General features: G+C 38.9%; 1 protein-coding gene across 1 annotated transcript; it reads right to left on the minus strand.

Annotated features, from left to right (window-relative positions):
* Positions 1-18,001: 18,001 nt before the first annotated feature.
* On the minus strand, positions 18,002-57,524 carry LOC113091518 (NACHT, LRR and PYD domains-containing protein 3-like). The gene is made up of 10 exons (XM_026257093.1): positions 57,439-57,524; positions 49,925-50,206; positions 49,733-49,774; positions 38,315-40,115; positions 38,033-38,206; positions 29,397-29,570; positions 29,108-29,281; positions 27,503-27,676; positions 26,026-26,072; positions 18,002-20,949 (listed from the first exon to the last, which is right to left on the minus strand). Exons 2-10 carry the CDS (start codon positions 50,184-50,186, stop codon positions 20,423-20,425), a joined length of 3,375 nt encoding a protein of 1,124 aa, XP_026112878.1. The 5' UTR covers positions 50,187-50,206; positions 57,439-57,524; the 3' UTR covers positions 18,002-20,422.
* Between the last annotated feature and the right edge of the window lie 3,424 nt (positions 57,525-60,948).

The raw sequence follows: 60,948 nt of genomic DNA on the forward strand, positions 1-60,948 counted from the left end.
GAGCATTAAACGAAACCGGAACGTTAAAATGACCTCGTCCTGTGAGCAGCGAACACAGACAACCAAGTGTAGATACGTATGGATGTTTATTAAACTAAACTACAGGGGAACATGGAACATCTGACTAAACACAAACATACATTAAACATAGATACCAAGGCAAGGAATGCATGGATAGAGAGAGAGAGAGAGAGAGAGAGAGAGAGGGTGGAGAGTCATGGCAGTATTTACTCACAAACCAAATCCCAACCTGTTGAGAACCATCAAAGAATCTCATTACCTTAATTAAGAGGGGTCAAAGCCTAGAAGCACATTTTAATAGTTAACAAGAGGATACTTGCATTGGTTCTGTTAGTGTCTGGTCTATAAAAGTGTCCCGGTGCATGTATATTGCATAGATTATTGTTGAATACTGTTAAGAGTGAAACCGTCGTCATTTCATTCATGGGTTGACTGTTTCGAAGTGAATCAACAAAGTTGCTGAAAACTGCCAGAAGATCGGACTCCCACCCCACACATCCCCCACCCCGCGAGGTGTCCAAGGTGATGGGTGTCTCCAGGGAACTGCAAGTTAAGAGAATCTTACTTTTTGGGTATGAGAGATGTTTTATCTGGTTTCCTGGTAACACCCCTTTTGGTTGGATTGACCAGTAACAAGGCATACAATTTCAGCGGGAAAGTGTTTATTTGTCTGAAGGACACCTGATTTGCATATTTTATGAATGGCTTGATGAACTGGTTATCTGGTAACCCAAACTATTGTAAAAATAGTATGATGCATTTTAGGATGACATAGTGTACATAATTGTTTGAGGAATAAAAAGCAGATTATTTTGATACCAAGGATAAAACACGTGGAAGATCTTAAAGGTGCTGTAGGGAACTTTTGTAAAAAAAAAAATATTTTTTACATATTTGTTAAACCTGTCATTATGTCCTGACAGTAGAATATGAGACAGATAATCTGTGAAAAAAATCAAGCTCCTCTGGCTCCTCCCAGTGGTCCTATTGCCATTTGCAGAAAGTCATCCGCTCCCGGTAAAAAATAACCAATCAGAGCTGCGGTCCATAACTTTGTTTGTGTTCAAAATGTAGAAAAATGTATATAATAAGCGAGTACACCATGAATCCATTTTCCAAACCGTGTTTTTGACTTGTCCTGAATCACTAGGGTGCAGCTATAATAAGTGTTTATATTAGGACTATTTTAGATTGCTTCGGGCTAAGATGTTCTTCCGCAAGATGCAAGCAGTTCTGTTTATTAACCGCTAGAGAGTCAAAAGTTACCTACCGCAGCTTTAATGCTTAACTTTATTTGTTTTATGTGCAGGATGTGCAGGAGAAAGATTCATCACAAAGTCTCATCATCAGTAAGAAAAGGTTCACTTTTCTGCCAAAGTAGAGTACAACTTGTGAAATGGTTGGAATTTATTTACCGGTGAGTGATTATACAAAAGATAAAGGCTTATTTATATCTGAAAAATGCTTTACAATGATTTACTACAATAATGTTTGTGTAGCCTGTGGAGTAGACAGAGCCAGTACTAGATATGTGCTCATTGTCCACAGATTTGCACAAGGTCTCCAACTCAGGCAAATTGACCTGTTAGAGGATCAGATAGCCAGAAGTTCAAGAACTCTGTTGTGAATGACAAATGCACTTAGGAAGGTGAGGTACTTCTTCATAATGACTACAAAAACAATGCAAATAAACATTGCATGCCATTCATTAATATTTCTATTATGTTATTTAGATATGCATAGATGCAATACAGAGACTGAGAAGAAGAACCGGTCTTACAGTTGGTGGAAACTCAAGACGCAAGTTTGTTTCTATTGATGAGTTAAAGTTTGCACACAAAAGGAAGGTAAACGGGCCATGAACAAATTTAAAAGAAAAAAAAGAAGAAAGTTTTAATCAAAATTTAATTTAAATATCCATATACAAAATTACTATCCTTTTACCATATTCAAGTAAGCCATTTAGACTCTTTTGGACAAGAGTGGCATTCATCAATGTGTCCAGACATAAAGTCAATGCTTGCATATACTGTATAGTCTGCACTGTAATGTTTTCCCTGCTTTCAGTTCTGTTTAGTCTAGCAGGTTTCTTGTAGTAAATTGAGGGTTTTTCATCAGCTGCTCTGATAAAACATCTTATTCCTATTGAAGAAATTTCACAAGAGCTGTTTTGTCTTGGCCATATTTCCGCACTATAAGGCGCACTGGATTATAAGGCACACCTTCAATGAATTACCTATTTTAGAACTGTTTTCATATATAGGGCGCACCGGATTATAGGGCGCATAGGATAGAAGATACTGCATTGAGTGAGTGTGTGTGTGTGTTTGTGTGTGTGTGAGTGTGTACATACATTACCTGTCAAAAGTTTGGAAACAATGTAAATCTTAACTTATCACTTTATAACAGTGAACACAACCTTGCTGAATAAAATTGTTAATTTATTTTAAAAAAGGAGAAATAAACTTACGGACCCCAATGTTTTTTAAGTTTATGCATTTAGCAGTCTCTTTTATCCAAAGGATTCATATATATATATATATATATATATATATATATATATATATATATATACAAACACAGGGTGAAATAAAAGTGCAGGATTTAAAGATCAGTCTATTATTTACAAAATGAAATATTTGGTGACATTTTGGGTATCTCCAATGTACCTAAAGTTTGATTATTTTCTTCTAGTATAACCGTGGTCGTTTCCGAACTACATGGAAAAGAAACAACTGGGTTTTTGGAATACTGGAAATGAAGGGACATACACGTTTGCCCATTTTGAAGATTGTCAAAAACCGCTCAAGACAAACTCTACTACCCATTATCAGAAGGCACGTGAGAAGAGGATCCACCATTTTCAGTGACTGTTGGAGAGCATATGTTCAGGCTCTTCCTAGACACGGGTACAGGCATTTTACGGTCAACCATTCAAAAAATTTTGTTGATCCAGTCACTGGTTGCCCTACGCAGCACATTGAGTGTGCATGGCAAAGCATCAAGTCACAGGTTAACAAGCACAGAGGCAACAAAAGCACTCCACTCTAGAAAGAGCATTTAAAATGTATTCAGTGGTATCACTGGTTAGGCAAACGTAACATACAAGGAGTAATTGCTCAACTCTTTCATGACATAAGAAAATATTTCAAAATCCATTAATCTGTAGCCATGCAGAACATATCAATTTATAAATATTATTTCTCTTAAGTTCACGTAGAACAAGAATAAAAATGTTTTAGTTGTTCTAATATCAAATAGGGTAATTATGTGTAGATCCAGATTGCTTGATTTATCCAGATTTATTTTAAGCGGTCAGTTTTTGTGTATTTTCAGTGTAACTACACATTAGTTCCCGGGTACCAACGCAGGTTCCACACTTTATTTTAAGTGGTCAGTTTTTGTGTATTTTCAGTGTAACTACACATTAGTTCCCGGGTACCAACGCAGGTTCCACACTTTATTTTAAGTGGTCAGTTTTTGTGTATTTTCAGTGTAAGTACACATTAGTTCCCGGGTACCAGCGTAGGTTCCACACTTTATTTTAAGCGGTCTGATTTTGTCTATTTTCAGTGTAACTACACATTAGTTCCCGGGTACCAACGCAGGTTCCACACTTTATTTTAAGTGGTCAGTTTTTGTGTATTTTCAGTGTAAGTACACATTAGTTCCCGGGTACCAGCGTAGGTTCCACACTTTATTTTAAGCGGTCTGATTTTGTCTATTTTCAGTGTAACTACACATTAGTTCCCGGGTACCAATGCAGGTTCCACACTTTATTTTAAGCGGTCTGATTTTGTCTATTTTCAGTGTAACTACACATTAGTTCCCGGGTACCAGCGTAGGTTCCACACTTTATTTTAAGCGGTCTGATTTTGTCTATTTTCAGTGTAACTACACATTAGTTCCTGGGTACCAGCGTAGGTTCCACACTTTATTTTGTGGTCAGTTTTTGTGTATTTTCAGTGTAAGTACACATTAGTTCCCAGGTACCAGCGTAGGTTCCACACTTTATTTTAAGTGGTCAGTTTTTGTGTATTTTCAGTGTAAGTACACATTTGCTGCCGGGTACCAAACGCAGGTTCCACACTTTATTTTAAGCGGTCACATTTTGTGTATTTTCAGTGTAATTACACATTAGTTACCGGGTACCAATGCAGTCACATTTTGTGTATTTTCAGTGTAATTACACATTAGTTACCGGGTACCAATGCAGTGTAGCAACGTGGCTCGACTAGTAGTGACTACGCCACCCCAATTTACTGGGGAAATAATCTAATAAACGGGACACAAATCCGTTTGCTCAGGAGAGGCAGGAGACGTGAGTTTATTTACACAAGCAATTTTTATTAAAGAAAACAATTAAATAACTCACAATAAATTCTCAATCCGTAAACAAAAAGACAAACAAACAAGAAAACAAAAAGTAAATCACTGCAGGGGCTGAGGCACCTGACAAGCAGGCTAGCTATAGCTGAAACACAGAAATCATACGATGGGTCCGATGGGTCCGTTAGTGAGTCAATAAACAGCTGGGAATCCGACGCGGCTATTAGAAGATGCCACACCGGTGGAAGCCCCGAAGGCACGCCACACTAAAACGTATTACAGATCATTCAAACAACCAAACTTCCCGAAAAGTTACGACGGTACCACATTAAAACTTACCACAATGTGAATGTTACCGCAAAAACGCGCACGGCCTCAATGGCCGAATGTCACACTAAACAAATACAAATAAAGAAACAATGTAACACCACTTAATACTAAAATCAAAACAACCAGCTGCACAGCTGCCACAGATACGTCCACGGTCTCTTGGAATGAAAACAAGGGGGCGGGTTTTCGACAATGGCGCATCCCAGGAGGCATGAACACAGAGTCTATATACGCTAAGGGCGGTACCCCATTGGCCAAATACATAATGAGGATGACGAGGCAACGAATCACTCAAATCACCACAGCAGGTTCCACACTTTATTTTAAGCGGTCAGTTTTTGTGTATTTTCAGTGTAACTACACATTAGTTCCTGGGTACCAGCGTAGGTTCCACACTTTATTTTGTGGTCAGTTTTTGTGTATTTTTAGTGTAAGTACACATTAGTTCCCAGGTACCAGCGTAGGTTCCACACTTTATTTTAAGTGGTCAGTTTTTGTGTATTTTCAGTGTAAGTACACATTTGCTGCCGGGTACCAAACGCAGGTTCCACACTTTATTTTAAGCGGTCACATTTTGTGTATTTTCAGTGTAATTACACATTAGTTACCGGGTACCAATGCAGTCACATTTTGTGTATTTTCAGTGTAATTACACATTAGTTACCGGGTACCAATGCAGTGTAGCAAAACGTGGCTCGACTAGTAGTGACTACGCCACCCCAATTTACTGGGGAAATAATCTAATAAACGGGACACAAATCCGTTTGCTCAGGGGAGGCAGGAGACGTGAGTTTATTTACACAAGCAATTTTTATTAAAGAAAACAATTATATAACTCACAATAAATTCTCAATCCGTAAACAAAAAGACAAACAAACAAGAAAACAAAAAGTAAATCACTGCAGGGGCTGAGGCACCTGACAAGCAGGCTAGCTATAGCTGAAACACAGAAATCATACGATGGGTCCGATGGGTCCGATGGGTCCGTTAGTGAGTCAATAAACAGCTGGGAATCCGACACGGCTATTAGAAGATGCCACACCGGTGGAAGCCCCGAAGGCACGCCACACTAAAACGTATTACAGATCATTCAAACAACCAAACTTCCCGAAAAGTTACGACGGTACCACATTAAAACTTACCACAATGTGAATGTTACCGCAAAAACGCGCACGGCCTCAATGGCCGAATGTCACACTAAACAAATACAAATAAAGAAACAATGTAACACCACTTAATACTAAAATCAAAACAACCAGCTGCACAGCTGCCACAGATACGTCCACGGTCTCTTGGAATGAAAACAAGGGGGCGGGTTTTCGACAATGGCGCATCCCAGGAGGCATGAACACAGAGTCTATATACGCTAAGGGCGGTACCCCATTGGCCAAATACATAATGAGGATGACGAGGCAACGAATCACTCAAATCACCACAGCAGGTTCCACACTTTATTTTAAGCGGTCAGTTTTTGTGTATTTTCAGTGTAACTACACATTAGTTCCTGGGTACCAGCGTAGGTTCCACACTTTATTTTGTGGTCAGTTTTTGTGTATTTTTAGTGTAAGTACACATTAGTTCCTGGGTACCAGCGTAGGTTCCACACTTTATTTTAAGTGGTCAGTTTTTGTGTATTTTCAGTGTAAGTACACATTTGCTGCCGGGTACCAAACGCAGGTTCCACACTTTATTTTAAGCGGTCACATTTTGTGTATTTTCAGTGTAATTACACATTAGTTACCGGGTACCAATGCAGTCACATTTTGTGTATTTTCAGTGTAATTACACATTAGTTACCGGGTACCAATGCAGTGTAGCAAAACGTGGCTCGACTAGTAGTGACTACGCCACCCCAATTTACTGGGGAAATAATCTAATAAACGGGACACAAATCCGTTTGCTCAGGAGAGGCAGGAGACGTGAGTTTATTTACACAAGCAATTTTTATTAAAGAAAACAATTATATAACTCACAATAAATTCTCAATCCGTAAACAAAAAGACAAACAAACAAGAAAACAAAAAGTAAATCACTGCAGGGGCTGAGGCACCTGACAAGCAGGCTAGCTATAGCTGAAACACAGAAATCATACGATGGGTCCGATGGGTCCGTTAGTGAGTCAATAAACAGCTGGGAATCCGACGCGGCTATTAGAAGATGCCACACCGGTGGAAGCCCCGAAGGCACGCCACACTAAAACGTATTACAGATCATTCAAACAACCAAACTTCCCGAAAAGTTACGACGGTACCACATTAAAACTTACCACAATGTGAATGTTACCGCAAAAACGCGCACGGCCTCAATGGCCGAATGTCACACTAAACAAATACAAATAAAGAAACAATGTAACACCACTTAATACTAAAATCAAAACAACCAGCTGCACAGCTGCCACAGATACGTCCACGGTCTCTTGGAATGAAAACAAGGGGGCGGGTTTTCGACAATGGCGCATCCCAGGAGGCATGAACACAGAGTCTATATACGCTAAGGGCGGTACCCCATTGGCCAAATACATAATGAGGATGACGAGGCAACGAATCACTCACATCACCACAGCAGGTTCCACACTTTATTTTAAGCGGTCAGTTTTTGTGTATTTTCAGTGTAACTACACATTAGCTCCCGGGTACCAGCGTAGGTTCCACACTTTATTTTAAGTGGTCAGTTTTTGTGTATTTTTAGTGTAAGTACACATTAGTTCCCGGGTACCAAACGCAGGTTCCACACTTTATTTTAAGCGGTCAGTTTTTGTGTATTTTCAGTGTAACTACACATTAGTTCCCGGGTACCAGCGTAGGTTCCACACTTTATTTTAAGTGGTCAGTTTTTGTGTATTTTCAGTGTAAGTACACATTAGTTCCCGGGTACCAAACGCAGGTTCCACACTTTATTTTAAGCGGTCAGTTTTTGTGTATTTTCAGTGTAACTACACATTAGTTCCCGGGTACCAGCGTAGGTTCCACACTTTATTTTAAGTGGTCAGTTTTTGTGTATTTTCAGTGTAACTACACATTAGTTCCCGGGTACCAGCGTAGGTTCCACACTTTATTTTAAGTGGTCAGTTTTTGTGTATTTTCAGTGTAAGTACACATTAGTTCCCGGGTACCAGCGTAGGTTCCACACTTTATTTTAAGTGGTCAGTTTTTGTGTATTTTTAGTGTAAGTACACATTAGTTCCCAGGTACCAAACGCAGGTTCCACACTTTATTTTAAGCGGTCAGTTTTTGTGTATTTTCAGTGTAACTACACATTAGTTCCCGTGTACAAACGCAGGTTTCGGACCCTTTCTGGTAACACTTTACAATAAGTTTTCATTCCTTAACAGTATTCCACAGCATTTATTAAGGTTAGTTAATGTTAATCTCAGCATTTATTAATACATTTTTAAGATCAAATGTTGCATCTGACAACCTTGGTTAATGTTCTGTGAATTGACATGAAAGAGAACAATTTAACTAACATCTACTAAGATTAATACATGCTGTAAAAAACAGGGGTGTAACGGTATGTCTATTTGTACTGAATGGGTCATGGGCAAATTCCAAATGGAAGTGATCATTCCTATGCCCTATTCCCTTGGAAGGACGGAGCCTTTGAAGTTGGGACTTTAGAGTGAGCAGGGCAAGTGCGTGCTATTATGAAGCCTTTACACATTGCACTTGGCAAACACCTTGACTGTTAAATGGTTTGAATAAGTATCCACACACAAGTTGGCATGAACTATAATGCTTTATATGTGTAAAAACACCGCCCCCCCCCAAAAAAAAAATTAACAGAAACTGTAGCGTAGTTACAATTGTAGTTACAATATGCAATTATGGTGTGTCCTTATAAAAGTGTACTTACAAATGTAACTACACTACAGTAACTACAAATAAATCAAGCAGGTACTTAAAATGTAAGTACGTTAAATACAGGTAAGTACATCATAAGTACATTGTATCAAATGCTTAATTTGATGTAAGTACATAGTTGTTAAGGTCACTTAATATAAAGTGGGACCGGCCTGTGGACCAACTTGAACTTAAAAGGCTGTAGAGCCGGATACCACCGAGTGATCTGCGCGTGGTCCGAACAGAGGGTGAACTCCCGTCCCAGGAGATAGTAGCGGAGGGTGAGGATGGCCCACCTGATAGCCCGGCACTCTTTTTCAATGGTGCTGTACTTAGTCTATCTCTTAGAGAGCTTACGACTAATGTACACCACCGGCCGTTCCTCTCCCTCCATCTCCTGAGACCGGACTGCACCCAGCCCCCTGTCCGACACGTCTGTCTGCAACAGAAAAGGGAGAGAAAAATTAGGAGCGTGTAACAACGGCCCGCCACATAGGGCAGCCTTCACTTGGGTAAAGGCCTGCTGACATGGCTCCGTCCACTGGACTGTATCAGGCGCCTCCTTTTTAGTAAGATCAGTCAAGGGGCTGGTGAGGTCCGAATAATTAGGCACACTCCCTCACCTGCTCGATGGCACCCGTGTAAATGGGTTCAAAGGTTGAAAGGAAGAGGACGAGGGGTCGGCTTTACTGCTGACGACTTTTAATAAGAATATATAAAACAAAAACGGTGCCTCTCACACCATAAACAGAAAGCTCAGTCCGGTTCTCAGTTCTGTGGTTCACGCTCGTCAGCAGCGGGTCTCTCTCATTCTACTCCTGTTTCTCCTGGCGTTAAATACTCTCTCCACGCCAATTACTGAAACAAGAGACAGGTGTTGATTATTTCCGTTCAGCCCGCTCACTCACTGTTCGTCTCCCAATTCTCTCTCCGGCTGCAGACTTCGCTAAACCACGCCTCCGCATCCACAGCGGGCATTTGCTGACAAAATGTCCGGCCCTCCCACAGTAGAAGCATAAGTCCCTGGTGAGTCTCTCTTGTTTTTGCTGAGGAGTGAGATGGAGTCACTGGTCATTTCTCCCACTCTCCAAGAGGTGCGAGCAGTCGATCGTTGGCAACGAAGGTGGCTTTCCACATGGAGGGCCAAGTCGAGAAGATCATCACAGGTGTGCGGAAGCTCATGGGTTGTGATCCTGTCTTGGATCTCCTCATCCAGTCCAGCATGGAATACAGCTCTACAAAACCCTCATTCCAGTCAAAGGTCGCTGCTAAAGTCTTGAACTTATAGCGAACTCAGTCACTGAACGAAGAAGAGCCAAGCTTGGGTTGAGCAGGAGAAGGTTAACGCTGCCTGGAAGCAGAAGGGAGAGGAAAAAAGAAAAACTAAAAGATGAAAGCAAAACTTTCAAGGTCTCTGCTCAGCCAAAAAACATAAAAGAAGATGTGGTCAGAGCTCAGCTTGCACAGAGCACAATAAGATGAACTGACACAAGACAGCACACACAAGGAAACTAAATAGGGAAGGAGTAATTAACATAATGCAGAGCAGGTGATGTTGTGGGCCAAAAATAAGATAATAAATGGAGCAAGAGGGTGGAAAAGGACACCACAATGACACAGAAGGACATGATAAGTGTAAACACAACACACAACCAAAATAAGGGAAGAACAGACAGATCAGCCCAGGTCGTGACATAGTAGTATTACAATTTAAATACTGACTTTTTATTTTACAGCAGTTGTACCATTTTTAATGCTTTTATAATCATTTAAATCGGGTCGGCAAACTTTTCGGCATGACGTGCCATTTTTAATTTTCCTGGTTAACCCTCTGAGGTCTAAGGGTATTTTTGGGGCCTGGAGAAGTTTTGTCATGCCCTGATATTTGTCCCTTTGTTCAGTTGCTCATAAACATCTAAATCTAATCAGCACAAACAGGGTACATGATTGTGTTTTTAAGAAAAAATTTTTAATGTGTGGTGAAAAACTAAAAATGTTAAATCACTTGAATAAGGCCATAAAACACATAGAGAACATTGGTTCCCGGGACTTTTGAGAACTGGAGCTTGTAGCCTAGAATTTTTCTTTCTAAATGATGTGAAAATCATCTTGTTTACTCATTCAAAGAAAACAATATATTGATTTAAACTTTCTAAGACACCTTTTTTTTTGTAAAAGTCATATGCGAGTAGGCGTCATTGGGATTTACACCTGAGAAGACAATGGCCCGCATAATGAGCTGCATAATGACTGAGAGGGAAGAGTTATAAGTAAGAATCTAAGGACAAAGTAAATGTATATAATTTTTATGTTTGTAATTTATTTAGAATATACTTATTTATCCCACAACATGATTTAATATTCACTTGCGAGTGCAGTTAAACAGTAAGAAGCGAGAAACAGAGAAGCACCTGTATGTGCAGCGGTCGCACACGCATCCGTAGGCTAGCGCAAATTCATCTTTAATTCTCACACTTTAGTATTTATAGATCCTAACAGGCTGTGTGATTATGAGAAATGAATATTATTATCAATAATATTCTACAAATTAGAAAATAGTTGACTTCAGTAATCCAAATGAACTGAAAATAAAAAGGGAGTCTTTATTACAGTTTTTTACAAGCACTTTGTTACTATTTTCAGAACCTTGATGTCATTTTTCACAACTCTAGACACAAAACTCACAACCAATGATCAAAATGCACAGTTTTCAAAACTCTAACCCTTTTCTCAATTGCTTGGATATAATATACATAAAACTTAGATCATTTGTTCATTCAACAGAAATCACCTGTTCAATATGACTCAACTTAACATCAAGTGCTACTATTTCAAAAGGCAATTCACACATAACATTTCAAATGAGTGTCTATTCATTTCCTTACAATGATCTAACTATCAATTGATACAACTGCTCAAAATGATAAGTAGCTGTTGCATTACTCTTAATGCATAGTTGTATGGAATGTTTACTGTAAATCATGAACCAATCAGACTACAATATCAATGGATGTAGCCTAATATTTGATCATAATGCTTCATCAGACACTGTGTCTATGGCCCCAAATACTGTACCACCTTTTCAGACTATTTACAGTATTGACAGAACTGCACTGTGTAGATACAGGCCCTTGTAATTACTTGTCCAATTCTGCCAACTCGTTACTGATGATTGAGTGCACATTGTGGAATGACCCAGATAGCAAACTGACTCCGCAACGGATCCGCCCCAGAGGTATCACAAGCTCCAGAACGGATCCGCAAAACGGGTCCGGAACGGAGTCTACTTGCACAGCGCTGCGGATCCGGAACAGATAAGGATTGTGGATTCAGATCAGATCCGGGGCAGTTCATCCGCCGCGGATCTGATCAGGAGCCGTTTATGAAGCACCTGATCCGCCGCGGATCCGATATGGACCCGCTTATTAAGTGGGTCATTTGGTCTGGATACCTTTCAGATCACTCTCGAACTAGTATTCTGGCCACAACTCGCTACACAGAAATATTTAAAATCTAAATGGACCAACATCAGATAGACTGGATTGCTCTATAAAAGCTTTAATATTTTATGTCTCCCTTTATTAATAAAACATGAAATCATTCAGAACTTTAGCCAGTTACAATAAAACTATAAAAATAGTCTGTAAATGTATTTACAATCTGTAATTACTTTTATTATTTTTAGTTTAATTATTTATGTACATTAATAAGTATTGAATAGAATTATTACAGAAAATGAAATGCAAGCATAAATTGTACCTTTTTTTATTTAATGAAAAATAAGACTTTACAACATTAAGAAGAGTAAATATTTGAGCAACATTTTTTGTTAACAGTTGTACTGCTTATTTTCTTTATTTTTTTTAGAAACTGGATTTCATTTAATTTTCTTTTAATAGAAAAATAAAAACTAGTTGATTCTTTGAATAAAAACAAAAACAATTAAAAAACATTTATCTAAAATAGTAACCTTGTACCTTTATTTTATTGTAACTGTTCAAAACACTGAAGGTAACAATGAAGCTCTGAAGAACTCTACTGCTGGGTGCTCGTAGTGGGACGTTCCTTGAGCTTCCCCTATCAGCTGCCAGGCTGAACCACCGTATTGTGTGTCTTCATCAGTGGCGGCACGTGATACATGGCTCTTTCTCACAGCACCTGTAATACACAAGCAGATTTTCATTACAAAAAAAAATCATTCACATTGAAGCTACCAGGTTTTTTTTTTGGTTTTTTTTAAAGGATACACATAACCACTGCCTTTAAAACAAAAGTGTACAACCTGACATTTATTAGGTACAATATGTAACTTTTGGCGCTCTAGCATAGGGCTGTGCAGATAAACAATATTATATTGAATTGCGATAAAATATGTTGATAATGATGAGAAGCCCTAGGCATTTTTACTCGATATGGATTAATATAAGAGCCAATATCATACAGCAAAAATATGCGACAACAGCCAATCAGCATGCAGCTTTAAATGTTCACGTTGTAGGGGAATTTACAGTTAAAACCCAAGGACCAGATATTTGGCAATGAATACCAGGAGTCAGAGATGAGTTCAATTAATAATAATAATTTTACTTGAAGAAAATAGTTAGCAATTTCATCAGCAGAAGTCAGCTTCAATACTCTCGACGGAGTTCGTAGGCCGCCCCCCATACAACTCAAAATCAACCACAGTTATACCCTGACAGAGGATACTAATTGCGGCAATACATAAGTCAACAAAATTCTGAATGGTTCCAAAACCTAGATAAACTCTCCAAAGACTTATATCTGATACGCTGGACACTGGCAGTTGATCGTTTGTCCTGGGACTGTCGGAGCTTCTCCCTGTACAGACAGATACTAACACACATACACAGAGAACTTATCTAAAATTCAAGGCTTTCTAGCACTGGCAAGTGTCTAATCATTACGGTTGGATACACACACATAATATGTGGACATTAATATGTGGACAAAAGGAAAAGAAATACAGCACACATAAGGTTACACAATTCACTCTTGCTATAACTTGATTAATAGTCAAACAAGAAATCATGTAATAATATAATTAATATCAGTATGAAGGATATGGCAACTCGGCATATACTCCTTCAACGTCAAAAAACAAAGTCAAATCCAAAAGCTTCCTAAGTCGATGAATCAGTATATCATGTAAATGAATGTGGCTGACTCCCTGATCAGTGCCCTGACTACTGAAATAGTGAGCTGATTGAGACGCAACCATAGACTTTACTTGGGTGGGTCGCCCAGGTATATTTGGATACACATTTATGCTTTTATTACTTTTATCCTCTCAGACTTTTGTATCCGGCCAAGATAATGAAACCATCTGCATTGATTAACTAGTGGAAAATCTCCCCTCGCCCTACGTGTTTCGTACCTGCTCGTTATGTGTGCGTCAGAACTGTTTGCTCCCGCTGACATTCCCACATTTACTTACACAGGAGGAACTTCTTGGACTCCATCTGGCTGAATGCTTTTTTCCCCATTCACACCCTTCTCCCAACGTCATCCTGGAACATGCGGGAAAGGATGTTCCACTTCCACGTGACACGTTTTGTGTCATGGCCCCCAACAGTCGCAAGGGAAGAAATCTAAAATGTAACAAAAATCCTGTCAATTTCTTATATATTAAAAGGTTAGTTCACCCCAAAATTAAAATTCTGTCATTAATTACTCACCCTCATGTTGTTCTACACATGTAAGGGCTTCATTCATCTTCGGAACACAAATTAAGATATTCTGATTAAATCCGATGCATGAAAGTGAAACCAACAAAGTAGGTTGTAAACCTAAAAAGTAGGTTTTTAAACAAAAACATCTCTGAAAATTCTTTGTATACTATGTACACTCCATCACTGCTTTCCACAGTGTTATATATAATGCAAATCTCATTTCCAATAACAAACACAACCTAAGAAACAGCCTAAACTTTTAACCTTGTATGAATCTTTTGAAATCAAATGGCACGTGTATTACATGTTAAAAGTTGTAGTGTGGACCATTATAAGTAGGGCTGGACAATTATGACCTAAAATCAAAACCTCAATTAATTAAACATTTTACCTCAATTATTGAGCATGAGCACCGAGCTCGATATAATACACATCGGATCATATAATCGTTTGAATGTCTAAACTGGCAAACCATAGGCTAATACACATAAACCATAAAACACATACAACTGACAGAGTTTAGTGAAGACGCAAGGCTCACTGCTCGTGTGCCGTCTCTGTGTTTTACATCAATTGCGTCGGTTAGAGGTTCTGAATTTCGGGTTTCAAGTACTTTGATTAATCGTCCAGCCCTAATTATCAGTATTTGACAAAATAGCTGGCTAAAGAAGTTTAAAACAGTTTTTAATCTTACTTTACTCAGATGTTCGTTTAAGATGAAATCGAAAGATGCAATACTCCAAAAACACACTGGTGGCACTTGAATGAGCTGTAAGCTGCAACAGAACACAAACACAAACAGTAACTTATTAATTATTAATTAATATGGTAAGAAATAATGGTATGAATCTTTTGAAATGGCACATTTATTACACGTTAAAAGCTGTAGTTGAGGACCATTATCAGTATTTGACAAAATCAAGTTTAAAACAGTTTTTAATCTTACTTTCCTCAAATGAAAGATGAAATAGAAAGAAGAAATACTCCAAAAACACACTGGTGGCACTTGAATGAGTTGTAAGCTGCAACAGAACACACACACACACACACACACACACACACTTACTCATTTTTACACACATGGTAACTTATTAATTATGAATTAATATGATATGAAATAAAGATCTGAAACAACATTACATGAAGTGGAGAATAGTCATATCATATGTAAACAAAAAAATAGACTAAAACAACTAACGTTAGAAGTTCAGTGAAAAAAACAGATAACTTTAGGCCTAACTTTAGCTTGCCTGCTATTTTACTTGAAAGGAGTGAAAATGTGCGTTTAGGTCACACTGGACTGAAACCTTATTTAAAAAGCTTATTAAATCGCCCCCTCCCAAAAAGATTAAGAAATTATGTCCAAATAGCATTTTACTCAAAAGGTTATTTGCCAAATTACTTTTTAATCAAATCTGAGTTAGCGCTAATGACTCTGAAGAGCTAACTTGGCCACAGTCATTTTTTAAAATTACAAACATTAAAAAAAATCAATTAACGGTAAAGTTACTGGATACAACTGTTCAAATAAAGTATATTTTAACTATTCTTACCGTGTTCAGTCTTCACCGACCTGTCGGCTCCAGCTTTTCCACGGTGAGGAGAAGGATTCAGTCAGTGACAACGATAACTGAAAAAGGCGCGTCCGGTTAGTGAATCTGACCAGTGTCTGTGACGAGTCCGCAAACTGACAGTGTGCTGAGCGGAGGCGGGGCATATTCTGTGCGCGTTGTCGAATTGAATCCGAGCGTAGATCAGACCAGGCGACTTGAAAGCGGATTCGCCCCGGAGTCTGTTGCTATCTGGGGAGTATATAGTGAAGGGTTGATTGGGATACAATTGCAAGAGCATAGTGATACGTAACATGGAGCCAGCAGGTGATCCAGGTCACAATGGAGGTCAAGCAGTAGTGGGAGGAAATCTTTTTCAGTACTGTCTTTTCTCTTCTATTTCATAGCTAATTATTTTTCCTTTGATTCAAATAAACCTATGGTGTGATTGTTCTGTAGTGTTTTGCATCAATATATTACAACCTTTGTTCAATGATTCCACTGTGTCTGTAGTATTCTCTCTACTACTGCAGTTATTTTACAGAGATGTATTTACTGTACATGTACAGTAGGTGGCCAGCCTTTCTGGCGCTTACCGCCACGCATACCGCCGCGGCAGAGCCTATAGCCTATTTTTTTCCTCTCTCAAACTTAAAAAAAAAAAATAAAATGCAGCAAACGAAAATAGGTGATTGATCCGTTAAAATGAAACCTATACACGACTCATAAATTTATTTTTCCTCTGACAAACTTTCTTTTTTAGCGTGTTTAAAAAATAAAAAATAAAGAAAACATTCAGCAAATGAAAATAGGCGATGAATCCGTTAAAATGTGTTACTCTTGGTTAACAGTACTAATTATAATTATTTTACTTCAGAACAGAGCCTGGGACTAATCTAGGTTATCCATGTTTTTTTGTTTGTTTGTTTTTTCATTGCATATGAAAACGACTTTGTTCATTACATTCACTTCACATGATCTGGCGCAGATCAGCTTCCCGCAAAGCTCAGCTGTGGACGATTTAAAAATGTTTGATATAAAGCAGTGGTTCTCAACCTGCGGCCCGTCAAGAATTCTAATGCGGTCTGCACAACATGCTGAAAAAAAAAAGAAAAAAAATTGTAAAATTGTATTGTTTACATCAATTTAAAAAAGAATATGCAACTAATGAAATATAAGCTATATCCTAATGTTTTTACGTGATTTTTTTTCTTCTTCATATATTATTTTCAGACATGAGCACTGGCATAAGCATTTAACGAACACATACAAGCGCGCACTTTGGCAGAATTCAATTCAAATAGTCATCAACAGCCATTAGGTAAATTGCCTGTAAGGTAAAATTGCGCATCAGAATGGACACATTTGTTTTTTAAGGGAGAAAAAAAAGAAATTCAAAAAATGCCAGCGAATGAACATGTACAAACTGTCAATAGTCGCAGTATCAGTATGGAGAAGTGCTGGATTTTCGTATTTTATTTTATTTATTTATTTATTTATTTTTACCCTGCAACTCACTTGAAGAAGTTCAGATAAATGGATTTATACATATTATTAAATTCAAAAGTGCTTTTCCATATTTGGGTCAAAATAGGCTACATTTGTGAACGCACATTTTCTGAAATGTTGCGCGTCAGGTCATGCAAGCCTGCATCTTAAACCCTCTGTCAAACTTTCTGCGTCCGCGAGTCCGCTATATCCGCTAGGTATGCGTGATTGGAGAGTGTGAGCAGAGGCTCTAGCAGACGACCGCGCTGGACAGGTGCGCGTGGTCAGTTGGCTTCAAAAGCAAAATTGCACATGTGCAGACAGGCAGAGTGAAGAAGCTCATTGCTACTCGAACCTGTGCAATCCGTCAATAAAAGAATATAAAGACAGTCAGATGTGCAATAATTCTGGGCAATTAGAGCTGGCCATCAGCCTGCACAAGTATAAATTGAAGAAGTCTGCATCCTTGCTGGCCATGTCTGCGTCTGGATTGCTCATGCGGAAAGTATAACAGGCGTTACAATCGCAACTTCTTTGTGCTACTCCTTTCAAACTGAATCTCACAAAATTGGTCAGCTCCCGACAGCATCAGGTGTTTTATTTATGGGGAGTAGAATTGTTTATTTCAATGAATGTAATAAATTATATATCATAATAGTTAGGCTATAATATTATAAATCAGGTTGGTTTGTATTGCTGACGTAATATGTAAATTATATGCGTAGACTTGCACTTATAAAAAAATGGCTGTTTTTATTGTCAATTCAAGAAAGATTATACATATTCTATCACATTTTTACATATTTAGATAAATAAAAACCAGTAAATTTAAAATAAGTAAATAAAATCACAGCTTTAAAGAGACCCCATAATAATTTAAAACAGCTTTTCTGTAGTAACAATATATTTTATTGAATGCAATGATTAATGTTTTATTCTACATCAGAAACTCTCCTGAAGTCTTTTGAGGAATTATATTCATGATACAAGCATCAATTCAATTCTGATCTCAAGTTCATTTCTCATTGTGTATTATTTAGGCACAAAAACAATAGAGAAAAATAAATTACATGTACTTTTCACAAACATGACTCGTAAAGAACTTTTAAATTGAAAGGAAATGTTGATAGTAATAGAAATGAATGATGTTAACACTACAATAAAAACACAAATGTAGATACACAGAAACACTCTCTTATAAATACACACACATACTGATCTCACTAGCTGCGTTTACATGGACACTACTAATCCGATCGTAATAGGACTAGAAGCACAATCAGAATAAAAAGAGTCACATGTAAACACGTCAATCGGATTGAATTGGCCAGATCCGACTAAAATTTTGATCGGATTGTAAGGATTTTGTAATCTGAGCAAGAGGAAACGCTTGATCGGATTATTGGAAAGTACTGGGCATGCGCAGTGACGTAGACATAGCGTAATGACGTATGACGCACAGAACAAGCTATTCTTCCTGGTGACTAAAGTGTCATAAATAAGTGTCCTGTCATTATAAATCTCCCCTTTCACTCAGCGTATGTGAAGTGGAACAGGACCACGTTCCACCAGTCCTTGTTTAAAACTCTCATCAATAGACAACTAGTTTTGGGTGCGGGAAGGGACACTTTTTAACCTTTTTTTTTTTTAAGTAACGTTAAGTAGCACAACAGTTCATGTGCTGGTCATTGCCTAATTAGGATCCGAAGTAGATAAATATGACGTGTGCTTTTTAAAACAGAATGCGACAGCAGCGGGAAACTCTGAATATTCACGCAGTGTGTGCATGTCAAAAGAGTAAATCCGATCAGAAGCTTGTGACAGTAAACGCACACATCAACCCGATCACTATATTCAGCATTCATGTAAACACTTCGTTTTGATTAGTCAATCAGAATGAATTCAATCCGATAGAAGCAAAAAGTGTCCATGTAAACGCACCTACTGTCTATACTGTATGAGGATTTTAAGCACATTTATTCTGACTGTTATTTCAGTGACAGAAGTTCAGCTGCAGTATTATGAGGTTCCATTTGTGCCAAAATTATGTTGACATGTTGTCTGTCTATGCTATGTGTCGTCTCAATTTACTCCTGTCATCTGTCCTTGCCGTTTGACTGTGTCGTCTTGCGTGTCAATGCTGCTTGCGTCATGACTATGCATTGTTTCCCTCTGTCATTACTATGTGTCGTCTTCCATGTCGTTGCTACGCGTCGTTTCCCTCTGTCATTACTATGAGTACGGTGTACATTTTAGGACATCCTCGGACGGTAATTTTACTACTTTTACTACTAGCTTGCTGGTTGCAATATGGCTAACTAACTTTTTAAACATGCATACATGACTCTCGAAATGCATGTTGTCGTCCCTGAATAACTTAATAAGTGTAACATTTGAAAAAAACTGTTAAAATATAATGTATCAGACACTGCTTACCTCCTTTTGTCATCAATAAACCATTATACACCACTTCCTCTGAACAGCTTATGTGTGACGTCACATGGGGCGGGGCAACGCGATACTCCACCTGAGTTAATTTCGTCTGATGCCTAATTCTATGAGACCTGACACCTGACGTCGTTTTTTCCTGAGACCTGAAGCTTTTCAGTCCGAGGCGCGATGCCGTTTTGTTCTATGACTGAAGCCTTTCAGTCTGAGGCATGACGCCTTTTCATTTGGACTGAGGTCTGAGGATGTCCTAAAATGTACACCGTACACATAGTAATGACCGAGGGAAACGACACATAGCATAGACATGGAAGACGACACATAGTAACGACAGAGGGAAACGACGCATAGTCATGACACAAGCAGCATTGACACGCAAGACGACACAGTCAAAAGACAAGGACAGAAGACAGGAGTAAGTTGAGACGACACATAGCATAGACAGACAACATGGCGACATAATTTTTGGCACAAATGGAACCTCATACAGTATTACATTTACAATTATTCATTTAGCTGACGCTTTTATCCAAAGAGACTTACAATTGCTATATATGTCAGAAGTTGCACACCTCTGGAGCAACTAGGGGTTAAGTGTCTTGCTCAAGGACACACTGGTGTCTCACAGTGGATTCGAACCCGGGTCTCTTACACCAAAGGTGGTGTGTCTTATCCACTGTGCCAACACCTCCCCTATTATTATTAGTCGTCAGTCTCATCTGATTCATTAACACAGTTTCACTGATGATCCACAATAATGAACATCAAAACCAGGATAGAGCGGCTGAGTGAATGTGGTCTGGACTGTGTGGATGAGGTTCAATGTGTCAGAGACGCTGTAGAAGGAAAGAGTTCCTGCACCGTGATCCACATACACACCTATTCTACTGATGATGGAGTTCACAGGGAGAACAGTATGTTTGTTATTGTGTCTAAATGAGAAACTGTCAGGAGAGCAGAACAAACTCCAGGACTTATCATTAAATCCAAACACACACTCCTCACCCCGTCCCTTCCTGTTGATGCTCTTATATGACACTGATATAAACACACCATAATCTCCACTCCACTCAATCTCCCAGTAACAGCGTCCACACACACTCTCTCTACACAACACCTGACACACATCACCAAATCTGTCTGGATGATCAGGATACGACTGAGACTCATCCACACCTGTCACCTTTCTGTTCTCCTCAGACAGAATGAGATGAGTGTTTGCTGTGTTTGGATCCAGTGTGAGAAAACATGCATCTGAACACAAGAAAAGAGACATAACAATTAATGTGTGTGTGTGTGTGTGAGAGAGAGAGAGAGAGACTTTAAAAAACATTTTAATACCAAAAAAAATTAGTTTTGCCAAAGCAGAATGTACAGGTAATTAAGCATCACATTTCATCATATTATCAACAAAAAGTTTGGTCTACTGTCTCTGGAAAAATCAACAGTGATTGATCAGCATTTGTTTATGTATTGTATACATTATAACTAGGCGAAGCAAAATTAGCTTTTTGTAAGACCGGTTGTCCATCAGATGCATGTCAAAGTTGAGTTTGTTACTATAGCAACTGTAGATCAAACAATCATGGTAAAAAAAAAAAAAACTTTCTGTGGCGAGTGGAGCGGGGCCGAGAGGCGTGGGAACGAGGAGTGAGGCCAGGTGTAGTGATTGAAGATGAGCTGCACATGCGCCCCACCGCCGATATCGAGTCCCACGTAGGAGATGGAAGGATATAAGACTAGAGCGACGACCGTGAAGGACGAGAGAGGACCAGGCCTGGGACATTATTTTATGTTTGCTTTTTATTTTGCGCTGTTTTGTATTTATTTTTGAATTATTAAAATGTTTTGATTGAGCCGGTTCCCGCCTCCTTCTTCCCGATGAGTATGGAGATCGTATCGTTACAGTGGTGCCGAAGCCCGGGAGAAGGAGGGACGCGCCGCTGAAGATCCCTCGCCACTGTGGTGAATCCGCGGTGCCCTCGAGCTGGCGAGGTATGTGCCGCCATGGACGCTCGAGGCGGTGGGCTGGAGCGAGTGGCCGGGGATGGGCGAGCTCGCTGCCGGCCGCCCACGATATGGAGGGGCGGCTGCCGTCCGTGAGGGAGCGGAGGAGTCGGCGCCGTTCGCCAGGGGGCCGGAGCCTGCAGCCTCCGCGATGGAATCCAGAGGGGCAGGGAACGGGGGACTCCTGCCGCTGCCCAAAACCGGAGGAGCCGTCGCCGTCCATCGGGTGGCGGATGAGTGTCACGCCGTCCGTCGAGGGCCGTCCAGTGCCACCACCAGGCACCGCGGAGGAGATCACCCAGCTGGTGGAGGGCCGAGCAGCAGTGCGCCTGGGAACCGGAATTTTGCTTTTTTTTTTTTCTCTCTCCCCTCTCTCGTCTCTGTCGCTCCTCCTTCCATCTCCTTTTCTCTCGCCTCGTCTGTCCTACCCCCAGGTTCCCATAGGTCCCCGTGAGCGCAGAGTAGAGCGCAGTCCGGCCTGCGAGGGGCGATGGGGGTATGTGGCGAGTGGGGCGGGGCCGAGAGGCGTGGGAACGAGGAGTGAGGCCAGGTGTAGTGATTGAAGATGAGCTGCACCTGCGCCCCACCGCCGATATCGAGTCCCACGTAGGAGATGGAAGGATATAAGACTGGAGCGACGACCGTGAAGGACGAGAGAGGACCAGGTCTGGGACATTATTTTATGTTTGCTTTTTATTTTGAGCACACCAGTCATCCGTGAGGGGCTGGTGTGCTGTTTTGTGTTTATTTTTGAATTATTCAAATGTTTTGATTGTGCGCCGGTTCCCGCCTCCTTCTTCCCGATGAGTATGGAGATAGTATCGTTACACTTTCATTATGTCGTGATGACGAGAAAACAACTCTGTTATGTCGGAATAACAAGATAATTAAGTCATTATAACGAGAAAACAAGAAGGAAAAAAATTATAATGCATGGCCGCTTAAAACTTCCATACAAACACATTGATTTACAATCCATTTTTATTTTAAAGTTTCAAGGTTATTAACCAATTTGTAGTATGTGTATTCGATTTTATTAAACCCCTGAGGACTGAATTAACTTCACAAGACTCATTACCGGACAATATTTATTTACGTGACAACCAAATGGACACTTTAACTTGCCCAAATAAAAAGTTGAATAATACATAAGACTCCTTTTTACTTTTTTATATTCAGACACATATTTAAAACATAGGTGAGAAAGCTTCTCTCAGGTTCTGACACCACCCATCTATTGTTTGAAACAGTTGTAATCTAGCAAAATTTTTAAATAGATGAAAAAGTTTCTTGTATATCACAGAAAGAGCATCCATCCCTCACCTGAGGATCAAGACGTGCTCTTATTATACCATGCACTAATCTCCACTGAAGAGGTTTGTACAAGGTCCTCTAGCTGCCCTTCGGGGAAGCATCTAATCCAAATACCTCTTGCCATTCAGACTCCCTTACATTTGTAAGATCATGAAGATGCAGTAACTTGACACACAATGTATACAGTGATTTTTTTTTTTTCCTGTATTGCTGAAGACTCCCAACTGAGGTGTCTTAAGATAATAGTCCACCTATCAGCTGATAGCCATACACATTTAGGTATCAAATGTCCCTCTTCCAAGCATTCTGCTCGCCAATGTCCAGTCTCTGGTGAATAAGATGGACCATCTTAGGGCCAGGATAAGTTTCCAACGGGACATTAGGGACTTTAACATCCTTTGTTTGTCTGAAACATGGCTCACGACCTTGGTCCCATACACTGTTGTAATGTCGTCTGAAACGTCTCTGTTGTACGGATAAATAGAACAAACAAGGACGGTAAATCCAAAGGTTGAGGAGTATGTTTCATGATTAATAAGAAAAAGTGTGACCCCAGGAATATCTCCACTCCGCCATGCTCCTGCTTGCCTAATTTGAAATATTTATCCATTATTTTCCACCTATCTTATCTGCCCCAGGAGTTTTCATCGATCATCATTACTTCTGTTACATCCCACCACAAGCAGACACCGGCTTGGCTTTGTCTAAGCTTCATGATGTGCTCAGCGGCAACATCAACAAACATCCTGATGCTGCTTTTATCATCGCTGGGAACTTTAACAAAGCCAACCTCAGGCAGGTTATGCTGAACTTTTATCAACATGTTTCCTATCCAACCATAGGACTGAATTCACTGGTTCATTGCTACACTCAATTTAAGAATGCCTAAAAAGCTTGCTCACTACCAGCTTTTGGCAAATTGGATAATGCCGCCATTTTCCTCAAACCGGAATATAAACAAAGGCTCATTCAACAACCCCCGGTGCAGAGGGTGGTGTCGCGCTGGTCAGCCACTATGAAGCCATGCTACAGGCGGCTCTTGATGATGTAGACTGGGACATGTTTTGGGCAAGTTCATCTGACATCAGTGATTTCACAGATGTAGCATTAAGCTTTGTAAACACGCTAGATGAGCAAGCAACTGAAACAGTAATTATAAGGACCTTCTCTCATCATCCCTGTGCTTAAGAACAATAAACCCTCTTGTCATCTAGTTGCTCTCACATCCATAGTCATGAGCGTCTTTGAGAGACTGGTTAAAAACTACATTTGCTCTTTTATCCCGGATACTTTGGACCTTCTTCAGTTTTCTTATCGCCCCCAAAAGATCTACTGATGATCCCATCTCTCACATCCTGCAATCTTCTTTCATGCACATTGACAGCAATAAAGGGAACTATGTAAGGCTGCAAATCAACTATAGCTCAGCTTTCAATAATATAGTCCCCATAAAGCTAGTTTCTTAACTCATAGACCTTCCTGAATTCTTCACTCTGCAACTGGATTCAAAACTTCCTCACAGGCAGACCTCAAGTTGTGAAAGTGGGCCAATTCACCTCTAACTCCATCCCCCTGAATGTAGGAGCCCCACATGGCTGTGTCTTGAGTCCCCTGCTCTACTCTCTCTACATGCATGACTGTGTGTCTTCCCACAGCTCCACATCTATTATCAAATTTACTGATGATATCGTCGTTCTGGGCATCATTCACAACAATGAGACTGCATACTTGGATGAGGTAGAGAAACTAAAATCATGTTGCTCACTTTGAATATGAGCAAAACTATAAAAAGCTGATTGTTAACTTCAGGAAGAGACAGCAGCAGCCCTATACTCCTCTTATGATCAGCAAGTCCCTGTGGAGAGGGTGAGCAGCTTCAAGTACCTTGGTATAAACATCTCCGAGGACCTGACTTGGACTACCCAGATTCAAACACAGGTTAATATAGCCAGGAAAAGACTGTACCATCTGCGACAGCTGAAGAAATTCAGTTTCTCAGCAGCAATCCTGAAAACCTTCTATTTAGGGTCCATAGAAAGTGTATTGACTCAGTGTGGTATGGGAACAGCTCCAGTCAAGACTGCAAAGCCCTGCAAAGAGTGGTGCGCTTAGCTGAGCACATCTCAGGGTCTGCTCTCCCCTCTCTGCAGGACATCTACTTCAAACGCTGCAAAAGCAGAGCTGTTAAAGTCATCAAGGACTCCATCCACCCCAGTGCTTGCAGCTGACTGTGTGGCCATCACAGTGCTGGATTGCTGCTCCTCTGATTGTTCTGTGCATTTATATCTACAGGTCAATATTTGACTAGATGTGGTACTGAAGCTTAACAGAAGGGGAGCTTGTGTTTGTTTCTTTTGTTGTAGTTTCTTTTTGATTTGTCACTTGGTTTATGAATTTGTATGCACTGATTTGCTGTGGGGCTTGTCCCTTCTGTTAAAGTAGACTTTATTACGGTCTCTTTCTAACTGTGTGTATTTAATTGGTAAACTGTGTACGAGTCCATTCTTTTGGAATGTTTTAGGATTAATGACTTCTTTTTAAAATGTTTTATGCCAATATTTGGCATGATATTTCAAAATGTCTCACATTCAGCATTTGATATGTTATCTATATTCTGTTGTGAATAAAATCTAAATTCATGAGATTGTAAATTATTTCATTCCTTTTTCACTCACAATTTGTACAGTGACCCAATTTTTGTGGAATCGGGTTTGTATTCAGAGTAGATTATATTGTCTTTTTACAAACTGCTTTAAAAAATGTGTTGAAGTCAGTTTACTACTTTTTAAAAACTTTACAAAAATTATAAAATAGGTTCAATCCCCACAATGACTATAAACTGGTGGTGTGTTTGGCGGACCCCAGAAATACCTGAAATGATCCACAAGTAACCACTGTGTCAGGTTTATAACTTTTGTAGTGATATATTTTTAATCTGAAGTGAATCAAACAGACTTTTTAGGTTTTTTTAGAGAGAGAGAGAGCGAGAGAGAGAGTGTTTAGACATACATTTCTGTAGTCCTGTTGTAATCCTGGATTCTCCTCCATGATCCACACTAGAAAACACACAGAGCCACATTCAGTCAGTGAACAAATGGCTGTTGCTATGCAGTTACTATAAAATGTACTCAGGGTGGTTGCTAGGGAGTTGCTACGTTATAGACAAGGTATGTGATTAAGTTGCTTTGCAATTGATAACATATTCAGGGTGGTTTCTAGGGTGTTGTTATACAGTTGCTAAGGTACTCAACTTGGTTGCTAGGGCTGTGCAGTTTCTAGAGTATATGGGATGGTTGCTAGTAGGGCTGTGTATCATCAGTAAAGTCACAATATGATACGTATCCTGATAAGGGACTGCACTAAATTTCACCTCAGGAGAATTCAGTAAAACATCTGTTTATTGAACACTGCCTACTGTAAGTGTATCAGAAATGGTGCAGGTTTCATGTTAACATTGCACTCTTAACTCTTAACTCTTAAATTAAGTTGTACGTTTGAAGGAGTATTTTTGTTCCCAAAATACTCCTTCCAGTTTGTCACAAGTTTCGGAAAGTTTTTTTAGAGTATGGCTCTGTGTGACGTTAGATGGAGTGGAATTTCCTTATATGGGTCCTAGGGCACGTCTGCCGGAAGAGCGCGGGCTCCCGTATAGCGAGGCTGAGCACAGACATTTCACTGATCAGAGCGATTCACTGATCAGAGCGAGAGCATCGCTAAAAGTCACAAAAGAAGTGTGTTTTTGGTTGCCAGGGCAAGACAACCCTGCACAGATTACCAAAGAAAACAGCATTAAGGGACCAGTGGATGGGGTTTATTTTTACAGAGCATCAACGGAGTTGTACAAGTGTTTTTGTTTGTTCCCTGCATTTCGAAGATGCTTGTTTTACAAACAAGGCCCAGTTTGACGACGGATTTGCGTATCGTTTATTTCTTAAGGATGATGCAATCCCAACGAAAAAGGGTCACGATCGTGTGTTGGAACCGCAGGCGGTGAGTAAAACTGCTTAAAATATCTCTGACTCCTTGTTAGTGCGTCCGCCTCCCATGCCGGAGACCCAGGTTCGAGCCCCGCTCGGAGCGAGTCGTTGCTGCTGCTGCTCTCATTCAGTTTCAGCCTCGGGATCTGATTCTGGATCATAAATGATCGGCTGAATCTGACTGTAAGCCATGGTTTGTTTTGGATGATGGTTTTTTCCTCATGGTAATGTCACAGCTTCCACATGCTCTCAACGCAAAAGCCTACTGTCGCTCGTGATTATTTAGCTACGCCCACACGTCACGCCTCCAGCCGGTCGTGTTTTTCCGGGAAAAATCGGTACAGACTATCTTTCTCTTATGAATATAATAAAATTAAAGACTTTTTGGAGTTATGAAGGATGCAGTACTACTCTAGAGGTACTCAAGATTAACAGGATATTGAGTGAAAATGAGCATTTCACCACCCCTTTAAACAATAAAACTTAAAACCTCTTCCTGCTCGACATACTTGAATTTATCCAGTGAGCAGTTTGGATCCTCCAGTTTTTCAGAGAGCAGGTTGACTCCTGAATCTCCAGGGTGATTATAGCTTAGATCCAGCTCTCTCAAGCATGAGGGGTTTGAAGTCAGAGCTGAAGGCACATAACAACAGCCCTCCTCTGTCACCATACAGCCAGACAACCTATAAAAACATACAGCAACGGTCCACATCACATTAGTTTGTTTGTTCTGTATGTCACATTATGTGTTGTATCCTTTCTGTGTATTGAACTGATTATTCAATAAAAATATGTGTATTTGGTGTCATTCTGATCTTGTCAGTCATGTCAAATGTGTAATATTAACAGAGACAGAACAGACTTTATGATGATTTCCAATTAGCTTGTTTGTGACTGAGCAATGTGCTGAGGAGGTAGGAGCATAGAAACATGCTATACACACAAGCCTCATTCATAATAATGTGCATATATGAGGACATCCTCAGACTTCAGCATTCTCAGTCATTTGACTGGTCAGGCTGGTTCAAGCATCTCTTCTAACTGCAAATGACCATATTTAATATTTATAATATTAATTTTAAATTCCTGGATAATGATTTGATGTCATTTTGTGCTTAATTCTATTTGTGAGAGTGGCATATTTACTTCTACTTCTAATAGGGTATTTTAACACCTAGTTCGTTTGAGACCTAAAAACGCTTTCAGAGCTGTTATCTGAGATTTTAGATAAACCTTAAATCACAGATAACCACCTAAAGGGACACAAAAGTGAACCTTACTTAGGGCCCATTTTCCCCCTCAAATTCATTTTTTTTTTCCGTAAAATTTTTCTAGACTCACTTTTTGTCACATTTTTGTTCCTATTATCCTTATTTGGTCTTTTCTGTGCCCGTCCTTGTCATGTGAATTTGTCTCCATTTGTGTCTCATTATCAGTTATCCTCCTCACCTGTCTGCACCCTGTTATCTGCCCTATTTAGTTTTAGCCAATTCTATTCTCCCTTGTTTGCTGTTCCATGTCGTATATGTCGTAAAAGTAGTAACATTTATATGTTGAAGGTCTTAATTGTCATCCCTGATGTTCGTTGTCTCTTTGTTTTTTAAATAAACTCCAAAGTATTCTCTAGCATCTCCTCATCCCTTCCTGTCTGAGAGACTGTGACATAACAGCATTCCCAACAGTAAGGGCCATTCCATTTCCCTGTGTTTATTTTCCTTTTTTTTCTTTAATGTTTTGGATTAGTTTTTACCATGCATTCCTCCACGTCACCTAATGAAGGAATGAGCCCTGTATAATGATGTGGCTCAGGCGAGCCCCGGCCCAGTCAGCTATGAAGGTAAATTTTGGACCCTAGCTACGATGCTGCTAAATAGTGCTGCTTGCTTGATCAGTGCCGTTAGAGAAAATATATTTAGAAATGTAGCAGTTTTGAAGTTAGTAATTGTTTCAGGCAATTTCAATCTTAAAATCCACTTCTACAAACATAATGCATAAATATGAAACAAAATGCCTGCAAATGTTGTTTTCGTCTCTATTTCTGGAATTCCATTGAGAGGCTAAATGGTAACATTTGTGGAAGCATTTTGTTAATTATTTTATGGTAAACCATTTACCTAAGTCTCTCCAGCTGACAGTTTAGACTCTTCAGTCCATCAGAAAGAAACTTCACTCCTGAATCCTGCAGGTCATTGTTACTCAGGTCCAGCTCAGTTAAATGGGAATTTGAGGATTGTAGAACTGATGACAAACTCTCACAAGACTGAGCAGTGAGGTTACAGATGGAAATTCTAAACAAGAAGAACTCAGTAATTACATACAGAAGAAATTTTAACATTGTGATTTTTTTAGTAATTCATTATTTTGCATTGTTTTGCAAGTTTAAAGTATTTCAAATTCAAACACCTCAATATCTTCAGCTTAGAGTATGGACTCTTCAATCCTTCAGAAAGCAGCTTCACTCCTGAATCCTGCAGGTCATTGTTACTCAGGTCCAGCACATTTAGATGGGAATTTGAGGATTGTAGAGCTAAAGACAAACTCTCACAGGATTGAGCAGTGAGATTACATCCACATAGCCTGTGTAAAGAACAAAACAGTTATATTAATGTGAATATATGAGTTTATATAATGTATAATCCGGAGTGCATGTTTGTGCTAAATACAGTTCAATTACTTCACATGGTTACATTTTATAATAATTATAGAAAAACAAAGCACTTATAATTCATTTTAAGACTATTGTAGTTCATTACTAATTTATAAATTTTAGTTAATACATTAATAGACTATATACATATAGTGAGTTCATCATTGTCACTTTAACTAACAATAACAAAGCTCTTATTTAAAGAATTTGATAATGCTTGATTAACAACTTATTTACCATAAATATTACTTTTACTCACTTTAGATTAGATAATGGAAAATCAGAAAATATCATGAAGTGCTTTTTATTTGATATTAATTGCATTAATTTTTAGTTTGTATACTGTACAAACTGTATATTCGGTCGCCTAAAACTGCCTCTAATCCTAACTGATGTATTTTAACAACATGATCTAATGAATATTTGTATATATCATAATTTTTTTATGTGGTTTCATGGTTAAGTTTTTTAATTAATTAGACTTGCTTTTTGATTAATAAACTTTAATTTAACTATTAAAAAGGAGAAAAAACAGAATACAGAAGAATTAAAACAGAAATAACAGAATTAGGAAAAAATAAAACAGATTTCACAGGGCCCTATTAGAGTGTGGTAATTTAAAAAATATACTATTACTATTAATATTATTATTACTTTTATTATTATTACTACTACCAGGATGGTTCATTACTGTTTTTTTAAATAAAGCACTATTTTAGTTTTTGTTCATTATCCATTTTAAAAACTATTGGTTAATTAATCGGTATCGTCCAGTGTGGTCCAACCTAGCTATCAGTATCGGCAAAATCCAATCAATCCAATCAATGGTTCAACCATAACATTATAAAGTGCGAGAGTACTTTTTGTAAGTGATGAAACTACAATAAAGACTACATTCAATAATTCCATTGTCATCAGTCTCCTTCATCTCTCCATATCACCGTATGCTGCGTATACACTTCTGTATCAGCTGCGCCACAAGGATCCGCTGTTTTCTTTCAAATCAAAGCTAAATGCATGTAGAAACGGTGCAAACTGATTAGGCAGTGTTTTGCTTGTTGGGGGAATCCTGGGGTGTGATGTATGAGGGAAACCCATGTACTGCAGCACATATAAGCATGCATATAAATATAAAAAAACAATACTGTATGTTTTCCTCAGACCTAGTATTTGATCTGTGCATCAGCATCGGTTGGGAAAAAGGTTATGATCTTGTTTGAGGTAGGGAAAGCTACAAACCCCATTCCAAAAAAGTTGGGACAATGTAATAATTTACAAATCTCTTAAACTTATTTCAACATTTTTCAAATGTTGAAATTTAGACATTTTGAAATGTCATGCCAAATATTGGCTCGACATTTTGAAATGTCATGCCAAATATTGGCTAATGTTGGATTTCATGAGAGCTACACAATCAAAAAAAAGTTGGAACAGGTAGCAATAAGAGGCCGGAAAAGTGAAATGTACATATAAGGAACAGCTGGAGGACCAATTTGCAACTTTTAGGTCAATTGGCAACATGATTGGGTATAAAAAGAGCCTCTCAGAATGGCAGAATGACAAAGTCAGGATGGACAGAGGATCACCAATTTCCCCAATGCTGCGGTGAAAAATTGTGGAGCAATATCAGAAAGGAGTTTCTCAGAGAAAAACTGCAAAGAGTTTGAAGTTATCATCATCTACAGTGCATAATATCATCCATAGATTCAGAGAATCTGGAACAATCTCTGTGCATACGGGTCAAGGCTGAAAACCATACTGGATGCCCGTGATCTTTGGGCCCTTAGATGGCACTACATCACAAACAGGAATGCTACTGTAATGGAAATCACAACATGGGCTAAGGAATACTTCCAGAAAACATTGTGGGTGAACAAAATCCACCGTGCCAATCGCCATTGCCGGATAAAACTCTATAGGTCAAAAAAGAAGCTATATCTTAACATGATCTAGAAGCACAAGCATTTTCTCTGGGCCAAGGCTTATTTAAAATCGACTGTGGCCAAGTGGAAAACTGTTCTGTGGTCAGATTAATCATAATTTGAGGTTTTTAGGAAAACTGGGACGCCATGTCATCCGGACTAAAAAGGAGAAGGACAACCATCGCTCAGTTCATAAGCCTGCATCTCTGATAGAATGAGGTTGCATGAGTGTGTGTGTGGCAGCTTACACATCTGGAAAGGAACCATCAATACTGAAACGTATATCCAAGTTCCAGAAAAACATATGCTCCCATCCAGACGTCGTCTCTTTCAGGGAAGACCTTGCATTTTCCAACATGCCAATACCAGACCACATAATGCATTAATTACAACATCATAGCTGTGTAGAAGAAGCATCCAGGTACTGAAATGGCCAGCCTGCAGTCCAGATCTTTCACCCATAGAAAACATTTGGCAGATCATAAAGAGGAAGATGTGACAAAGAAGACATAAGACAGTTGAGTATTTAGAAGCCTGTATTAGAAAAGAAAGGGACAACATTCCTATTCCTAAACTTGAGCAACTTGTCTCCTCAGTCCCCAGACATTTGCAGAATATTATAAAAAGAAGAGGGGATGCCACACAGTGGTAAACATGGTCTTGTCCAAAATTTTTGAGATGTGTTGATGCCATGAAATTTAAAATTAACTTATTTTTCCCTTAAAATTATATATTTCTTAGTTTCACCATTTAATATGTCCTCTATGTTGTATTCTGAATAAAATATTGAAATTTATAAACTTCCACATCATTGCATTCTGTTTTTATTCACAATTTGAACAGTGTTCCAACTTTTTTGGAATCTGGTTTGTACTCACATGTAGGTTATGCACAGGGAAAGCAATCGTGAAGACATTGAATTAAACAAACACAGCTTTTGCCTTGTTTACCATATTTTCTGAATATATATTGGCCAGGATGATCATCATATATACTTTCCATTTCTGTAATTTTTTAGTTTTGTGAATGAAATTAACAATTAGTGCCTCTCTCAAGCCGTTATGTTGGCCTTGTCTACAGCCGCTAGTGACACCTGCTGGTGAGGCTGTCTAGCAGCAGATGATGATCACACATCAGTGATCTACTGCCTTTCCTGCAGTTCCTGTATGCGCAGTGTTGAATTTAACCCCTTACCAGTCACCCCCCATTTTTGGCATGGAGACAGAAATGACATACCCAAAATAAAAAAGTTTCTGCTCATGATTCTTTCTGACTAGATACATAATCAACATTTGTTCACAAAGCTGACACTTCAAAGTTTACTGTTCAGGAATCAGAATCACTCAGACTGTTATGATAATAGAGATATAGAAGCTCAAACATAAAAACTAAAATAAAAATATTAAAAACATATTTTTTAAATGTATTTTAAAAATTGTTGATGTAGGATTTGAGTTTAAAAACACAGTGTAGCTAAAGTTCTCACCAGCACAGCACACACACACAGATCGCTGGGAGAGGCTGTTTATCATCAGATCACGTAAATCAGTGGAAAAATGGATAGAAATGACAATTCTGTCTGAAGAAATATGAAGTAAACATCAATAAATATATACATATATTTCAGCAGATATGCATCTTTGGTCTATAAATCCTTATTGAGTCTGAACACAAATAAACCAATGCTGACGTGACTGAATATGAGTGAGTGGTGAATTTCTATTCAGAATGTGGCATAATACGGATTTATTATTATGCACTCCTGACATAAATCACTAAATAACTGTCACTGCAACTATTAAATAACTGTCACTGCAACAATGTTTTTCAAAATATTGGTGAAATATCGAAGCTAGAGTCTTTAAACTTTCAATTGATGCACAGTTTGTCCAGATCAAGTAAGAGAATGATGTTTAACGTGCTGTGGAAGTGAAACAATAATAAACTGTGGCTGTCGGCGATGTCTGCAAGGGGTTTTAATTAAACTTCACAAAGTTTAATAAATACTGGAATAAATGTATTGTTCATTGTTTGTTCATTATAGTGTGCTGAGCCCCCTATTTTACACCCTCTACACACATGCTTGCACACCTGTCCATGCCAGTAACACTATTATTAAGTTTGCTGATGATACCACTGTGGTGGGGCTCATTTCTGGGGAGGATGAGTCCACCTACCGCGATGAAGTGGAGCAGTTGTCTGTGTGGTGTACAAAAAACAACCTGATCTTGAATACCACCAAGTCCAAGGAGCTGATAATAGACTTCAAAAGGAAGAAAATCAGTCTCTTCATCAGCGATGACTGTGTTGAGAGGGTCTCTGACTTCCGGTTTCTGGGCATTCACACAGAGGACAATCTGACCTGGAGTGTCAACACCACTACTGTCATCTAAAAGGCACAGCAGAGACTACATTTCCTGAGAATACTCAGGAATTACCAGCTCACACAAAACCTGTTGTTGTCCTTTTATCGTTGCTCTGTTGAGAGCATTCTGACATACTGCATTTTGTGTGTGGTTTTCTAGATGCACTGCTGCAGAAAAGATGGCTCTCCAGAGGATCATTACCTCAGCCCAGAAGGCAGTTGCCTGTCCCCTCCCCTCTATGAAAGAGTTACACAGTTCCCGTTGCCTCTTAAAAGCTCAAAAAATTCTTAAGGAATGTCAAAGTAAACCACTGAATTAAATTATCAGGCACTGATGTGTCATGCTGTCTGGTCTCATTTTCCCTGAGTCTCCACTAGTGGTCTCACTTCCCCATAGGCACCTCACCGTAGGCTCTACAATTCCCACTAAGCCTTGTCCCTTCATCACAGTAATTGCACTCCTGTTAATTGCACCAGGTGCATTCACTTATTAGTCATTATCCTCCCATATTTACCAGTCTTTTCCTTTTTGTCTTCATGGAGTACTTTCCTTCCATTACCCAGTTTTCTCATCTTCCGAGTTCCTGTTCCTTCTTTGTTTGTTTGTTTGGATTGATTTCTGGTTTTGACCCCGGCTTGTTTGATTCTGATTTGGATTACCCTTAATGCGTGTGGTTTATTATTCATGATGGTACATAAGAAAATTAACAATGCAACATTGTGGCCCTACTGTTTTTAACAGTTTTGCTGTTGTGTGCACGTCCACTAGCCTGTGTTTCTTTTAATGTGGTAATTCAAAACTCAATGTATACATTTACTGGATACTAGATTAAAAACAGCAGAAATTAATTTTCATAATTTTAATTTGATAGTTTTAATGCTCCTCATGTTCCAATATAATGTACAATATTCTGAACCTAAAGTATCCTTTTCATTGTCTTGTTTAACAAGTATATCAAAATGAAAGATGACACTATTCAATCACAATCCTCTGATGAGGATGAATCCTTTAACTGAAACTTCTAGATCTGATTCTACCTCAGACACAGATATGGAAAGGAAAAGGAAGAAGAAAAAGTTGAAGGGCCAGGGCAAAAAAAAAGTCTGGCAAAAAAAGACAGGAAGTCAAGGAATGTTCCATGGCAAAGAGGTACAATCACAATTTTGTTTGAAAACACCATGTATGAGTTATTCACTTTTTGTTGTTGCTGTGTTCCTGAAGTAAATTTGAAAAAATACATAATACTGTGTCTGTTTCCTGCAAACCATCAGGGTCTTACTGTTATGACATTCTGATTTCATGCTTTACAAAAGGAGAAGAAATTAGATCTTATATGCATATTTTATAAAATGCGCGTGTACTGTGTTGTACAGCATTCTCATCTCACTTTATCACCATCATTTTCAACTTTTTTGCAAGTGCTGGCATAATACAATCAAGATCTTAAGCAGTTTAAAAAAAGGTTTTAAACATGTGGGTGTGGATCGCAACACTGTTAATCTCTAGCAAAGTTATTTTGTTCTTAAAATGTTTACAAATACACTAATTAAGTATTAAATGTGCATCAATTCACTTTATACATTTATGCCCCGTTAATTAATTAATAACTTCTTAATGTTTTCATGAACCATTAACAACTAATTTAATACTGGCGTAAAATACATCACATATAAGTTGTTAACTTGGTATAGTTAACAAGTTGTTAACAAAAGATAAAGAAACATTGTGTAAGTCTTTACTAACAAGCTATTTAACCTGTTAGCCAGCACCCCCCATTATGGGACTCACAGCTGAAAGTGCTCTACCAAACTTATAATTGTAATAGTTTCCTACTTCAGTGTGTTACAAACATAATTGTGGTGTCTTTAGAAAGAAGACCCTTTGGGCTTCACTTTTCATTAACCAGATTTGATAATGCTCAAAAATATTAAAAGTTATAGACACTGAAGTGCCTTGATTTTTTTTAACACACTTAAATATTTTTTTATGTGATATAAAAATACATGAAATGAGTCCTGGAGCAATCTAGAAAAGTAATGGGTTGAAAGCCACATGTCTCATGAGTTTCTATTTCAAATCTGAATAAAATATAATGAAAAATGAGACTCCTACAAATATTTTTATGAGACAATGTCTACACCCCCCCCCCCCCAATATAAGAAAATATATTTCCCAATAGTATTGAAGGCTTCTAAAAACTATTTAGTCAGTAAACATACCACTGCATAGTTTTTTTTCAATTATAAAACACTAGACAGAAACTTAGAAATCATATAAATGATTTATTTGAGCACTAGAAAAATACAATAAGAATAATTTGAGTAAGAAAAATAAGAATAATAATAATAAAAAAAAAGATTTAACTTTGTTTGCCAATTACAGAACTTCCTGAGATTGCTAAAAAATACTTTTTTTACAATGAATCAGGGGCCGTTCACATAATTGCGTCTTTTGCACGCTCATTTTCGTTATTTCCAATGTCTTTGGCCACACGTTTTTAGGCACAATATGTGAACAGCCCCTTACGATGAAAATAAGTGCTGATGTGCTGATGGCCACTTATACAGATGGTAATAACCCAAATGTGCCAAAGTAAATAATCCACTCACTCTATTCATAAAGACGCGTTCACTTTGATAGCTGATTTGCACTCAAACAGATGGTAATCATGCAGATACAATCACATTTAACATAAAACGCACTCTCACATATATAAAAACTTTTTAAAAATAAAAGAAAGAAAGGAAAAATGCGAAGTTCTGCCTCCATCAGCTGACAGGTGCGTCAGAGCGCGTCACATGCCAAATTCAAATAAACTATCTTCCGCCTATCTTTCATTCATTCTTTTTTCCGGTGGATCGCTTCATTCTGTTTGTGACACTGTACGCTGCAAAACCATGCCGTGTTTTTACTACAAAGACACAGTTTCCGACCGTGAGTTATTCCATAACGGACGCAAACAATTCTGTCGCTGAAGAAATGAAATGTAAACAAAGGAATTATGATCCATATTACAACATTATTGCTTCGTGGACTAAACGTGCTCCATGAGATGTCGTTCAGTGGACCCTTGCCTTCCTAACTAAACCGGGATTTACAGCTGTGGATGTTTATGACTCGTTATTACGACGGATCTGGTATGTACAGTTTTGTACGAGTTTTCATTGCTCATGTTTGTATGTGTACTGCTTACACAAATGTAGCAAATACAGTCTTTATAAGCTTTCCATTGAAAAACAGCGATCTGTCGTCGATGCTTGAGGCTTAGATCTTTATAATGATACATAGTTTGTCAAGATTAAATTTGGCCTGTTTCATTTAATCTATTCATAATCACTGACACGTGCGAGGGTGAGAGGCTTTGAGGACGAGGGAGTTCTGGTGCAGGTTAACAGGTTTTAAACAACAATAAATGGTTACAGTAATAAAATAAGAAACTCACTATTTGTTTAAAACTGTATAATTATTATAAAGCTTTAAAAAGTTATAAATAATTTAAGCACAAATGTCAGGGGCTGTCACAACATCTCCAAGGCCTGCAAAACGCCTCAGCATGAACACATGAGGGTTAAGTTTAAAACTCATCTGAACATTTCTGCTGAACACTGTAGCAAATCATTCATGAATCAAACTGACCCAGCGGTTGATCACAGCGGTTTTCAACTTATCAACACACTGAATCTGTCTGACTGAAATAAGGCAGGATCCAAGAGTAATATGATTCTCTGAGCTGAGGATTTCACTGATGAAGTAAAAATGAAGCTATTGTAATAATAATTAAAAAAAAAAACATGTATTATATTATTATTATTATTAACATGAAACAGTCAATTGGAACGAACTGTTCAAAGAAGTCACTTAAGGAAATGTAGGTATTACTTCATTCTCATAACTGGAAAACAGCATTAGAAAATGCTAGTTTTTCCAGGATGCTTAGAAGCCCCTGTTGTTTTCTCACCATGATTTTGAGTAGGTATTGCCTGCCTTGTCTCCTGATACATTCATATTACATTATAGACAGGGATATCTACTAGCTATAGTTATTATAACATCTATTCATCCACACGTTTGAACATAGTGATTCAGTGAATGTGAATGTCAAACCTCAGTATGTTCAGTTGACAGTGTGAACTCTTCAGTCCATCAGAAAGCAGCTTCACTCCTGAATCCTGCAGTTGATTGCTACTCAGGTCCAGCTCAATCAGATGGGAGTTTGATGATTTTAGAGCAGAAGACACAGTTTCACAGCATGTTTCATCAAGAGCACAGCCGTCAAAACTGCCAAAACAGAATGTTTAACCAGATAACGTTCTGATTTTGACATTTCACTGTTTTATGACATAGAACTAAACATTTAATAAAACAGCATTCAGTGAAATTACTCACAGGGCTTTTCTGCAGCATCTCACAGCTGGAATGAGTCTCTTGTAGTTTGAAGGTGACGTGAACCTCTTTGGACTGAACTCATCCAGCACCTTCTCTGACATCAGCAGTATGTAGGTCATCACTGTGCACATTGAAGATGAGAGGTCTCTTTCTGGATGTGCATCTGAACTGAGGTAACTCTGGATTTCCTCATATAATGAATTATCTTTCAGCTCAAGTAAGCAGTAGAAAAGGTTGACTGACGTTTCATCTGAGATGTCCTGTTTTTGTAATTCTTTAATGAGTTCAGTTGTTTGTCTGATGCTCACATTGGTGTCTTTAGTGTGTGTGATCAGGCCTTTGAGCATGTTCTGACTGGATTCCAGTGAAATTCCCATCAGAAACCGCAGGAACAGGTCCAGATTTCCTCCCTTACTATTTATAGCTTTATCAGTGGCTCTCTTTATTAAGTCATGAAATTTGACATTTCTAAAGAAGAACTGAAGCTTTTGTCTGGCTGTAGTTTGTGAATCATCAAAAAAAAACTGAAGCTCTTGCATGTTCTTGTTCAGGTAGCAGATGAACACATGTACTGCTGCGAGGAACTCTTGAACACTCAGATGCACAAAGCTGAAGTACTTTGTCTTATAAAGTCCATCTTCCTTTCTAAAGATCTCAGCGACCATTCCTGTGAACTCGGTGTCTTTACTCACATGAATACCACATTCTTTCAGATCTTTCTCATAGAACACAATGTTTTCCTTCTTCAGATGTTCAAATGCTAACTTAGCTAACTTCAAAATCATCTTTCTATTTAATTTTAAGTGCTCTGTACATTCACTTTCTTCTTGTTCATCATACTTCTTACTCTTAATGTTCATCTGTATCCGCAGGAAGTGAATGTACATTTCAGTAAGTGTTGTCCTTATGATCTCTGTATCGTTCTTGATAAGAATATCCTGAAGTACTGTGGCTGTGATCCAGCAGAACACAGGAATGTGGCACATGATATAGAGACTACGAGATGTCTTAATGTGTGAGATGATTCTGGAGGCCTGTGTTTCATCTGTGATTCTCTTTCTGAAGTACTCCTCCTTCTGTTCATCAGTGAATCCTCTCACCTCTGTGAACAAACCCACAAACCGAGGAGGGATCTGATTGGCTGCTGCTGGTCGTGAGGTTACCCACACAAGAGCTGACTGAAGGGGCTTACCTTTGACCAGACTTGTAAACAGCACATCTACAGATGCTCTTTCCTCAACAGTGTCCAGCGTGTCACTTTTAAAGTTCAATGGCAGGCGACTCTCATCAAGACCATCAAATATAAATGCTAGCTTACATTCATTATATAAATTTGATTTCTCTAGGTCCTTAAGTTCAGGATAAAATTTCAGCAGAAACTCATGGAGACTGACCTCTCTGTCTTTAATCACATTGATCTCTCTGAATGGAAGCAGGAACACACACTCTATATCCTGATTGGTGTTTCCTTCTGCCCAGTCTAGGATGAATTTGTGCACAGAGACAGTTTTTCCGATGCCAGCAACTCCCTTGGTCAACACAATCTTCTCCTCATTGTTTTTCCTCAGTTCAGTAAATATATCATTGCATTTTATTGGTTTGTCCTGTGTTTTTTTGTTCCTGAAAGCATTAATCTTCAGAATCTCATGTTCAGTATTGACACCTTCCATATCTCCCTCAGTGATAAACAGCTCTGTGTAAACACTCTTGAGATCTGTGTCGTTTTCTTTGTTGCCCTCAAAAATATATTTTGCTTTCTTCATCATATTGTTTTTGTGAGTTTTCAAAAAGTTTTGCAGTTCTATAATGAAAAAGAAATCTTCAGATTGTCAGATTGATACAAATTAGAGAAACATTTTTCATATCAGCACTATCCCTTGTGCACTGTTCGATTTCTGTGTACACCCTTTATGGAGCGGGTCAAATTGACCCTAATTGGATTCAATACAATTCCTCAAAAATCACACTATGAAAAACAACAAAGATTCAGGTACAAACTGTAAACTTATTGAGTGGCCTTAACTATTATGTACTTACATCAAAAATAAGTAAAACACTTTTGCTGCTATTGAGGTGGGATAGGGGTAAAGTTAGGGAGAGGGTTGCGGTATGGGTGAGTTTAAGGGTGGGTTAAGGTGTAAAGTATGGGTCAACAGTGTAATTATAAATGTAATTACAGAAATTAAATACAGACATATGCTGACTTGTTTTGCATATACATTTTTTTCTTTTTTTTTCTTAGAACATCATAACTGAACAATTAAATGTAGCTATATAATGAAAATATTTGTTTTTCTTAAGTTGGCTGTTTTGTAAACTCATTTCATAAAGTCAAGAAGTTACTTTTGACATGATGAGCACACAGCAAGTGTGTGCTTTTGGCATTTGAATTTCTTGCACTTCACACATATGGTTGTGGTGTTTTATCAAAGTATTTAATCACGAGCCGAGAGACTTGTAATACAGTATTGTTCAACTTTATTCTTCTTCTTCTTCTCTTCTACAAACAGCAGTCCTTCACCCCTCACTAGCGCCCTCAGTGTTCACTAACATTATTAACAGGACACAACATTTTCCCTTTTTTTAATTAGTCACTTAAACTGGTTCCTGCAACCGCTGTAAAATAACCCTTACTTTAAGGATCATACCCGAAATCCTAAACTTAAATTTCAACAGGAATTTAGATTATTCTTCTCTTAGCTATCATAACTGACCACAGAGCAGTAGGAATAGCATTTTTTTTCACGTAACCGAACAGTTTTTCAATTTGCACCATTCAAACATCAGTATTATCTCTCAAAGTCTGTTAACCACCGAGGTGGGTTTCGGATTCTGGGAGTGCGTCTAGGGCCTGGTTCTTGCCCAACATTCACATTCTCAGTCACAGTGAGAATGTCATCCATGGCCAAAGGTGCCATCCAGTATATTCTCATTGTTCTCACTGTTGCAAACTAGAGCTTCCTTTGAGAAACGCGCCATTTTTGAAGCATTCCATTTTCGACCATCGCTAAGAAGATAAGTACTTGGTCCGACCTTCTTTACGACTGTCAGCGGCTCTGTGTATTTGGATGACCCCTTGTGAACGTGTTCCGGTCTCCTGACTCATACAGCATCATTCACTTGAAAGGTGGGTACTTTTGCTCCTCGCTTTCTGTCTGTATACTCCTTACTGTTTTGTTGTTTTTGTTTCACAGTTTCTTTGATTTGCGTATGTGATGTAATTTTGTGTGCAACAGGCAAGATGTTCAATTTAGTGCGCATCTTCCTATTTCTCATCAACTCAAATGGAGTAGCACCTGTAGTAGCATGCGGTGTAGCTCTGTAAATCTGTAAGAAAATTGTGTCACTGCTTGTTTCCATGACTTGTGTGCTCTTTCTGCCGTCTGGATACACTCTTTCAATACCCTATTGAATCTCTCAATCGCTCTATTAGCTCTTGGGTAGTAGACGCTGGAGCGCAGATGTTTAATCTCTCTCTCTCTCAGAAAGTTTGCAAATGCATGGTAGGTAAATTGACATCCATTGTCAGAAACTAAGTGGGTCGGGTTTCCTTCCCGACTGAACACTGTAGCTAAAAAACGGGTAATCACCTCTGTTGTTACTGTAGAGGCGAATGACACTTCTGGCCATTTGCTGTAGTAGTCTGTTAGTGTGATGGCATAACGACAGTCCCATGTAGCACGTTCAGAAGGACCGGTTATGTCAATGGCCACCTTTTCCCATGGTCCATCTGGCAAATCGATGGGTGTAAGTGGTGCAGGTGCAATTTTCACTGTTTTGTCATTGTATTGGCATGACACACATGAAGCTATCTTATTCTGTACATATTTGTCCATTTGTGGCCACCAATACGGTTCTCGCAGTCTCTGTTTAGTGCGCACCACTCCCTGATGCCCCTCATGTGCCAAGTCTACCACTTTGGATCTCAGTGATAAAGGCACGATCAAACGGTCAGTACCTCTCATGACGAATGCTTTATCTACAGCCAGTTCATCGCGTACATTGAAGTATGAACCCATCTCGTTTGTTACATTCTTTTTGCATTTTGGCCAGCCATTTTGTATTTGCTGTCGCAATTGAATCAATTCAGGACAAGTGTCACATGCTGTGGTGAATTCTGACAAAGATATGGCATGCAAAGATTCCAGGAAAACGGTTGCTACTATGTCTGGTTCAATTTCATCTTCCCCTGTGGTAGCTAGTGGAAGCCTGGACAGGCAGTCGGCAGTCACATTCAGTTTCCCAGAGCGGTAAGCAACATCATATGTAAAGCAAAGTAATCTTGCAGACCACCTCGCAATTCGCAATCTAGCACGACCGGTACCCTTGAATGTGAGCAGGGTGGTAAGTGCTTGATTATCTGTGCGTAACACAAAGTGATGTCCCCAAAGGTATGTCCTCCACCTTTCTACTGCCCAAACGCATGCCAATGCTTCACGTTCAACAGTGGAATATTTTCTTTCAGCCAGCGAAAGTGTTCTGGATGCAAACGCTACAACCCTCTCTGTGTTATCTGACTGAAATTGGCTAAGTACACCCCCTAGCCCATAATCAGAAGCATCTGTAGTTACATATGTAGGTAGTGCAGAATCGTATAGTGCTAGGGCCGGGCTACTATCAGTCTGTTAATGTCCGTAAAACTATGCTCAGCCTCAGCAGTCCAGTTAAACTGTCGTTCTGTAGACTCCCTGAGTGTTTGACGTAGCGGTTCGACAACAGTTGAAAAATCTGGAATAAATTTGCTGTACCATGAGGCCAGACCCAAGAAGGATCGCAGGGAGGATGTATCATGTGGAGCAGGTGCATTGGCCACAGCTTCGATCTGATCTTGATCTGGTTGAAGCCCATCTTTAGATATGGTGTGGCCTAGGAAGCGCAAAGTAGTCTGGTTGAGTTTGCACTTCTGCATGTTTAGCTTAAGTCCTGCTTCGTTCAAGGCATGCATCACCCTCTGTAGGTTCGCATCGTGCTGCTTTTGAGTGGTTCCGTAGCAAATCACATCATCCAGGTATGCCTGTACTACTGGTATGCCTGAAAGTATGGTTGTCATCATCTTCTGAAAAGCTGATGGAGCTGAAGCATGGCCAAAGGGGACCCGACAGAAACGGAAAAGACCATCATGCATGATAAAAGCAGTAATATCACGGCTGTCTGGATGCAGTAACATTTGGTGGTAAGCGGAGGCCAGGTCAGTGGTAGAAAAGACTGTGGCTCCTCTCAATTCAGAAAATAACTCATCCATGTGTGGTAATGGGTGACAGTCGCTGACAATGGATTTGTTAGGTTCCCTGAGGTCAACACACATATGCAGTTTTCCTCCATCTTTTCCGCGTCACCACTATCGGAGAGACCCATGGAGATGCATCAATGCGTTCTATGATGCCTTTTTCATGTAGATCTTTGAGCTCATCACTCACGGCCTGCCTCACCGCGAAGGGAAGCCTTCTGAGTTTTTGTTGTACGGGCACAGCCACTGGTTTGAGCTGGATTTTGTGCACAAATCCCTTTGCACAGCCAATCTCCTGTACCTGGATCTCAGGTGCTAGTTGTGGTGTTGCGCTTGGTACTGTAGGTGTCTTTTGTGCAATAGGACCATCCGAGCTGTCAGCTGTAATAACTTTTGTGCCCTCGATACGCATGTGCAATGCCACCACCAAATCTAGCCCTAATAGAGCAGTGCCTGACTTTACCACTAGGAATGAGCCTGTAGTAGAATGTCCATCATGATTAACTGTGGCATGCATACACCCTTTAACGGGTATTTTCTCTCTAGAATATGTAAACAGGTTCACTGTAGGCACAGAAAGTTCACATGTAGGAAAAAAGGTCTGATAAATGCTCTCTGGAATAATAGAGACTGATGAACCTGTGTCTACTATTAGCTCAACGTCATGCCAATGACCATTTGCATTCGCTTGCACAGTACAGAGAATTTTATCTTGCACAGTATCAGTCATATAAAGCACAGTCAGTTCGTTTATCACTATTTCACGCACCTCTTTTCGTCTGGATCGACACATTTTGGAAAAATGTCACACTTTTCCGCATGAATTGCACGTCACTTTAACAGCCGGGCATGAAGGTTTATTAGCTAGGTGGCTGGTAGATCCGCAACGGTAGCATGAGCGGCGACTAATGGTAGGCGCGGACGCCATCGATGAAGGAGGTGTCTTTTTTTCTTTTTGGTGGACCTTCCTCTGCTGTTTATGTATGGCCCTCACCGACACGGCAGTAACCGCCGTTGGTGTCGCGGTATTAGTAGTATTGTCATCAAGAACGCCCGCATTCCGTAACCCCGCTTCAATCTTCAGAGCCAGCGAAGTAGCTTTAGCCAGGGTCAGATCCGCTTCTAACAAAAGTCTGTCTCATACGCGTGTATTGGCAACACGCTCTATCAGTTGGTCTCGAAGCATTTGCTCTTCCATATCGCCAAACTCACACCGTGCAACCAGTTCTCGCAAAGCTGCTAGATATTGATTTATTGACTCATCTGGTCGCTGTGCCCTATGATGAAATTTGTGACGTTCCACAATCACATTTACTTTAGGGACGAAATGATTTGTAAGTCCATTCACCGCAGTAGCATATGTAGTACCTGTATCTGGTAGTGTGTAAAATAGTCTTTGTCCCGCGGTGCCAAGTGCATGGAGAAGAACAGCACGCTTTCTTGCCTCTGGTCATTTTTCCCCCTCAGCATCAATTACTAACAAGTAATTCTCGAACATTTTCAGCCATGTAGGGAAGGGAATGAACGGTGTAGGTAAAGGCACATTAATAGCCATTCTCGTCGCCAAAGATGTGGTGTTTTATCAAAGTATTTAATCACGAGCCGAGAGACATGTAATACACTATTGTTCAACTTTATTCTTCTTCTTCTTTTCATCTACAAACAGCAGTCCTTCACCCCTCACTAGCGCCCTCAGTGTTCACTAACATTATTAACAGGACACAACAATGGTGCTGGTTTTTTCTGTCGTGCTTGGATGGGCACACCTCACATCTCTTCCATTTTTTTTTCCCTACCATCTGTGTTCACTCCTTTATTTTCAGTGGATCTGACTCCAGATGCACGTTTCTGCCCTCCATGTTCAGAATCTCTTTGGGTAGCTCAGGTTTCTCATTTGTAATTTGCCATTAATTTTGAACACAATGATTTGGCTTTTTGAAGTGTGTTTGGTTAGGGTTAGAGCACTTTTAGATACACTTACACTTTAGAACTGGAGCTGATGCCTGACATACATGAAGTTTTTTTATTTTATTTTGTGTCTGTACAGTTTCTTTTGAATGGCTGTCTATGAGGGTCAAACTGATCCACTAACATCACAAATGTAATATTCATTTTGCTTGTATATGTAAAAAAAAAAACAGCATGTTGAAACTTTGCATGCATATCCATGATGATAAAGGAGAAAAAAAGTCACAAAACATCAATAAAAGAGAAAAAGGTTTAATATTATTTCAGGTAGCTTGAAAAAATAAATGATAGGTAATTTTTACCATCTGTGGCTTACAAAATATTTTCCTGTATTGAAATAAGTGTGGAAATCCTAATTTTTTAGCTTCAAAAGTAGTAAAATAATAAAATAACAAAATATAACCAAGAAATGTTATTATTTTGGATCAGTACAGTTTCCTTAGAGTGTTAAAATATGCGGATTAAATTGACCCGCGAACATCACGAACGTAATTTTGTTTGTATATGTCAAAAAACACCAGCATGTTGAAACTTTGCACGCATGTTCATGATGATAAATTAGAAAAAGTCACTAAATATCAAGAAAAAAAACATAGGTTAACCAGTATTTCCAACAACTAGAAAATCTAAATGGGTCAAATTGACCCACAACATAACACAAGGGTTATCATTATTATTAATAACTGATGCAGACCGATTAAATTCATACTGCTCAGCACAGCAAAGACCATCTCTAACAGCTTGGTTTCAGTTTTAGAGTTTCTGAAAGTTTTTTTATTTATTTTTTTACCGATTGAGATCATCTTTAGGGCATACTGACTAATGTTAATATAAACTGATAAATGATTTACACATTGTCTAGCACACACATCAAACAGGATGTGAAGCTGTATTTACAACATGTTTTGACCTGCTAAAATGAACCTTTCCATGTGTGATCGTAATCATGGATTGATGACATTTAATCAATTTGTTGACAGTGCCACCTACTGGTCTATTTTAATAAACAATTTTTAGACCTTTGTGAACTGGGTATCATTGGGGACATGCAGTAACACTTTATTTTAAGGACCAGCTCTCGCTATTAACTAGTTGCTTATTAGCATGCATATTATTAGCATATTGGCTGTTTATTAGTACTCATGAAACTACCTTACTAACTATTAATAAGCAGCAAATTATGAGTTTTTTCAGGGAAAACTTTTAGTTAATAATGAATATGTGTCACAGTGTCTGGGTTGTTTCCCTGGGAATCCACTAGGTGTCCTCCTTCCCCACAGTGTCTGTCACTTTATGAATCACATTCCTCACGTCCTCTGCTTAACTTGCACCCAGCTGTCACTAGTTACTAATCATTACACTCTGTCTAATTCCCATTAGCGTTTGTCTCTCCTTGTGTATTTAACCCGGTCTGTCTTAGTATGTGTCACGGAGTCCTTGTGAATTAATGTCCGTCATTCAGTCGTGCCCTTGCCTTGTGTTCTTGTTTTGTTTTCATGTTGGATTGTTATTCTGGTTTTGACCCATGCCTGGACTGTTTACTCTTTGGATTGCCCTTAAATAAAAACGTACTCGCATTTGGATCTCTCACGGTGTCTCCTTGTATCACCGGTCGTGACCCGAAGGACTCCGTCATTGCAAGATCAGCGGTATGTGTTCTGATGTTTCCCGTTCCCCAGCCAGGATGGCGGAGCGGAGAGCGAAATATTTGAAGTTGACCGCCCTCCGCCAAGAGGGCAATGAGGTGGGTGCCATGGCACAGGTGTTCTGGTCCCTGGCTGAGGGCATGGGATACAATGACGCAGCCCTTAAGGATTATTTTAACAGCAGGCTGGATGACCCGGTTCCTCAAGAGGAAATGGTGCATTTAGACACATTTGAGTTCTGGGAATTTGTGTAATACTTGCAGCATCGGCTGCCGTGGGATGCCCCATCCACTCCTGTCTCTTCCGGTGGGATGGCCGGCAACCCACCACCACTACCAAAGAAGTCTGCCAGCCCAGAGCCACTGCACAGGATGGCCGCCGGTCCAGCACCACAGCCCAAGATGGCCGCCAGCCCAGCGCCACAACACCAGGTGGTCGCCAGCTCAGCACCAGAGCACAAGATGGCCGCTAACCCAGCGCCAATGCCCAAGATGGCCACTGGTCCAAAGCCACGGTCCAAGATGGCCGCCCGTCCAGAGTCATGGCTCAAGATGGCCGTCAATCCAGCGCCACAGCACAAAATGGCTGCCAGCCCAGCGCCACAGCACAAGATGGCCGCTAACCCAGCGCAAATGCCCAAGTTGGCCACCGGTCCAGCGCCACAGCACAAGATGGTCACCAGCCCAGCACCACAGCACAAGATGGCCGCCTGTCCAGAGTCATGGCCCAAGATGGCTGCTTGCCCAGCGACGATACACAGGATGACAGTCACAGCTGACCCTCCAGAGTTGAGTCAGGTTCCAGTTGATCCTTCGGAGTCGAGTCAGGTTCTAGTTGACCCTCCAGAGTCGAGTCAGGTTCCTATTGACCCTCCAGAGTCGAGTCAGGTTCCAGTGAACCCTCCAGAGTCGGGGCTAGTCATCGATGACCCTCCAGAGTCAGGGCCAGTCACCGAGGACCCTCCAGAGTCAGGGCCAGTCACCGACAACCCTCCAGAGTCAGGGCTAGTCACCGACGTCCCTCCAGAGTCAGGGCTAGTCACTGCTGAACTTCCAGAGTCAGGGCTAGTCACCGTTGACCCTCCAGAGTCAGGACTAGTCACCGTTGACCTCCCAGTGACAAGTCAAGTCACCGGTGATCTTCAGGGACCGAGTCAAGTCACCGGTGATCTTCAAGGACAGAGTCAAGTCACCAGTGATCTTCAAGAACAAAGGCAAGTCACCATTGATCTTCATGAACAAATGCAAGTCACCAATAATCTCCATGAACAAATGCAAGTCACCAATGATCTTCATGAGCAGAGTCTGACCACCAAGGATCTTCATGAGCAGAGTCAAGTTAGCATTTATCTTCTGGAATCCAGTCTAAACACCATAGGGTTTCCAAAGCTTCGTCAGGTCCCAGTCGAACTCTATGGGCACCCGATGGATCCTGTTTTGGCCACGGAGGCTACTCTTAACTTGTTCAGATACTTTGTTTCAGACTTGCCCAACCAGACTTGTCCTCCTGTTGGTCCGGCCGCACGAACGTGGTGGTCTTCTGCTCCGCCCAGGGGGGCTTCCGCCCTGACCACATGGTTGTGGTGGTCTTCTGCTCCGCCCTGAGGGGCTTCCACCCTGACCACACGGTGGTGGTGGTCTTCTGCCCCGCCCTGGGGGACTCTTGTCCTGACCACAGGGTTGTGGTGGCCCTCTGTTCCGCCCTTGTGGGCGCCACGTGATGTCCTTCATGGACTTATGTTTTGTGTTTTTCGTTTTCTGTTGCGTTTCCTGTCGGTTCCTCTCTGTTAGCCTGGCCCTCCTTCCCTCCCCCTGACCCTCCTCTGGTCCACCTTCCTCCTGGTCTCCCTGTTTTGTGTTTACACTTCTGGTGTCTGTTTCCCATGTTTCTTTTCTGGCCCTCCGTCCTTCCCCCTGAGCCTCCACCTGTCCACCTCCCTCCTGGTCTCTGTTTTATGTCTTGTCGTGGAACGTCTGGGAGCCGCTCCGTAGGGGGGGGGGGGGGATGGTATTGTCACAGTGTCTGGGTTGTTTCCCTGGGAATCCACTAGGTGTCCTCCTTCCCCACAGTGTCTGTCACTTTATGAATCACATTCCTCACGTCCTCTGCTTAATTTGCACCCAGCTGTCACTAGTTACTAATCATTACACTCTGTCTAATTCCCATTAGCGTTTGTCTCTCCGTGTGTATTTAACCCTGTCTGTCTTAGTATGTGTCACGGAGTCCTTGTGAATTCATGTCCTTCATTCAGTCGTGCCCTTGCCTTGTGTTCGTGTTTTGTTTTCATGTTGGATTGTTATTCTGGTTTTGACCCATGCCTGGACTGTTTACTCTTTGGATTGCCCTCTAATAAAAACGTACTCGCATTTGGATCTCTCACGGTGTCTCCTTGTATCACCAGTCGTGACAATATGCTCCCTACTCAGAAGTGTTACTGGACCCACTATTCTGCTCAATATGTATTTGTATAAGATCTGCCACTGGTGTGACTGGCCCTGTAATGCTTTCAGTTATATTTTCTCTAGTTTGTATTCACAGACAGTGATTGATATTTACTCCGGATATGTTGTGAATTACCTCCAATAGGGAAATATGTCTTCATATTGCCCTTAGTCTGAGCTGTGAGAGAGAGTAAGAGAGAATTCATCACTGGGAAACATCTATCACACATTATTAACATCAGCAAATCAAAGAAGAAAAGTGGTTTAAGTCAAACCATCACACTTGTAAATATTTACTCACATTACATCATGGGGAATGACATGTTACCTTGCTTGTGTTCATTCTCCAGCTGATCAGCCAAATCATTATGCTGCATCTTTCTCAGGATGTCCAGCATGATCTTTACACCTCCTTCTGGTCCAAAGCATGCCACCATCTTTTCCACTGTGTCAAATATATCTACCTTTTCCATTTCAGATTTTGATATACACTTATGATGTGCATTCATTAAGCGCCAATGAAACTCCTTCAGTTCAAATTCTACCAGCTCCTTCAGTGAGTCCACAAGCAGCTCTTTAACAGATGCCATTGTCCTTCACCGACTCACAGCTGCAGGACAAAAAAAAAAAATCTGAAGCACTTTCACTCTTGACATGGAACCAAGTGCTCGAATCTTATTTGGATTATGAATCTGTGAATGTAGATTTGTATATGAATCATCAGAAAGTTGTTTAAGCAAATCTGCAATAATTGTTTTAAGTTTTGTTACCAACAACTAACAAAAAAACTGCTGTACACAATGTCTCAATGCTGTCTGATACTGTAAGTGTAGAATCAATAAATTTTAAAATCTATATATTTCAACATCACATAAATTAGTACAGAATTATTTACTAAACATGAAATAAATAATGATGTAGATGTTTCTTGTTTCTTCAATGAACTGTGTTCTGAAACTCTTTTCAGTTCTGAATTTTTTCTAGGACTCTGGAGGGGAAAGATTTTTTCTTAGAACCAGAACAATTTAAGAAAACTAATAAAATCAGTTTCTCAGACTCAAGATGAGAGTTAAACCAGACCCACACACAACATATTTGAAATACCAATAAAAGTAAAATAATTTACAAATTAAAGGTAAAAAAAGACAAACAACAATGAAACACATATATAAACAGAGTAGTGATTCCAATTCTGGTTTATGATTTTAAATAAACTTTAAGCAAATGTATTTGTTGTTAATGTAACACTTTAGGGACCAATAATCACTAATAACTAGTTGCTTATTAGCATGTAAATTAGTAGCATGTTGCCTTATTCTGCATGACATATTTTAGATCCCTAAATCCTACCTCATACCTAAACTTGACAACTACCTAATTATTAATAAGCAGCAAATTTTAAGTTTATTGAGGCAAAATTCATTACTAGTTAATGTTGAAAAATGGGACCATTATTTATTTCGTTTATTACAAGTCAAAAACAACTCAATAGCCTTAAAGTTTAATCAGGATCCAACGAAAGATATCACATATTTAGTACAGGCAGTTTTTTTCCCTTTTACTTAATAATAATAATAATCATAATTTAATCAGATAGTATAATTTCAAAGATTTAAATAAAAAACAGAATGGTCTGACTTAAGCTTTGTGAAAACATGCTATGTAAAACATTCCAGCAGAAAACAACAGTAGCAGACAGACTGAATGAAGATGCTATTTCACTCTCAACTTGTAGGTGGAGCTCATGGAACAGCAGGTATATAGTATTTCCTTGGTTACCACTGTGAACAAAGCAGTTCTGCGATTATAAATACTACTTTACTGACACTGTTTTGGCATTGCCATCAAAACTTTTTCTGAAGACAGTAATTTCCTGTCAGTGATGCATTCAAATTTTCTTCCTATAATTTGAGCATCATGAACAGTGAGTTGCTCTGTCTGCTACAGTACACCATAACAATGTTCCAAAACCATCTGAGTTTTGTGTGTTTCAAATATTTCACATGTGATTTTAACATGATTGCAAGTGCTTTTCCAGTAGAACCCAAAAATAACAAAAAATTAAAGGGGGGGGGGTGGGGTGGGTGAAATGCTATTTCATGCATACTGAGTTTTTTACACTGTTAAAGAGTTGGAATCCCATGCTAAAAATTGAAAAGTTTCAAAAATTAAGTTGTACATTTGAAGGAGTATGTCTGTTCCAAAAATACTCCTTCCGGTTTGTCACAAGTTTCGGAAAGTTTATTTCGAGTATGGCTCTGTGTGACGTTAGATGGAGCAGAATTTCCTTATATGGGTCCTAAGGGCACCTCAGCCGGAAGAGAGCGCGCTCCCGTATAGCAGAGCGCTGGGAGCACAGACATTCACTGATCAGAGCGAGAGCGTCGCGAAATGTCACAAAATAAATGTGTTTTTGGTTGCCAGGGCAAGACAACCCTGCACAGATCACCCAAAAAAAACAGCATTAAGGGACCAGTGGATGGAGTTTATTTTTACAGAGCATCAACGGAGTTGTGCAAGTGTTTTTGTTTGTTTCCCTGCATTTCGAAGATGCTTGTTTTACAAACAAGGCCCAGTTTGACACTGGATTTGCACATCGTTTATTTCTTAAGGATAATGCAGTCCCAATGAAAAAGGGTCACGACCGTGTGTTGGAACCGCATGCGGTGAGTAAAACTGCTTCAAATATCTCTGAGTTGTTAACTTAGCTATCGACGCGTAAGCACGTCAAGTAAACAACATGCGATGTTGTCATCAAACTGCACTTTCCACATGTACAGCTTAAAAAAAAAAAAAGACGACATAAAGTGGAACTTAGTCATTTTCCAAAACCGCTAAGCAAATATATACAGTTTCAGTACATACCACATAGAGATGTCGCTGCTGATGCTACTCTTGTTAAATTTCAGCCTCTGGATCTGATTCTGGATCATAAATATACACTGAATCTGACTGTTAGCCATGGTTTGTTTTGGTTGTTTTTTTTCCTCACGGTAATGTCACAGCTTCCAAACACTCTCAACACAAAAGCCTACTCGCGCTCGTGATTCTTTAGCTCCGCCCACATGTCACGCCTCCACCCGGTCGTGTTTTTCTGGGAAAAATCGGTACACACTATCTTTCTCTTATGAATATAATAAAACTAAAGACTTTTTGGAGTTATGAAGGATGCAGTACTACTCTATAGGTACTCAAGATTAACAGGATATTGAGTGAAAACGAGCACCCCCCCCCCCCCTTTATGTACAAAAAATACAGTACAAAGACTGAAGAAATTTAATGTTTTGTACTTATTTTCTGTTATATTCGGGAGCTACTGGGACATTGATAAAGATCTTCCAATAGACCATGATGGATGGGTTGGCAACCACTGCTATAGAAGAACATAACATAAAAGACAACAAGCCATTGGCTTAAAACACTGTCCTGTTCAATAATGAAATAGATCAACAAGCTTTTTGGCTAACACATAAGCCATAGTTGAGTCAAATGCAGATGAAGAGTCAGTAAAAGCCACACATGCCCTTGTTGTGGGGTCTCCAAATGTTGAGATACTAAGTGCACAAGAGTTATTACTTCATCTTCAACACCCTTCCTTGTCCTATATGCAAACTGAAATGGATCTTATCTTAATTGAAACAAATCTTCTAAATGCTTTAATGTCTCCATTCTCATCATTTTCTTAAGTGTTTTCATCACCAATATTTGTGACAAGTAGTGAGGGCTACTCTACATTACTTTTCTAGATTGCTCCAGGACTCATTTCATGTATTTTATATCAAATAAACAAATATTTAAGAGTGGTAAAAAAAAATTCAAGGCACGATCAGTGTCTATAACTTTTAATATTTTTGAGCATTATCAAATCTGGTTGATAAAAAGTGAAGCCCAAAGGGTCTTCTTTCTAAAGACATCACAATTATGTTTGTAACACACTGAAGTAGGAAACTATTACAATTATAAGTTTGGTAGAGCACTTTCATCTGGAAGACTTCCGCAAACACCCACGATCACAAATAACAATGATTTTCGTAAAATAATGATTAATTATTAATTGATGATTTGTTATTATCATTATGGTCTTGTGAAGATAATAATATGGGCTGCAATAAAATATTGAATACGAAGAGTAGTGCTGCTGAGTGCAGGCATGTTTCAGCCCAGTAACACACCGTTCCTCAGAGCCAAAACACAGACCGAATTCTGTTCAGCTGGAGGGGTTGGGTTTTTTGGGGGTAGTTATGTATGGCTTGTGGGGGTCGAGGTGTGAATCTCTTGCTCTTTCATAAGGACAGTGTCTTATGAGGCTTTCAAAGTTGCTGAACCGGTTTATATAGGACTGTTGTTTTGGTTATAGACTAAAAATTGGTCTGCCCCCACGTAAGATTTTTCTAGTTTTTTTGTCTAGTCATTCATTTCTTATATTCAACTAATCAGAGGTTTATATTAAATTTAAATAATCAAGTATTAATATATTCCACGCTCAAGCACATGCATTACGTTTGCCACAAAGCACATGCAGAAGTAGCCTAATAATTGTGAAAATGTTGACATTTTAATAATTTATTAATAAACAAATGTTTTCTTGTCGTCTGCAAGATGAAATTCACGAAACTTTACTTTTGTAGGTCACATGGCAGTAAATAATACGATGATATGATTATGCAGTCAACATATATATTTAATAAAAACATTAAAAATGCACGCCAGGTTTACACTAGACACAAGTGGCATGATCCGACAAATTACAACAGAACACAGTGATGGATACACTGGACACGATCCCCATCAGAGAACAGATGCTCGTTCTGTTTAAGATGAAATGTTCTGACACTGCGTTCAGATGATTTGACACTATAGTGTGATGTCATCAAGTTTAGACACACTTTTCGCACAACAACTCTCGCGTCCGGTGTAGACACAGACAGTGACAGCTCTATTTATAAATAAGTTATATAAGAACAAAAAATTATAAACCAGCGGCATAACGAGATGAAAATATAGACTAGAAAATATATCTCCACTTGTTCTGTCCTCCGTCCATGACACTGACTCACTGCGGAGCTGCCAGATTTAATATGAACAGCTCTCAACGCCTAGTGGATGGTTAGATGCATGATGGGCTAGTATTAACAAAAAAATAATAATAATAATAAAATAAAGGTATTTCCAGCATTAAGGTAATAACATTACAGTTTTTTATCATCTTATCTCAGTTATAAATTTATAACTATATTAAAACGTCTTTGTCATTTGAATATTGATTTTAAAATTTTAAGATTTTTTTTTAATCATAATCATAGTTATTTTTTTAGGCCATATGCTATCGCCCAGCACTAAAAGCAAGTAAAGAAGGCTCCCTTTAAAATCACTTATGTTGTCAGTTAATGAAGCTCTTATTTACATCGTGTGCATTTTGTTGATTATAATGAGAGAACTTGAGTTTAATTGTGAGGACGTTTTATTAATCCATCCATTCTTTAGAGTTTCAAAATTTTAGCTAAATCGTGCAGGTTTAATTTATTCGTTTCTTGTTTTAGGCTAATTAGGCATACTTAATGTGAACAAAATTATACAGTGCTTCACGTTTAAACATGCAACAATTTCTTAATCAGTTTACAGACAAATGTCTTTTTCCCAATAAGTTATGTCAAAATAAAGGACAGGTAACGAATAAGAAAAATGCATGTTTTTTTATTAAAGGAATTTTAAAATATAAATTAAAATATAGGCATATAATATATTAAAATATTGACATTGCATATTAATCCATGTAGCCTACCCCCCTAAAATAGGCTACCACTTTTAATGCTCCGATGCAAAGTAAACCACAATTTCTTTTGAATAATTTAACACATAATTCATATAATATAAATAATACTGCACACCTTTTAAATGTGTCAAATCTAAAATATGGTTTAATTCCATGTAGCTTAGAAAATATAAGCACAGACTCAGGCACAGGCTTGACATTTGTCCTGCTTGAATTTGTTCTAAGAAATGCACATAACTTCATAAGTACCAAACTTTCATCTATGAATATTACATATTAAATATTTTAAATATTTAACTATAGTACTTTTCTTTAATTTTCCGTAACTGAAGCCGTCAAATGTAACACATCAGGAGGCAAAACTGACGTCTATTTGCGAAAATGTGCTTTGATGCGCTTGTTGGATAACTTGTGGTTAAAGCGCGACTCAGCGGTCAAAAGCTGCAAATGCACTTTACACCGCCCGCGGCGGTAAAAAGGTCCTTTTGAATGTCTACCTATTGTAAGAACTGAAGATTTGGATTCTGCTCTTGCCAGTCTTTGAGCTTCAACAACTGAGAGCAAGGCAATCCCAGTTGAATATCCACTTCTGAAGCCACACGATCCACGTTGCTTGAGGTCCAGTGTAAAGTTTCCACAGTCAGTGATGGTTCGGGGTGCCTTGTCATCTGCTTGTGTTGGTCCACTATGTTTTCTGAGGTCCAAGGTCAAAACAGCCGTATACCAGGAAGTTTTAGAGCACTTCATGCTTCCTGCTGCTGACCAACTTTATGGAGATGCAGATTTCTATGAAAATCTATGAGGTATTGTGGTATTGGGGTATATATGGGGTTTTGTATAGAGGAAGGTGCGATATGCCAAACCCAAGAAGAGCTGAAGGCCACTATCAGAGCAACCTGGGTTCTCATAACACCTGAGCAGTGCCACAGACTGATCGACTCCATGCCACGCCACATTGCTGCCGTAATTCAGGCAAAATGAGCCCCAACTAAGTATTGAGTGCTGTACATGCTCATACTTCTCATGTTCATACTTTTCAGTTGACTAAGATTTCTAAAAATAATTTCTTTGTATTGGTCTTAAGTAATATTAAAATTTTCTGACATACTGAATTTGGGATTTTCCTTAGTTGTGAGTCATAATCATCCTCACTTTTTGAATGGAATTAGTGAAATCAACTTTTTGAGAGAGAGAGAGAGTGAGAGAGAGAAAGATGTAAATTGTGTCTTTGTCTCTCTTTACAAACAATGAAGTTTAGTTGATTAAAAACAACGTTTAACCCTCTCCTTGCTGAAAAATATGATGTAGCAATTCAGCATCGATTAGTAAATGTCACGTGGCAGCGCTGACAAGCTTATGAGCTTCTGGATGTTACTTTTTGCAAATCAATCTCAGATCTGTGTGCCAGTGATGTGTGTGTGTGTGTGCACATTAAAGCGATATAGAACTGTGATTAAACTTGAACAGTTTTAATGCACTGACCTTATCACACTATATTTGTTATTCAAAAAACTTTTGAACATTTAAAAACAATTTATGAAAAAATGCTCAGAAACTATTTTCATGAATATCAAATAGGCTTTTTTTTTTTTAATCACGTCATTCCGAAAAGGTTGCCAATCCCTGATCTAGATGAAAGCAACATGAGATCGATTTTTCTGGACGTTGTGGGAAACTAGAGAAATTAGTTCTTACAAAATTACGAAGCTGGAAATACTCTTAGTAGTTATTTCCTGAAAATAACTCTCAGAGTAAAGAGTGCATTACGAGAAATACTGAAATCACACTCACTTACAAACAGTAAAATGAGAGAAACAGAAACAGTGATTTCACACGGTGTGAAATTCAACAATATCAGAATGAGCAGCTCTCCATGATTCACTGACAAAGACACACTTGATCTTGATCACACTTGATCATCTGTTTGATCACAACATCAAGAGCTTTAAATAAAATCATCAAAATGACTTCAACACAGCATTAAACTCTCAGAAGCTCAGAGTGACCAATGATATATCATAAGATGTCAATCATACATGAAAATAACTAAAGAAAGATCAAACGCTCACCTCAAACAATATTTATATTTCCTCTGAACCGTTGTGTTGAACAGCAGTTCTGAGATTTCTTTCACTTCTGTAGAACTACTGAAACCTGCTTCCTGTTTTCTTTCAGGGAGAGGCATGAGAATTAGAAGAATAACAGTCAGACATCAACACACACACACACACACACACACACACACACTCTGATCTGGTTCCTTATAAAGATTAATTCTCAGGAAATTGTACTGCTGTATTTGCACAGATGTTTCAGTTTAATTTTAACTAAATAATAGAGATGACAGATTTTGACAAATAATGGAAAAGACACAGTAAACATATGTAAATATAAATGTATATGTGGCAGGACGAGGGGAGCTCGTAATTCGTGGGGCACTAGGGCCTAGCTTTTTTAGAATAGAATAACTGCAACTTTACAAAAACCGACTACGCCACTCTGACATCAGAGAATGAATGATACCCTTTATCTTAAGACACACAAGTTCGTTGCACTAGTAAGGAACAGACATGCAAATCATACAAAAGGAGTTCTTTATTATTAAAAGCAGACAGGAGTAAACCGGGCGTACCAGGCAAAACTCCTCACGGCATCTGACCATCGAATGTATGTGTTATAGAGGCAGAGGAGTTTTACAATCATTCAAAAGTCAATCACTACAAAATAAACATACAATAAAACCTTACACTCAAAAGCTTTTCAGCCACGGGCTAAAGAACAAGGAACCAAACCACACACTGTAGAGTAAACTTATCACTCACACACAAAATCGGTGCGTCTCACTGCACACAGCACCCAGTGTTCAAAACCACCACCAGCACGCTGAGGAAAAGGAGGATTCCTGACTGAAGCCCCTGGCATCTAGCAGAAAGAGAGTTTACAGTTGCTCACACACACACAAAAAAAAGAAAAAGATCACGATTAGAAAAATCACAATGAAGTCAATATAAACAGCAAAAAAACAAAAATACTAATAATCCAAAGACACTTCACTGAAAACTATAATTCACACTAACACAATCTCGAAACAAAAAAAACAAAACAAATTACTAATAACATCCAACCCACATAACAAACCACTCTTACAAATCAGACTAAATGAAACAGACAAAAACCACAAAACAGTAGGTTAGGACAACGGCGATTCCTCGCAGTAAATACGGAAGAAAGGCAGAGAGGAAAAGATCTCAGACACCTTAGAAGGGAAACACAATGGTTAAATGCCCGCCTGAATGCCCAATGGTCTCGACCCAATAAGGAAAAGACTCACCCGCCGATAGAACCATGTCAATCACTTAAAACAAACCACTCTAGATCGCTCGTTGATTTGTTTTGATCCTGTAGCGTCACACGTTGTTTTACATGTGCCTGAAATACACGAAAGACCCATACCCACTCGTCAGAATCCCAACCAGAGAGCTGGTTCCCACAAATAACTGCAATAACAGCTTACCGAAAGAAATCATTTCATGAGCACGCAAAAGCTGGCATACAGCCGCAGTCAAATCACCCGCACGTTGGAAGCAAATGGGAACCCCCGACTCAATCGGAGGTGACGTACATCTCGACATGAATGGAAATGCGCTATTTATAGCCTAATCGGAAATGACGCGTCACCCCAACTAAAAGGAAATTTGTAGGCGGCAAATTCTAATTAAATCATTAGTATCCATACAAACATGGGAGGAGAGCATCTGGTCACATATATAAATATGTGACCGTTAGCATTTATCAGGGTATGTATAAAGATTATTTTTGTCATTGTTTAGTAGGTTGTGACTTATTCTATGTAATTATGTCATTAAAAAATTACCGTGGCTCAGTTTGTGTAGTGAGAATGATATTTTTACTGCTAAAACATTTTATTTTAGTAAGTAAAGTACTTATATAGCACATTTATACACAGCTAAGTAAATGTGAGTGCTGAACAAGGAAAATCACAAGCATACATAATTTAAAACAATATAAAAGTACTGTAAAAACAGCAGAGAACAGATATTTAGATTTAGGTAGCAGACAGATGTGAAGAGAGCTGATTCCAGGTGAGGAGGACCAGTGACAATAAAAGCTTTCAGTCTTTCATTTGAGACAAGATCCTGAGCCATATGCAGAAGTACTTTATCAGAAGATCTTAAAGATCTGCTAGATGAGTGAGGAAGGATAAGATCTTTAATATATGATGGAGCCGGATCACTGAGGACTTTAAAAACAAACAAAAGTTTTAAACTGGATAAAGATTGTAGAATTAATTGGTTCAAAGAAGAAAACAAATGTAGAAGAGATTCTGGCTTGAGATTGCATAAATAATATAATTAATATAAGGAGAATATCTCACCTTTTAGAAAGATAGTGCATAAATAATATCTATGAGTGAAACACATTTATGACATTTCATATTATGTACAGTGTAAAACAACCTCATTTCAACTTTTACAAAACTAAAAGGGTATGTCGTAAAAAACAGTAGGCTACTTTCAATTACACTTACAATTATATTAAGTTTGAAGACACTTTACAATCTTGTAATCCCTACATGTCCAAATTTAGTCACATTTCTTGAGTGCTTCATGATTAAGTTAGTATTTCATGCTTGCTTACATTAATAAGGAAGTCGCTTAGTGCTCCACACCTGAAGTATGCTTTGATCAAAATGTTTGGCTACCAGAAAATTTTTCCAAATGTCTTTGGTCTCTCTTGAAGTCAATTCACATAGGAGCAAATAAAAAAAAGACAGTTTTTCAAAATGAAAACAAATCTTAAAGCTCCCCCTGTCCAATCCTAGTGACGTCCCTGGTTGCCATATCTGTTTGGAGTGAAAGAAAAAAAACAACTCATGATATGAGTTTTTAAAGTTTGGTCTTGAGAGACAAGAGACTGCTTTGATCAAATATTTGGCTGACAAATATAGACATCCCTTTCCACGTTACTGTATTTTGTAGTTATATCATATATGGTTATTATTTTCTTCCTTTTCAGGTCATGCTTTCTGGACAATTCAATTCACAGCATTTACATTTATGTCCATTAAGTCTGCAAAAGTAGTACATTTGAACATTTCTCCTTTTTTGTACATTAAGGAACAATAAACATCTAAATACAATTAAACACTTGTGTTCACTCAACACTTCAATTTGTCTTTAATGTTTCATTTAGTCTACTTTAGAAATAGTGAAGTTCTATACAGAGTTTAATCAGATTCATTACAGTGCAACAGCACCATATATTTAATGGAATAAACAATAAGAATCAATAGTCTTAATTGATGCTGGAATTATGTTTTTAACCCTTACAAGTGTAAATTCTACAGAAAACCACCAATGTATCTTTCAACTTTTCCACATAAACAGAATGGAGAGACTAAACTCAACATAGCACATTGTCCAGCTTGACCTGGGAAATCTATCAGATTACACAGGGAATATAGTAAGACCGTTTCACATCTTTTACTTACACTTCACATTTTTAACAGCATCGTGAATTTTAAACTGTTCACTCAACTAGAAATTACAGTGACTGAA

The sequence above is a fragment of the Carassius auratus genome, unplaced genomic scaffold (assembly GCF_003368295.1).
Source record: "Carassius auratus strain Wakin unplaced genomic scaffold, ASM336829v1 scaf_tig00214205, whole genome shotgun sequence".
Taxonomy (NCBI): Eukaryota; Metazoa; Chordata; class Actinopteri; order Cypriniformes; family Cyprinidae; genus Carassius; species Carassius auratus.

Bases quoted from the DNA above. Each gene is read 5' to 3' on its own strand.
- LOC113091518 (XM_026257093.1), bottom strand. From the start codon at position 50,186: ATGGCATCTGTTAAAGAGCTGCTTGTGGACTCACTGAAGGAGCTGGTA. The intron at 40,116-49,732 runs GTAATTCACAAC...TTTTCATTATAG, and splicing joins GACATATTTCCCTATTGGAG to AACTGCAAAACTTTTTGAAA. The intron at 26,073-27,502 runs GTATGTCGAGCA...TGTGTTTTCTAG, and splicing joins TGCTCACTGGATAAATTCAA to TGTGGATCATGGAGGAGAAT.